This window comes from Helianthus annuus, chromosome 6 (genome assembly GCF_002127325.2).
Source record: "Helianthus annuus cultivar XRQ/B chromosome 6, HanXRQr2.0-SUNRISE, whole genome shotgun sequence".
NCBI classification, from domain to species: domain Eukaryota; kingdom Viridiplantae; phylum Streptophyta; class Magnoliopsida; order Asterales; family Asteraceae; genus Helianthus; species Helianthus annuus.
Window position 1 is genome coordinate 67,755,048 of NC_035438.2, and position 72,089 is coordinate 67,827,136.

General features: G+C 36.2%; 4 protein-coding genes and 1 long non-coding RNA gene across 12 annotated transcripts; 2 read left to right on the top strand and 3 right to left on the bottom strand.

Annotated features, from left to right (window-relative positions):
* Positions 1-21,825: 21,825 nt before the first annotated feature.
* On the bottom strand, positions 21,826-24,457 carry LOC110864047 (protein FAR1-RELATED SEQUENCE 5-like). Its single transcript, XM_022113187.2, has 3 exons — positions 23,336-24,457; positions 22,685-23,254; positions 21,826-22,587 (listed from the first exon to the last, which is right to left on the bottom strand). The coding sequence occupies exons 1-3, from the start codon at positions 23,417-23,419 to the stop codon at positions 21,928-21,930; spliced, it is 1,314 nt and encodes a 437-aa protein (XP_021968879.1). The 5' UTR covers positions 23,420-24,457; the 3' UTR covers positions 21,826-21,927.
* LOC110944839 (protein FAR1-RELATED SEQUENCE 5-like) lies at positions 23,546-25,534 on the bottom strand. The gene is made up of 6 exons (XM_022186482.2): positions 25,281-25,534; positions 25,064-25,144; positions 24,966-24,980; positions 24,913-24,915; positions 23,670-24,471; positions 23,546-23,594 (listed from the first exon to the last, which is right to left on the bottom strand). The coding sequence occupies exons 1-6, from the start codon at positions 25,471-25,473 to the stop codon at positions 23,546-23,548; spliced, it is 1,143 nt and encodes a 380-aa protein (XP_022042174.1). The 5' UTR covers positions 25,474-25,534.
* A 9,994-nt stretch (positions 25,535-35,528) lies between these two features.
* LOC110865602 (VIN3-like protein 1) lies at positions 35,529-41,624 on the top strand. Of its 8 annotated transcripts, XM_022114917.2 has the most exons (10): positions 35,529-35,755; positions 36,200-36,254; positions 36,561-36,611; positions 36,713-36,787; positions 37,943-38,188; positions 38,277-38,304; positions 38,383-38,499; positions 39,437-39,870; positions 39,985-40,292; positions 40,539-41,624. In XM_022114917.2, exons 8-10 carry the CDS (start codon positions 39,449-39,451, stop codon positions 41,171-41,173), a joined length of 1,365 nt encoding a protein of 454 aa, XP_021970609.1. In that variant the 5' UTR covers positions 35,529-35,755; positions 36,200-36,254; positions 36,561-36,611; positions 36,713-36,787; positions 37,943-38,188; positions 38,277-38,304; positions 38,383-38,499; positions 39,437-39,448; the 3' UTR covers positions 41,174-41,624. The 8 variants fall into 8 exon arrangements, with proteins under 8 accessions (XP_021970609.1, XP_021970611.1, XP_035830714.1 ...); XM_022114919.2 differs by having other exon boundaries at positions 37,943-38,499; positions 39,437-39,584; positions 39,693-39,870; XM_035974821.1 differs by having other exon boundaries at positions 37,943-38,304.
* Positions 41,625-44,024: 2,400 nt separating this feature from the next.
* Positions 44,025-45,059, bottom strand: LOC110864048. The gene is made up of 2 exons (XR_002549575.2): positions 44,687-45,059; positions 44,025-44,214 (listed from the first exon to the last, which is right to left on the bottom strand). It is a non-coding gene; the product is annotated as an uncharacterized LOC110864048 (long non-coding RNA).
* Positions 45,060-59,506: 14,447 nt separating this feature from the next.
* On the top strand, positions 59,507-60,331 carry LOC110944840 (protein FAR1-RELATED SEQUENCE 5-like). The gene has a single exon (XM_022186483.1). The coding sequence runs from the start codon at positions 59,507-59,509 to the stop codon at positions 60,329-60,331; it is 825 nt and encodes a 274-aa protein (XP_022042175.1).
* The last annotated feature ends 11,758 nt before the right edge of the window (positions 60,332-72,089 follow it).

Consider the following 72,089-nt stretch of genomic DNA (forward strand, 5'->3'; position numbering starts at 1 on the left):
ATTACAATTCTTCTTGCTAAAGAAGATTCAAGTGTTGAAACTAATGTTAGGTGTATCAATTTATTTGTAAGATAAAACTAGGATTTCTTGTTTTTAATCAATGTTAATTTATTGAAATATAAGGAAGAATCAGTATGGATTATAAATACTTGATCGAGAGCTTTACTTCCAAAAACTCTAGAAGTGTCTCACGATTTGTTTAAGTAAGTTTGATCATTTTGCTACACTATTTTTGTTTCGTTTATGTTATCACAATTAGCGTCGTAATGTGGGTTTTTGATATATGATTGATGAGTTTAAATTATAGGGAGGGGGCCCAATCTTTTTTGTCTCGCACAAGGCCCAAAAGTTTTATATCATTCTCCGGGACGGCCCTGTCGCCGTTATCCGGCGTTTTCTTCCACTAAACACACCCGAAAACGTCAAATCCTCCACCCCTGCCGGCGTGTTTCGGCGTTTTTTTGCAAAAAAATGAGTTGAGGTGTTTTATATTTCACGCCGGAGAAGAAATGGGTTGACAAATGAGAGTTATCTCCTTTTCCTTTGGCCAATCAATTTTTTTTCATGTTTTTTTAATTTATTTAATTCTTTGTATATAGAGTGGGATCTTGCGGAAAGTGTGTTTTTCCTAGAAAGTGTAGGAAGCGATCTGGGCCATCAGAAGAGTGTGTTTAATGGTTGAGATCATTTTGGTGGCATTTTGGTAATATACGTGTCTTTAAAATATGTTAATTTAATTGATTAGGGTAAATGTATCATTTAAGTTGTTTTAAATAAGGAAATAAATACCAATCATAAAACCACCTCCAAAAATGTCGTAATTTTTTCTCTCTCTCTCTCTCTCTCTCTCTCTCTAACCCCTCACATTTGAAAACACCAAATCATACAAAAAATAACGATAAATCGGATCTAGATGTGTTCATGGTAGTGTGTTTTAGCGATAAAACACAATGCGACGAACTAGTGACTGACTGCTAAAACACAACATCAAGAATGCCAACTGATAAAACACAATGTGAACCAGTAATTGATAAAACACAACATCAAGAATGTCAAAATCATATCAACCAGTAACTGATAAAATACATTGTGATGAAACCAGTAGTAACTGATAAAACACAACATCAAGAATGCCAAAATCACATCAACCAGTAACTGATAAAACACATTGTGGTGAAACAGTAGATAAAATACAAAAGAACATGACATTCATGAATCATAATTGGTATAACACATTGTGATGAAACCGGTAATTGATAAAACACAACATTAAGAATGCCAAAAATCATATCAACCAGTAACCGATAATATACATTGTGATGAAACAGTAACTGAAACCAGTAACTGATAAAACACAACATCAAGAATGCCAAAATCACATCAACCAGTAAATGATAGAACACATTGTGATGAAACAGTACTGAAACCGGTAACTGATAAAACACATTGCGATGAAACCAATAACTAATAAAACACAACGTGAATCAGTAACTGATTAAACACAACATCAGGAATGCCAAAAATCATATCAACCAGTAACTGATAAAACACATTGTGATGAACCCAGTAACTGATAAAACACGACGTGAAGAAACTGTTAATGATTTGAACTTCGTAATTTAAAGTAACTGCCATTTTGAAATCGTAATTATTTGAAATTCTCAAAGAGATATACATTTCCATAAATATCTGGATATACGTTTCCATAAATATCAGGATAGTTAGTTTAGGATATATAATATTCTAAAATTAAATTAATAATCAAATTACCATCATGCCCTTTTGAATAAAAAAACTAAAAGCCACATGTCACCTCCCTATTGCTTCCTAGACTTTCTAGAAACTTAGGCTCTCTAGCCAACTCCCACTCATGTGTATATATAGGGTTGGGATTTGGAGAAAACGGTAGAAAGTGTGAGAACGGTGAGAACGCTTATGGATCATCCGATTAAAACAATCTATGGACTATATTGGCGCGGTGGCGTTTTCATAAATGACATCAATTTTATTACGTGGACGCACCTCATTAAGGGTAAAAGCGTCTTTACACCTCTATACCAAAACGCCATACTGACGAATAAAACGCCATTACGGACCAAATCACATCGCTATATAAACAAAAAACATCCAAGACATAAAAACACATCCCCCGGAACCTGAAGCGCCATATTTTCTACTATATACCATTCAACTTACAAACGCCAAAACCCCCAAAACATCAAACTCAACTACTCAAAAACGTCATATTTTCTACTATATACCATTCATCTTAGAAAACGCCAAAACACTCAAACATCGAAAGATTCCAAAAGATCGACGGTTCTTTCAGATACACTATTTCCTCAGTAAAACGCCAAAAATGCCAAATATCGTTTCTTGTATATTCAAAATATCGTTCTACGCCAAAGTTTCGGATAATGCATTCTTCCCTGAGGTGCTGTGACTCAAATAACATTTTGTTGCATGAGATCGACAAATCAAAAACAAAAAAGATGTTGGGGTCAGACTTATGTCATTTTCCGTGTTTTGTTCTTGATGAATATTTTAATTGCATGAAAAGACGAATGACACTAATGAGTTGTTTGAAGATACATATTCAAAAAAAAAAAACTCATGTCATTTTGTCTTTCCAAACGGCCACAAAAACACAAGCATGGCTAAGCCAAACCACCAGCGAACATGATTCAAAGAAGAAATAGATTGATAACAGTGAAGATTTGGAAGATGAATTGTTTTTATTTTTACTTTTTTAATTTTCTTTTTCTGTTGTTTGCTATATATTTTTCAACTTAGAAAAAAAAAATACATTATCTTAATTAAACGCCAAACAGTCATAATGCATATGAAAAATGCCATAAATGGAGTAAAAACGCCAAAAACTCCCAAACTATAATGAAAGTAATTTACAGAAATATTAATTAATAAAAGCTAAAAATGAAAAAAAAAGTCAAAAACTACTTAAACCCATATAAAACGCCAAACCTGGGAGATGGAAAGTCTATGACCCTAAAAACTCATAAAAAGCTGAACAAAAAAAACAGTAAAAATACACAGTAAACTGAAAAGACGGCTACTTTATTAATATCATTTATTATAAATAAATCCTGCCTAAACTACGCGCCAAAAACATCCTATAAAGAGAGACTTCTCTGCACAAACAACTTATCACAAAACCAGAAACAAACGCCATATTCCCTAGAAACCATTCACTTTAAAAACGCCAAAAAATAATACTTAAAAAAGCCACAGATGCAGAACCTCGATTCTGCTATATTGAGTATTGATCTTAATGAAGTTTCACTGAATGGATTCTTCTCTGAGTTGGGCATCTCTATATTCTTTTGCTGAATGAGATGGACAAATATTCAAGACAAAGAGACTGATGACGCTGATATGACATCATGTCACTTTGTTCTTAATGGATATATGGATGGCATGAAGGGATCAATACATTAGAGTAGGCGTTGGTCTTCAACATGTCATCAAACAAGTATATATCCACCCACAATAAAGGATGCCACAAAAAATAAGCATCTTCTAAAGACGGCCGTTATGTAGGAAAATAAGGATCTACATAAGGCATTTAAAAACAAGTTCAAAACGCCAAAAAGGTTAAAGTAGAAGAGGCTGATGACAGTGAAAATTTGAACGAGAAATTAGATTATAAATTTTATTTTTTTTTTCATTTTCTATTGTTTGTTATGTAATTATTTGTTGTTTATCATCTAATTATCTGCTATTTTAAAAAATTAGAGTATAAAACGCCAAAAACTACAAACATCAAAACGCCTGATAATTTGAAAACTGTGAGAACGAATGTTAGCAAAGTACGAGGTTGCTATATAAAACGCCAAAAACGCAAACAAAGTATTACTGGAAAAATCAACACTAATTGACAGATGAAAATTGAAAGAAACAGTAAAATAAAGAGACGGTATCATTTATTGCCAAAACATTACAGTTATATTAATGCCACCACATGGAAAATTGAAATTTATTTATCTTTTCAAGACGCCATAATTGTCTGTCACATTATAGGCATGCATCCTAAATGGCAAAGCACTTGATATAATAAAATCAAGAAAATTACTGATGTTTTTTACATTAAAAGCCTGCATCCTGATCTAAAAAACAATAAAAACGCCAAAACAATACTTAAAACGCCAAAATATTTACTATGATTCTGATCTAAAAACAATAAAAACGCCGCGTATTTATTAAACGCCAAAAAAATAGAAAGATGAAGGGACGCGCGTTAATAAAAAAGAAATATGAAAGGACAAAAAAGCTCCTCCGCATTTCTCTAAGCGGCGTGACACATGTTAGGCCATGAAGCGTTCTCACCATTCTCACACTTTTGAGCGTTTTCTCCTGATCCCGTTTATATATATATATATATATATATATATATATATATATATATATATATAGGGGAATGTTCAAATGAAAACCACTAGTTAACGCGAAAACTCGAAAACTAACTAAAAAGCCAAAAAAAATACCAATTTTTTTTGCATACCAATTTTCGCCACTTTTAATATATAAAAAAAATTAAAAAAAAATTGTAGTGCACATCTGTAATACTACACATGTGTAGTACACATACACATGTGTAGTATTACACATGTGTAATACAAAAAAAAAATTATATAAAAAAACCTGCGATTTTTTATAAAAAAATTGAAAAAAAAGAATTTTGGTGTGTTTTTTAGGTTTTTTTTAGTTAGTTTTCGAGTTTTCGCGATAAAAGTGGTTTTCACTTGAACCATCCCCAACACACACATATATATATATAGACTAATTATAATGAGAAAACTCACCCCAGTTAAGAAAACCCAGTAAACCCCCATATGTGGCTAGGATTGAGCCACATCACCTTATGTATAAAAACGAGACAAGGGTAATTTTGTCATTTTCCCCTAATGTTGACTAGATGTGTATGAGAGACGGCACAATGTTTGGTGTTTGCTTATTTTCTCCTCTGGAGTATTAATTATGAATTATACTTGCCCCTTGTACTATGACATCTTTTAGTTCTTTTTGTTTTATGTAATATAAATATACATATATATATATATATATATATATATATATATATATATATATAGGGGAAGGTTCATTTGAGAAGAAAAATTAATTGAGAATAAAAAGAACAAAGGGTACTATTTATTATTATCTTTAAGTAATTAATTACTCATAAAGACTATCATTCTCTACACATTTTTTTTGCCTACACACATAAAAAGTTACCCTACACATTTCGAAATTTATCCTACACATATTTAAATTTATCCTACACAACTCATAATTTATCCTACACACCTAGTAGTTAGTTCTACACTCTAAATTAATTTTTTTTTTATTTTTTGAAAAATATATATTTTGAAAATATGTTACAGATTTAATGTAGTTAGATATTAAAGAGGAAAACTACAAATTAATGATCTATGTAAGTTTACAAATATACACTTATATAAAAATTAAATGCAAATATCACCACATGGAAAATTGAAATTTATTTATCTTTTCAAGACGCCATAATTGTCTGTCACATTATAGGCATGTATCCTAAATGGCAAAGCACTTGATATAATAAAATCAAGAAAATTACTGATGTTTTTTACATTAAAAGCCTGCATACTGATCTAAAAAACAATAAAAACGCCAAAACAATACTTAAAACGCCAAAATATTTACTATGATTCTGATCTAAAAACAATAAAAACGCCGCGTATTTATTAAACGCCAAAAAATAGAAAGATGAAGGGACACGCGTTAATAAAAAAGAAATATGAAAGGACAAAAAAGCTCCTCCGCATTTCTCTAAGCGGCGTGACACATGTTAGGCCAGGAAGCGTTCTCACCATTCTCACACTTTTGAGCGTTTTCTCCTGATCCCGTTAATATATATATATATATATATATATATATATATATATATATATATATATATATATATATATATATATGGGAATGTTCAAATGAAAACCACTAGTTAATATATATATATATATATATATATATAGGGAGGAGCTCATGCGAGAACCACCCTTATTGTGAGAACCTTGAGAACCAATGTGAACACAACCTAAAATAGCTAAAAAACCTAAAAAAAACCTAAAAAAACCTAACCCCAACCCCCCCCCCCAAAAAACCTAAACCCCCACCCCCCCCCCCCCCACCCAAAAAAAACCTAACCCCCCCCCCCAAAACCTAACCCCCCCCAAGCTAAAAAACCTAAAAAAAACCTAAAAAAACCTAAAAAAACCTAAAAAAACCTAACCCCCACCCCCCCCCCCCCAAAAACCTAAACCCCCCCCCCCAAAAAAAACCTAACCCCCCCCCCCAAAAAACCTAAACCCCCCCCCAAGCTAAAAAAAACCTAAAAAAACCTAAAAAAACTAAAAAAAACCTAACCCCACCCCCCCCCCCAAAAACCTAAACCCCCCTCCCCCACCCCCAAAAACCTAACCCCCCCCCCCACCCAAGCTAAAATGCTAAAAACTAAACCCCCAAAAAACCTAAAAAAATCTAAAAAAAATCTAAAAAAATCTAAAAAAATCTAAAAAAATCAAAAAAAATCTAAAAATTTTTTTTGATTTTTTTAATATTTTTTAGGTTAAAATCGCTACTTTTCGAAGCAAAAAAAAAAATTTTTTTAAAAAAAAAAATTAAAAAAAAAATTTTTTTTTTGATTCGAAAAGTAGCGATTTTAACCTAAAAAATATTAAAAAAATCAAAAAAAAATTTTTTATGTGATTTTTAGCTATTTTTAGGCATTTTTGGTGTGTTCACATTGGTTCTCGCGGTTCTCACAATAAGAGGTGGTTCTCGCATGATCTTCTCCCTATATATATATATATATATATATATATATATATATATATATATATATAGGGGAATGTTCAAATGAAAACCACTAGTTAACGCGAAAACTCGAAAACTAACTAAAAAGCCAAAAAAATACCAATTTTTTTTGCATACCAATTTTCGCCACTTTTAATATATAAAAAAAATTAAAAAAAAATTTGTAGTGCACATATGTAATACTACACATGTGTAGTACACATACACATGTGTAGTATTACACATGTGTAATACAAAAAAAAATTATATAAAAAAACCTACGATTTTTTATAAAAAAATTGAAAAAAAAAATTTTGGTTTGTTTTTTAGGTTTTTTTTAGTTAGTTTTCGAGTTTTCGCGATAAAAGTGGTTTTCACTTGAACCATCCCCAACACACACATATATATATATAGGCTAATTATAATGAGAAAACTCACCCCAGTTAAGAAAACCCAGTAAACCCCCATATGTGGCTAGGATTGAGCCACATCACCTTATGTATAAAAACGAGACAAGGGTAATTTTGTCATTTTCCCCTAGTGTTGACTAGATGTGTATGAGAGACGGCACAATGTTTGGTGTTTGCTTATTTTCTCCTCTGGAGTATTAATTATGAATTATACTTGCCCCTTATACTATGACATCTTTTAGTTCTTTTTGTTTTATGTAATATAAATATACATATATATATATATATATATATATATAGGGGAAGGTTCATTTGAGAAGAAAAATTAATTGAGAATAAAAAGAACAAAGGGTACTATTGTAAAATGTTAAATTGTTTTTTTTTTCATCTCATTTATTATTATCTTTAAGTAATTAATTACTCATAAAGACTATCATTCTCTACACATTTTTTTTGCCTACACACATAAAAAGTTACCCTACACATTTCGAAATTTATCCTACACATATTTAAATTTATCCTACACAACTCGTAATTTATCCTACACACCTAGTAGTTAGTTCTACACTCTAAATTAATTTTTTTTTATTTTTTGAAAAATATATATTTTGAAAATATGTTACAGATTTAATGTAGTTAGATATTAAAGAGGAAAACTACAAATTAATGATCTATGTAAGTTTACAAATATACACTTATATAAAAATTAAATGCAAATATCACCACATGGAAAATTGAAATTTATTTATCTTTTCAAGACGCCATAATTGTCTGTCACATTATAGGCATGTATCCTAAATGGCAAAGCACTTGATATAATAAAATTAAGAAAATTACTGATGTTTTTTACATTAAAAGCCTGCATCCTGATCTAAAAAACAATAAAAACGCCAAAACAATACTTAAAACGCCAAAATATTTACTATGATTCTGATCTAAAAACAATAAAAACGCCGCGTATTTATTAAACGCCAAAAAAATAGAAAGATGAAGGGACACGCGTTAATAAAAAAGAAATATGAAAGGACAAAAAAGCTCCTCCGCATTTCTCTAAGCGGCGTGACACATGTTAGGCCAGGAAGCGTTCTCACCATTCTCACACTTTTGAGCGTTTTCTCCTGATCCCGTTAATATATATATATATATATATAGGGGAAAGTTCAAATGAAAACCACTAGTTAATATATATATATATATATATATATATAGGGGAATGTTAAAATGAAAACCACTAGTTAACGCGAAAACTCGAAAACTAAAAGCCAAAAAAATACCAATTTTTTTTGCATACCAATTTTCGCCACTTTTAATATATAAAAAAAATTAAAAAAAAAATTGTAGTGCACATATGTAATACTACACATGTGTAGTACACATACACATGTGTAGTATTACACATGTGTAATACAAAAAAAAATTATATAAAAAAACCTACGATTTTTTATAAAAAAATTGAAAAAAAAAATTTTGGTTTGTTTTTTAGGTTTTTTTTAGTTAGTTTTCGAGTTTTCGCGATAAAAGTGGTTTTCACTTGAACCATCCCCAACACACACACATATATATAGGCTAATTATAATGAGAAAACTCACCCCAGTTAAGAAAACCCAGTAAACCCCCATATGTGGCTAGGATTGAGCCACATCACCTTATGTATAAAAACGAGACAAGGGTAATTTTGTCATTTTCCCCTAATGTTGACTAGATGTGTATGAGAGACGGCACAATGTTTGGTGTTTGCTTATTTTCTCCTCTGGAGTATTAATTATGAATTATACTTGCCCCTTGTACTATGACATCTTTTAGTTCTTTTTGTTTTATGTAATATAAATGTACATATATATATATATATATATATATATATATATATATATATATATATAGGGGAAGGTTTATTTGAGAAGAAAAATTAATTGAGAATAAAAAGAACAAAGGGTACTATTGTAAAATGTTAAATTGTTTTTTTTTTTTCCATCTCATTTATTATTATTTTTAAGTAATTAATTACTCATAAAGACTATCATTCTCTACACATTTTTTTTGCCTACACACATAAAAAGTTACCTTACACATTTCGAAATTTATCCTACACATATTTAAATTTATCCTACACAACTCGTAATTTATCCTACACACCTAGTAGTTAGTTCTACACTCTAAATTAATTTTTTTTATTTTTTGAAAAATATATATTTTGAAAATATGTTACAGATTTAATGTAGTTAGATATTAAAGAGGAAAACTACAAATTAATGATCTATGTAAGTTTACAAATATACACTTATATAAAAATTAAATGCAAATATTAAATGAAGTAAAATGAAGCATTTTTATTGGATGAAACTTCTTTTTTTTCTTCTTACAAAAAATTTATTCTCATTTGAACCCTCCACTATATATATATATATATATATATATATATATATATATATATATATAGGATAATGCTAGATAAAAAACCCTAAAATTCTTAGAAAACTTTGGAAACCCAAATGGGAAGCCATTTTTACCCAACCTCCCGACATTTTTTTTTTTGAAAAAAATTACACATGTAATATACATGTTTTAGAGTGTTTTGGGCCAAAAAAAACAAAAAAGCGCCGAAGGGATTTTTTTTAAAAAAAATAAACAAATTTCAGCTCCTAACACGTGTTAAGCAAAAAAAAAACAGAATTTCGCTGAAAATTGCTGAAACTTGTTTTTTTTTTTTTAAATATCCCTTCGGCGCTTTTTTGATTTTTTTGGCCCAAAAGTCTTAAAAACATGTATATTACATGTGTTATTTTTTTCAAAAAAAAAAATGTCGGGAGCTTGGGTTTTCTCGGGTTTTTTATATATATAGGGTTTTCTATCTAGCCCTACCCTATATATATATATATATATATATAGGGCAAGGATAAATCGAAAACCCGGTTGAGTTGACTAAACCCTGAAAACCCATTAACCACCATTGATTAAGCTTGATGGATGGTTGAGATTCATTTTGGGCAACTAGTGAAATTTGAATTCCTTTGTGACTATTTTTTAATATAAATCATGTACCTAGAGGGCAATATGGGAAAAGCTTAATATAGTCTCGTAGAAGAGACAAAAGTCTGCATGGGTGTAAGAAGCTTTACATCAATCAGCTGCATCATTACCCCCTAATCCTAAAAACCCTACATCAGTCTACAATTTCAAAAACCACAAAATATTACCAGAGACTCACATAACTCTCTCATACTCTTCAACAACCCCTCTCAAATTAACCCCAAAATCACCGGAGAGTCACTCTCTCTCATCATCTTCACCGGAGAGTCACTCTCTCTCATCATCTTCATCAAGCGTATAACTTCATCGACGAAGATATTCAACAATCACCGTAGAATTTCAACGGTCACCGGAAGAAAAAAATCAGGCTAAAAACGAGAGGGGTTCAGGTGCGTCGCTTCTTGGTTGACTAAAATCATCAACTTTGTTTTAGCTATTCAGAATTAGGGAGTTTTATAATAGAGATTATAGGGTTTTTTAAGACTTTTGAAAATGCTGGATTGCTTTATACCCATTTGGGTTTTTCTTAATTACAGGTACCATTAGGGGTTTTTGTTTGTTTTAAATAATCTCACTTGTTAAAAAGAAAGTTGAAAATTTTAGGTAGTTATGAATTTTCTTTTAGAGATACATATCTGGGATGTGTGAAAATAAAGAATATAAACTTTTAAACAGTTTTCAAAGTGCTCGGTTTCTTCATACATCTGGCTTTTTGTTAATGACAGGGTAGCATTAGGGGTTTTTGGGGATGAACACATGATCAATTTGGGGGTGGGGGGGTGGGGGTGGGGGGTGTGGTTTGTGGGTTAATTTTGATTGAGAAAAAAAAAATTACACTGATAGTGTGTACTTGTTCATTCTGAGGGAAAAAAACTCTGCTTGCTATAAATTGATCTGGGCCATAGTGATCTACTGGTGATTGGGGTCTTATATTTGTTATCTACTGGTGATATGTGTCTGTTAGAAAAGTCATGTGGACCATATATTGACTGCCTCTTTATCTCATACTTTTGTAGGAATCCGTTGTAACAGCTAAGGATAGCAAAACAAATCCAACCAAAAAAAAATGACCACAGGTGCTTATAAATTACAAAAACTGTGATCAACTATGCTTACAGATTAAAATCCATTTTGTCTTTATTGATGTTGATTACAAATAAAAAATGCAGCTAAAAAGGTTCGTGATACCCCGGTTCTTGAGAAGCGCAAAAACAGGCAACAAATATGTACGTAACTACTTTTAATTCATTACATGTTTGTTGTCATGTTATGTCTAATTTCCATAAGCTTTCTAAAAACAGTGACACCGGATACTAATACATGCGGACCAGCAATGCGGACAAGGGGGGCTAAAAAAGGTTTAAATTTAGTCTTTTTTTTTGTTAAGAAATATTTTGTAAAGGTTGTTAGTAGTTCGTGATCTATATAAAACTTGTACAAATGTAGTTAAGGAAGCACATTGTGAAGAGAAGGTACGCAGAAGAAAGCTAATAAGTACGTAAAAAAGCATTTTTTTTCTTTCGATTGTCTAATAGTTATGTTTTATATAAATAATAAAACAAATATGGTGCCTCAGTTTTACCAGATAGTGATTTGGACACTCCCATGGAAAACATTGAGAAAAGAAATAAAGGTACATTTTTTAATGTATGGAAGCTTTGGTTACATTCTTCTTGAATCTAATATTTATGTGTACATGACTTTGTAAAACATTTGTAAGGCGACGGTGATCAGGACGGGCCGGCAACACGTACAAGAGGAGGTACAAAACTGTACTAGACATGATCTTTGAGAGTCTAAATAAAATAAATATATGTTTCAATACTTGGCTTAGGTACTTTAATGCTAATTGTTTACAAAAAAATGTATATTTACAGCTCAGCGATGGCGTGAGGATAGCAAACCAAAGAAAAATGTCAAAAGGAAACTAATAAGTACGTAAACACACCCCACTACTACTTTCCTTCTTTATAAAATATGAAAATCGTAACCAAAAGTTGTTATCTTAGTTTCAGCAGATGGTGACTCACAGATGACTGCAGATACAGCTCTGCCAAAACAGGATGCAATTGCTGTAAAAAAAAAAAACAAAAAAAGTAAAACATGATCGGGTGGAAACCCGAAGTGGCAAACACGCAAAAACGACGCATAAGTGGCCTAAATTAAAAACACGTTCGTCACCTATGCAGTTGTTCAAATGCATCAAGTCTCTAACGAGGAACCAACAAGAAGACGTTAATAGGATGGGTTTTGGAAAAATGTTGTCATTCAACATCAGTGGGATACCTCTAAAAATTGCCCACTATGTTGTGGACCACTTTAACCCAGAAGAAATGGCTATTGAAATGCCATGTGGGTCAATAGATGTTGATGTTGAGTCTGTCCATGAACTTCTAGGGATTCCTAAGAAGGGCATAGACATGCAAAATGTACGAGCATATTCAAAGCTTGATGTTGCTGTTGAAGCATGGAGAAAACGATATCGTAAACGATTTGTGGCACCAACGAACCTGGCACAATCTATACTCACAAGTGATGAAGCCAACAGTTTTCATTTCCGACTGGACTTCCTGATGTTATTCTTAACCGTCATGGTTGAGTGTAACAAAAATAGGCGAATGAAAGAGTGGATTTTGAAAACTTTTACTGGAGACACAGATTTCAGTAAAATCAATTGGTGTGCCTATCTGATCCAACAAATCAAATCATGTAAAGATAGCTGGAAGAGTTGTGATCCTGAATCTCCATTTTCTGGACCACTCACACTTTTGGCTGTAAGTGTTCTGTTTAACAAAACTTACTAACAATATAGGCATACAACATTTGTTTTGTTATCTTACCGCTTGTTGTTTTTTTTTTGTTTTTTTTTTCGCCGTTACACAGTTGCTATATGTCGACAGAGTTAAATGCACAGGATTTCCAGTTGACCGGACAATATACCCAATCGTATTCTGGAACAAATACGAACTGAAAAAAAGAGAACGGTTGGAGATAAAAACAGGTGGCTTTGGTGGAGATGATTTATATGAAGTTGGTGTGGTTAGACGGGATCCAAGAAAAACTGAGTTACATGCTAATGATGAAGTTCTGAGTGTAAGATTAATAATTATAACCAATTACAAAATAATTATGTTCTTTCGAAAATTAGTTAAAAACGTTTTTATAACTTTGTTTGTAGAATGAGATTGCATTGATAGAAAAACATTTGGACGTGATGGAGGCGAAAAGAGTTACGGTGGAAAAAAAATTGGAAGTAGTGTTCAATGCTCATCGAGACAACGAGCAAGTTAAAAAATTGACACAACGATTTGAGAAAATTGTACACTCAAAAAAAACAAGGATATGGCTGTGCCCTGATTCCCCAAGGAAAAAAATTGCTGGGGTCCTCATGTCTCTTAACAAGACAGTCCAAAACCCAGATAATGATTACACAGAAGGTACAACGGGTAACGGATATATATCACTTCATTGAATATGTATTCAGTTTTTCTACAAGCTGTAACTAATTTGAATATTTTTTTTTAATGCAGACCCTGAAGATGATGTGGCAAACGCGGCTGAAGTGGCAAAGATCAATGGTATGACCTTTTTTACAAAACATATTTAGCTTTTTTATTTGCAAATAATCGTTTACACGAAAAAAGTATTCATATGTATTTGTAGCTCAAAAATATAGAGTGCGAGATAACTTTTTTGGTAAGACTTACTGGAACAAGAATGTACTTATCGTACTTCGTTCAGATTCGTTGAGCCATAAACTGCTTTTTACGTTCTTCGTATTCAATCAATTTACTCCTACACGTTAAAATTTTATTTAAAAGACGGATTAACAAGCTCCATTTTGATTACATTTCCCCGAAAAAATAACAGTACCACTAAAAACGCCTATGTATAGTAGTTCAAAAACTTAGGGTACATTTAATGTATCATGATCATGTACTGACTCTTTAAAACCAATCATTTCTAACACAAAATAATGATAATTGACAGATTCGAATAAACAGAATCATGTGGAAGTGCGAAATAAAAAACGCAGTGCAGCGACTGATAATTTACTGAAAAAAGGTAAGGTGCAAAAAAAATATAATACACGCGCGTGTGATAATAAACTGATACTATTTTTTTTAAACGTATATAGCATCTGGCAATGATCGGGGGAATGGTGATGGTAAGCGAATGAAGAATGATGTGTCAGCAAAAGGTAACTTTAGTGATGACAATCCTAACAAAAACGTTATGTGAGGAAAAGCTAACTTTAATTTCTTTATTTGAAATAGAAACTCCACTATAGAAACATACACGACAACATACACGTGCAGTAATTGTAGATAGAAAAATAATAAAAAAAATAATGACATCAATGTTAGATTTCTCTACAGATGAAAAAATGTAAAATGTTTAACTAACAATAAAAATGTATGTCCTAAATTGCAAACTAAGCGTAACATGTGTGTATGTGACCACATTAAACTAAATAGACGGGGGTAAGGCTAACAAAACACAAGAGATGATAGATGGAGAAAGGTGCGGAGATGCCACTACAAAAAAGTGCTACATGTGGAGTCATAGGCAACGAAGAAAATGAGGCAAAACATCAAGAGACGATAACTACAACAACATGTAAGTTTTACATCTTACATATAACCCGTCACAAGTGTAGAAAAATCAAGAAAACCCGATCATACACAAAACAAACTAACACGTATGTGTCTGTGTACATGTGAATGAATATAAATAGACAAGAACAACGAAACACAAAACATGCAAGGATTGTTTGATGCGCCTACCTTTCACCTGCTTACACAAGACACCAAATTAGGTGACTCATGATTCCCAAAAAAAATGAACATGTGTTATTTCTGTACACAACAGATAATCCGACTTATCAAAACCAAAAAAAAATTGCAGGTGATGATGTCGATGATACGCATGACAAAAATCAAGAAGGTGAGTTCTACATGTTTTTTTACTTCTTTCGAAGATTATAATAAACTTGGCATTTTTTTTATTAAATACTAACGAACAAAAACTAAAATTGAGCAGGGAAGGGAACGGCTGAAAATGATATCACACGTAATGCTTGGATAAAGGAACTTGAATCAAGACGAAGAAAACCAGTTGGTAGGTTCAACCGCTCATGTGATGACCATGAACACGAAATGGGAATAAACATTACAACGAAAGAACAGCGTATTTGGGAGTTTCTATTCGATGTGAAGTACTCAATGTAAGCTTCAGTTTAAAAATATTAAAAATATTACTTGTTACATTATGCAAAACTTTAGTCCTCTGATAGATTATGGAATGTTTTTGCTCCAAATAGTATGTTTTTTTTTTAAAAAAAAATAGTCTATTATGTTTTAAATGTATAACTGCATATGATTTTTCACAAAACAGGACACGGGGAATGGTCATCTCCTTGTCTAGTGGGGTAACAAAAAAATTTGGTCAATCTGCTGGGTAAGTTCAGCTATAAAAGATATACGTAAAACATAATAGTCCTAGTTTCTTGATATCCAGAATCTAATTTACATATCTAACATTGTCTTACGCAGAGATGTTATCTTCGAGAGTATATACGGCTTGGAACTCACAAAAACGCTGATGCGCACTTTGAGGGAGGAAGTGAAGGTCTGCTCTGATGTAGTTGATGCTTGGGTAGATGTGATGAATTATGAAGAACTTGACAGAACCGACGGCTGCCCGATGCGGGTTTATTTTAGCACAACTGTGATAGTAAGTATTCATACTATATTACTTGATCTTTGTCTGTGATTTTGGATTTATTAAGTCTTTGGGAACGTTGTAAGTATGTCTATCTAAATGCATCTTTTGAATTATTGTAATTCGGGGCTTGCACCACCTTATTGACACAACTTATTTGGAAAAAAAAACAGGACAGCTGGTTATTGACGGATTCTACTTGTGATGATGATGAACGTATGCAAACGTTCGGCGAAAGGATGGTTGTAGGCGGCGCATATGATTTCATTGGGATCAAAATGGGTTTCTTTCCAATCCTGGAGAATGATGAATATTACATGATTGTTTTCGATCTGGAAAACGGTGAAATAACCGTCATAGACCACAAGCCTGATCGCATACCCTTAGCTGGCATTAGGGATCATCAAGACTACTACAAAAAAGATACACCATACAAAGTGGTTAGTCATTTTCTTTTCCCATAAAACATTAGGATGAAAAACAGCAACTCATACAAAAACTGATTAGTTTATCATTTTTTTACAGAAGCATATGCTGGACAATTATTTGGAGCATTGCAAACATCCGTTAAAGGATAAAATTGCGCCAGCCAAGATTAAGAGGTGTGATATCCATTGGGCGACAAGTGCACATCTAATGGATAGTGCAGTATTCCTTATGCACCACATGCAGAATTTTAACGGCATTAGTAAACACTTTGAATGTGGTTTTAGTAGCAACTGGAAGCAAAAGCAAAAACAGATTCTTACCCTCCGAAAAAAATTCGCTACACGCATACTACTCTGTGATGTGAATGTAATGAAGGGAAAGGTTCGCGATGCTGCATTATCAGTGTAAGTTGCTGCTCCGTATGGTAATGTTATGTTTTTTTGTGGATGGGCCTATTGTGTACAACTTAAACAATTTAAACTCGTACTTTGTCAGTTGCCTATATGTATCTAACTATTAATGTCTGTCGTTGATCCGGACAGCTTAAACAATTTATGTGTACGTCTAGTGTTACATTTTGGTGAAGCATAAGTAAACTACTGGAAAGTTTGACAAGCGGCCATAACTATCATTACATAGCAATATTTCCGTTTAATAACTTTTTTAATCAATATGTGTGTTCTTTGCTATAATAATTAGCGTTAGTCAAACGGCCATAACTATCATTACAAATTACTTTGTTACAAAAAAAATACCTTTCTTTGTACAACAAACAGTACCAAAAAAAATGTAACAAGAATTAAATTGAGGGGCGAGTTACCTGCTATGCAAAGCTAACTACTCATTATAATATATTTTCATAAATGCCAGCTTTGAATTGTCACATCTGCAAAAAAAAGTACACGTATGTACCCAAACCATATCCAAGAAATATATGATAGTACCCATTATTATAATAATATATATAAAGTACAATCTCATATAAATGCCACATTATGGGGAATCTAAGATGGACAAAAAGCAAGGATAGTTCTCAATTGTACTTATGGGAAACGTTGTACTTATATCTTATCTCAATTGTAATACTCTTATAGTATTTTTATAAAGAAAAAAAAAGTGTAGTCTTACAAAGTAGTTGTGCCAACTTGGAAGTGACTAATCTGCATAAGAAGTACATACATATCGAACACTATATCCAAGAAATATATAAAAGTACAGTCTCATAAATAATAAAAAGGAAAAATATGTGTACTTCTATCTCTATCTTATGTCCAATTAAAAAAGGAATAAATGACTACTTCTATCTCTAACTATATTCATTGTTAATGTATCTCTGTCATGATTTGATAACTATAGTACACGCATCTAATAAATTCCAAATTGACTCTTTGCGTGTAATAATAAAAATATAAAATATATATATACACCTATCACATTTGGGTAAACAAAAAACGAGGGAAAAATCAAAAGTTCAAATCTTTAAAGAAAATTGTAACTCCTTAAATCAAAAAAATAATTAACTTCTATGTTGGTCAGTGTAGTACATTTAATGTTGATGTAAACTGATGTAAACAATCTAATTAATTTTTCCACCTAACATCATTTGATTGTCTATAAATTAAGGTGAAATGTAAAACATTAGTTTCATCACTTGTTCACCATAAAGAAGTAAACAAAAACAACCTTATTATGTCTAGTCAATCATCACCAGCTAACTCAAAACGGGTTACCAAACGATTACAGAGAACTCTTTCATTCGAACTCCAAACTCCAAAATCGGATTGCAACCCAGAGTGTTCTCAAATCACAAAAACCCCTTCCATTCCGTCAACGCCGCAATCTGTTGAAGAAAATCTGGATATCGATGCTAAGCTTATAAGTGATCTCCTTACTAACACTAAACCTGAAGTAACAACACATGATGAGATGTCGCTAGATGATGCACTTTTGGATGTTGACTGGGGATCATTTTACTTCACCACACAAGTTACCCCTGTCAAAAACTCTTCATCTGTGGTGCTCGCAGACCAAGCAAAACCAGTCAACGCCACCCAGGAGACCTCCCCGGCAGTTGATCCAAAGACTATCGATGATCCTGAAGATGATCCTATAGATGATGATTACTCTTGTTACTCTCAAAACACCCTTATCTCGTGGGCCAACCACAACCCGTGGGAGAGTGAGCTTAGCCCAGAACCACTTAGCGCTGAAATTGAGTATGGCACACCAAGATCGTTTCTTGACTAAATAGTGGTGTTTATGTGAACTTACTAGTATGTGTGTGAAAAAGAAAGTACCCCCATTTTCCCTCTAATATATAGGGGCTACTTTCCTTATCCTATGTTATCCAATGTACTTTACCATATCTAGTGTTTAAGTTATTATGTACTCAACTAGGACTACTGAACTATTCTGTTAAATCTATGTTTTCAATCTATGTTATTAAAAAAATCGTGTCATTATTATATGATTTCAACAAATACTGACTTCTAAACATAAAAAAAAAAACTTACATAGGTTACACCCTTTAGGAAAAAAATAATAAATGAAAAAGAGTAACATGATCAAATCTAAAAAAGAGATTCAAGCAACCGTCAACAAAAGCACATAATCAAAAACACACATACAGCAAAAATGTACAAAAACCTTAGAGAAAAAAAATGTAACACGGTACGTAAGCACGTGCACAAATACAAACAAAAATGTACAAAAATCTCAGAGAAAAAAAATGTAACACGGTACGTAAGCACATGATCACACACGTACATCAAAAATGTACAAAAAACTCAGAGAAAAACAAAATGTAACATGGTCAAAACAACCAGATTATTTCTTTCGACAAAGGAAAAATCTACAAAAATCAAAGAGAAAAAAAAATTGTAACATGGTAAACCCAAAACGCAACAAATCCATCACGTAGAAGATTCTCGTGTTCAACAAAACATCAAATAAGTACATATTACACAAGATAATCCAACTAAGTACCACATATTTCTTAGACTCAACAAATAATGGCAAAACCCTCAACAAACAATGCTAACAAGTAAGCTGCCAATCACTAACGCTAATATCAGTAACCATATAACCCTCTTCTTCTTCCGGATTTCTTGCTCACGGGCAAAGAGTTCAGTTTGTAGGTTATTGATTTTCCTCAAAAGACCTGGTATGATCCTAGTTGACCTTAGGCACATCGGTGGGTCGACCCAACCAATGAAAGGGCAGTTGCTAGGCTACATTAAAAATAAATGGGCATAAAACCCGATTAGAACATACATTTACTTATTAAAACAGGGTTCGAATTTTTTACCTTAAACGGACATGAAAAGAACCTTCTTCCTGGGTTGTCATCTGTCCATGATGTCCGGATGGTAGCAATCTTCCCACATGAACACCTTTTCATGTTTTTTTGAGGGGTAGATGAGGCTTAGATAGATGAATTGTAAAGAAAATAGAGAGATAAGAAAATGATTTATTTGAATATAGTTAGAGTGGGCAGCCTAGTTAGAGTAGTTGTATATGGAGATAGTTGGAGACCTATAATTGGAATGATGATCTATGACATCCATCTAGAACAAAAGATATGTACTAAGGATTTGTGGGCCCCATTATAAACATATTCTTTTGTCATTACCCACATCCACACACTTCTTTCTTTTTCTACTTTTTATTACCTTTTTCTTTTGTTAGCATGTGGCCTACCTATAGAAAGATTTTACGACCACATTTGTACTTGTATAACCAACAGAAACTAGAGAGTATTTTTTTCATTATATATTACACCACAAAAAATTACAACATCATAGACACATAAATTACTCCTTAGTTAATGTTCATAACCTGATACTTCACCTAATTTCTAATTAACCTAAAAACACACATCTTCAAAAACAAACATAATTAGAAAAACACAAACAACAACACCTTATTTCTACTTGAGCTCCTTCATGTGAACCACTTTTTGCACTTGCATGGGGTTGGTGGCACGGGGGAAACTGATATGTTTATTGGGAAATATGAATCCCACTCAATTTCACTCATCCATGAGACATCATCAACCCAATCGCTGTTTTTGGAATCATCAACATGTCTCTTTGTTGGGTATATTGTAGGCTCATCGTTAGGCATCGCATCAACGGTAGTGTGTGTATCAAAGCCAAAGGGTTCACCCTTGGGCACTACATTTGGCTCCAACTTAACTGTAGGCTTAACACTACGCATGTTTTTCGGTATTGCTCGAGCCATAGGCTTCACCTCGGGTTCCACCTTTGGGGTCGAACAAAAGCTACTCCTCTTTCCGCGGGGGTGCCCATCAATGGTAAAAATCTCCCTAAGCGTGTGTGTGGACATAGGCACTAAATGGGTTGCATGCATATCGCCAACACTAACTGGAGTCGATGCATACTTTCGAAGTCTCTTCCCGACATTAATGAACTCATTTTTCCCAAGATTGAGATCGATAACCTCGGCATCCGGGACTTTGTATCCCGTGGATGGCCTCTTGTGCATTGTTATGCTTTGGGTGTGATTAGTAGTTAACAATGGTTTGTGGATGTACATATTATGTATGCTGAAACTATTTATAATGAAAAAGTAAACTTTTGGGGGTGGATGGTGGTGATTAGATATGAAAATAAATGACAAATTAAATGCATCACCAAAGAAAAAGGAGAAAGTAACAAAAAGATACATCTTGTTGGGGCAACCAATCTTGTTGTATGTATTTTATATAAAATTTGTATCTACAACTTGACCATATAAAAAGATGTTACTTTATGTATAATATATAAAATTTGTTACAAAAACAAGTAATATTCATCCAGCCTTCATCCAAAAAGTATTAGCTCTTTAAGAAAAAACGGCTTGTGTTTTATAAAGTAAAAAACACAAAAACGAAAAAAACTACAAAATACTATATGTGTTTAAATTTTTTTATTTGATTACTATTTTTTGTAACGAAATGGGTCATTTTCTGACTAATTATATATATAAGTTGGAATAAAAACAAAATCAGAAAATCCATAAGATAGAAAATTCTTAGATTCAACACAGCAAAAATCTACAAAAAACTCAGGGAAAAAAATGTAACATGGTGAAAACAAAACAAAAAAAAAATAAACATAGAAAATTCTCAGCTTCAAGCAAAAATGTCGACAAAAAATGGCAAAAAAAATGAACAAACAACGTTTAGTTTTCACGCAAACATTGTGCATATCATTTCATAATGCAAACTGATCAATTAAACCATAGTCATTAAACCGAAAACCGTCCTACATACCAAACCCACATACATCCTAACATGCAAACATATGCATGTGCATCCATTTTCAGATAATCTACACATGCAAACATGTGCATCTACAAAAAGGCAGCCCAAAAAATACGAAAGGGATGATCAAAGTTTAGTTCCGCTCCACTAAAATGGAGACCAAAAAGCTGGCGTCATACAAGTTTTCAAAACACGCACAGCACGCACATCAAAATAAATACCAAATCAAGTGGACTCCTGACTCGCAGAGCTTGAGTCCTCATCCTCGTTACCCGATTTATTCTTCTTCTTTTTCTTGCAATTTCTTGAATCATGCCCAGTCACGTACTTCATACATGTTCGGTAAAGCCTTGGTGTTTTGGGAGGTTTGACAGCAGAGTTGCTCGTTCCATCCTGCGGTGCTCTTGACACTCGTCGACGTTTGCCACATCCTTTGTTCCTGATCCCGTCTGGATTGTTGAGAGTTACGTCCCCATCTAAAGAAACACCAAGCAATTCTTCAACAGCAGCATAGTTATCATTCTTGGCTTCGTCATCAACTGGTCCTCCATTTAGTAACTTCGATTTCAGTTCCTTTATCTGCTCAGCAAAAGTAGAAAGTCCTCCAACATCACTTCTTAATGCGTCTACGCATTCGGTTACAATCTCAAGAATCTGATTTCTCGCAGCAGCTTGTGGACGGGTGTCAACGCCATATCGACGCTCAATAGAAAATATACTTTTGGGAAGCACGTCCCTAGTCCAACGCTTAACAACAAACTGGGCAGGGATTTTTTCAATATTGTTTACCCGGTAAACACAAAAGATGTGCCTACACAGATATCCAATACGGATGAAGTTGTTGCATGAACAAGAGACCGACTGATTTCTCAACTCAAGTTTAACCTACAAAAACACCAAAACACATTATTAAATTTTTGTGAAAAAAAGCATAATGAAAGCTTAAACAAAAGATGTCATCAAAAGGATACAACACATTTACCGTGAATGTGTTGGTTGCACTGCTTCGCTTGTCCAACTGATTCACATAGTAAACACGAACATCATCACAATCCTCCATGTTTATAATGTAACAAAACAACTTCCCCTTGTATATCTCTTTTCTTACCTCTGTGAAAATTGCATGTGTGTACAGCTCAAAAGCGTGCTTCTCGATAGCTAAATCAGTACTATCCATGAATACACTAGATGAGGTTTTAAACTCTGCAACACGTTGCCTGTAACACTGATTGTCTATCTTAGTTTCATAACATAGCATGAACTGAACTAGTGTGTTAGCACTAGTAGAGTTGACCTTGAAGCTTGAGTTAGAGCTTTCACATCTTGATGTGGTCTTCATGAGACAACACATTGGGATATCACGGAAGTAGGCAGGTACCCATTGGTCCCTAATTGAGTACATATCATTCAACCAGTCGTGATCTTGTAACCCATATTCCTCCATCAAAAGTTGCCAACGCGTCTCAAATGTAGATGGTTTCATGTGAATACTCCACACCAAACGATGCATCAATGCCCTTAACTCAGAGTTTTGTAATAGGTCTCCATGAATCTATAAATAATAGGACCCCAAGCTGTTAAAAGAAGTAACAAAATAAAAACTTCTCAAACAAGATTGATAAATTAATAAAACCTTGGTTGGAAGTTTTTTCATAATATGCCACATGCAAAGGCGGTGCCGAGCGTCTGTGAAAACCTCTGAAATGGCAGCTTTCATTGAAGGGTCCTGGTCCGTCAGAACTAACTTTGGTTGCTTCTTGTGTGCCTTCAGAAATGATTCAAGTAACCACTTGTAAGACTCGATGGTTTCATTGAATAACAAGCCAGCACCAAATGTTACACATTATTTATGATTGTCAACACCAGTGAAAGGAACAAAAATCATGTTGTACCTGCATGACAAAGAAAAAAAACAAAAGGTAATAATATGTTAAAGGGGGAAAAAGTGCCAGTTTGCAAAACCTTACTTGTTAGTGTGATAAGTCGCATCAAAAGCTAACACATCACCAAACACCTCGTAGTTTATCTTGGAAATTTCATCTGCCCAAAAAATCGACCTCAATTGCCCTTTCTCAACCACAAACTCATAGTAAAAGTCTGGTAAGCTCTCCGATCTTTCTTTCAAACGATCTATAACAAGTTGCGCATCACGGCCACCAATATAAAGCCTAACCGACTGGCTCCAGTTCTTAAAGTCAGTTGGCGTCCCACGTACGTTGTGATGTCCACCCATTAGGGACACTAAAACTCTGTGAGAAACAATTGGACCAATTCTGTTCAAACTCATGTTATGGATAAACTGTTTGGATGTAAAGGGTAGTTTCCTTGAAATCCTACTTAGATCACGATTAAAACGCTCAACAAAGGGATGATTGTGGTGCTCATGGAACCCTACCACTGTGCACATAGAGCTGCCCTCAGTAAACTTAACAAGTATACTAGCCTTGCAATCTGTCACTGTGAAATTACTTTGCCTAATAGTCAAGGTTGACTCCTCCAAGGTATCAGTTTTACGCCTAATTTGTGGTTTTGAATATTTAGTACACCTTATGTACTGGTGAGTGACAAAACCCTTCCATCTCTTGGTTTGCCCCTTACGAATAGAAAACCCAGAATAAACAGCATAGTCCTTGTACATACTGAACACGTTGTTCCACGTTTCATATACAGAACCAACAACAGGCTTTAAAACAATAGGAACATTAGGACACCACATTCTAGTGCCATTGGGTGTGTGGTGAACATAAAACTCCTCGTTCGCATGAGTACCTACGAAAAAGGTCACGAGTCTTAGAAAACATTGTATTGTTTAATAAAAATCTAACACCTATAGGTTGAAAACTTTTTTACATGTAACATTGTATTCTCAAAAAACAAGTTTAACACGTTTCACTAAAAATGCAAAAAAAAAAAAAAAAACATGGTAGTACATTTTTTTATGTCACCAAAAATTGTAGATGCTGGTGGAATTTTTTATGTAGCCCAAAAAATTTAAACTCGAATGTTTTCCCCAACCTGTTTTTCCCCTTCCAATAAAAATATAAAAACTTCATACAAGTCCAACCACGCATGTTTTTACCTCCTACAAAATATATAAGCTTGTTTCATAAAAACTTAATACAAGTGCAACCACACATGTTTTTACCTCCTACAAAATATATAATCTTGTTTCATAAAAAGTTAATACAAGTGTAGCCACACATTTTTTACCTTCTGCAAAATATAAAAGCTTGTTTCATCAAAAATAAATATATAAGTCTAACCACACATTTCCTCCTCTACCAAAAAAAGAAATAAAATAAATAATAATACAATAACACTATAGAAAAAAAATCATGGTTTCACATAAAACAAAAATCACCTGTTGATAGCAACTGTGTAAAAGTACAATTCTGAACACCATCTTCATCATCATTTGTGGAATTTTGATTTAGAACTGATGCTACGCATAAAAATAAAAAACAAAGAAAATGAATCAAGAACAATCCAATGAAAAACTAAACAAAGAAATCCTTAATTTGCAAAAGTACTCGTATGCATTTAAAGCTGAACATTTAATACAACAGAAAAAAACTCACCTGGAAACGCTGAAGAAATAGGTTCAGGTTCTTCAACAACCCTAACCTCAAACGATGCATCTTCATCTTCATTAAATGCAAAAACAGGTGAAAGATTATGTGGAACAACATTTAAGGGTGAACCAGGATGATCAATGAATGTCTCCGTACCACCGGCAACGGTCCGAGGGGGTTGGATGTTCGAATCAGCCATGATAAATGCAAATACCCTTCAATGGTGAGTATGGGGGGTGAGTATGGTTTCTTTCTTTCACTGCAAGCTCTGGTTCGAAATAAATGAGATGTGAGAACATTTGTTGAAAGGTGTTAGGAGCATGTGAGAGAAGCTTTACAAGTACACAAGTAATTAATGGAAAGCATGACAAGAAAAGCAATGTTGAAAGGTCTGTGTGTGCAGACTTACAAATGAAAAGGGTCACCCAATTCTCAAAAGGTAAAAGAAAGAAAATGTCAAAATTGCCCTTGTCTCCTCACAACTAACAAGCAACGTGGCTAAATCTGATCCACATGTGAGAGTTTTCAGGGTTTAGTCAACTGGAGTGGGTTTTCTCCTTATAATTAGCCTATATATATATATATATATATATATAGGGGATCGCTAAAATGAAAACCAACTCTAGTTGTAAAAACCATAAAAACCACTTTATGGCCCTTAGATCAACTAGATGGATGGATGTGATTAAAAGTAGTTAATATTAATATTAAAAGTTTTTTGTCTTATTATGTCTTTAATATTATAATCCAAAAGGGTATTTAAGTAAAATGACTCTATTTTGTCTTTTTATATATATTAATTTTAAATTACTTTTTTTGTCCTATTCATTAATTACTTTTTATTACTTTTATTTTTTAAACATAATTTATTTATTAAAAATATTTTTAAATTCAGATTTTTTTTAAAAGATTTTTATACTTTTTACAATTTAAGTTTTGTGTTAAACTTTTTACGTTTTTTTGACGCGCCGTTTTTAACGCCGTTTTTTAACGCGCCTTTTTTTTACGCGCCGTTTTAACGCCATTTTTTAACGCTCCGTTTTTTAACGCCGTTTTTTACGCGCCGTTTTTTACGCGACGTTTTTGACGCGCCGTTTTTCACGCGCCGTTTTTACGCGCCGTTTTTTTAAGGCGTCGTTTTTCTCAATCGGTTTTTTTTAACGCGCCGTTTTTTTAAGGCGTCGTTTTTCTCAATCGGCGTTTTTTTAACGCGCCGTTTTTTACCCGCCGTTTTTACGCGCCGTTTTTTTAAGGCGTCGTTTTTCACAATCGGCGTTTTCTTAACGCACCGTTTTTTACACGTTTTTTACGCGCCGTTTTTCCGAAGTTTTTTAACGCGGCGTTTTTTACGCGTTTTTACGCACCTTTTTTTCAAGCGTCGTTTTTTTAAACGCGCCGTTTTTTCCACGTTTTTAACGCGCCAAATTTTTTACACGCTTTTTACACGCCGTTTTAACGCGCCGTTTTTTCGAAGTTTTTTAATGCACCGTTTTTTTGAAGTTTTTAACGCGCCGTTTTTCCGAAGTTTTTTAACGCGCCGTTTTTTCAAGCGTCGTTTTTTTGAAACGCGCCGTTTCTCCACGTTTTTTTAGCGCGCCGTTTTTTTACACGCCGTTTTAAACGCACCGTTTTTTCACTTTTTATAACGCGCCCTTTTTTGTACACTTTTTACGTTTTGCGTTAAAAATTTAAACTTTTTACGTTTTACGTAAAAGTTTTTACGTTTTACGTTAAAAATTTAAACTTTTTACGTTTTACGTTAAAATTTTTACGTTTTACATCCGGCTTTTTTACGTGTCGTTTTTTTGACACGCCGTTTTAACGCCGGTTCTTACCGCGCCGTTTTTTAACGTGCCGTTTTTTAACGCCGTTTTTTTACGCGCCGTTTTTTTACGCGCCGTTTTTTACCGCCGTTTTTTTAACGCACCGTTTTTTTGCCCGTTTTTTAAACGCCGTTTTTTTAAACGCCGTTTTTTTAAACGCCGTTTTTTTCCATACGCTGTTTTTTACCACGCGCCGTTTTTAACGCCCATTTTTTGTTGCCCGTTTTTTTAACGACGCTTAAACATTTGATTACAACTTTATAAGGTTTTTTTATACTTTTTACAATTCAAGTTTTACGTTAAACTTTTTAAGTTTTACGTTTTTTTGACGCGCCGTTTTTACGCCGGGGTTTTTCAAGCGTCGTTATTTTTTACGCGCCATTTTTTTAATGCCGTTGTTTTACGCGCCGTTTTTTAACGCCGTTTTTTCAACGCCCCGTTTTTTACGCGCAAACTTTTTAACTCCGTTTTTTACGCGCCAATTTTTTAACGCCGTTTTTTACGTGCCAATTTTTTAACCCCATTTTTTATGCGCCGTTTTTTAACGCCGATTTTTACGCGGCAATTTTTTAACGCCGTTTTTTACGCGCCGTTTATTAACGCCATTTTTTCAACGCGCCGTTTTTACGTTAACGTAATTTACGTTTTTAACGCCGTGTTTTACTCGTTTTTTTACGTAACAGTTTTTACGTTTTATGTAAACTTTTTGCGTTTTTACGTTTTAGGTAAACCTTTTTTACGTGTTGCGTAAACTTTTTAACGTTTTACGTAAAACTTTTTACATTTTACGTTTAACGTTTTTACGTTAAAAAGTTTACATTTTACGTTTAAAAGTTTACGTTAAACTTTTTACGTTTTACATTTTACGTAAAACTTTTTATGTTTTACGCTTCACGTTTTTATGTTTTAGGTTAAAAAAGTTTACGGTTTACGTTAAAAAGTTTACGGTTTAATTTTTTTTTTACAAAATTTTTTTTACGCAAAAACGAACGCACCCAGAAATCGCAAACTAGGGAGATGTCTCAGATATATCGTTATCATCATCGACTGGGGGGGGGGGGGAATTAAAAACCAACTACATCAAAACAAAAGTCTATCTCGAAAAAAAAAACGGGGTTTGGCTCAGATTAACAGATAAATCAAAAAAGGCTGCAAAAGATGGGTTGCAGGTTTAAAAAACCTACCCTCCGCCGTCCTTGCCGCGCCATCGTCATGAAAATCGGCGTTTTTTTTTCATCATCGCCGCCCACATCCAACATATCAAACCCACAAAAGTCCACTAATCAAAATTTCCAGAAAAACAAGAACACAGGCAAAAAAATCAAAGAAACCCAACCAAAAAATCAAACAATCAAAGCCACATAGTCGACAGAACTTGATCCGGTTGAGCCAAACATAATCCCGAGCCTGAACATGTACCAAACTGAAGCTTGAACCACCTTCCACTGCCTGTTACCGTCGCCGTGAACAAGACAACCACCACGGCTGTCACTGCTCAAACTCAAACCACGCGCCACCACGCACCGCCGTGAACAAGACAACCACCACGGCTGTCACTGGTAACTCCGGCGCCGGTTGCCATCTTCATTAACATCATCGTCTTCGACCCCATTAATCATCGGAAAAACAAAAAGAAAAGGAAGATTTAAAGAAAAACTAACAGATCCACTAACAGATCTGGAATGGAGACGAGTAGAGATATGCTAACCGGACAGATCCACTAACAGATCTGGAATGGAGACGATGTATCAGTGGCGGAGGCGGTGGCGATGGAGGCGTCGGAGATCGGAAGACGTGGCAAATCCCTTTTTATTTTCGAAACATATCAATGGAGGAAACCTTTTATAATTGCCACCAACATCAGTGAGAAATCCCTTTTATATTTTCGAAACATATCAATAGAGGAAATCATATTATAATTGTCATCTCAGTGGAGAAGATGGGTTTAAAATGGGGATGGGGAGAGATAAAATGAAAGAAATAAAAAAGGGAATCTGACATGTTATAATAAATGTGGAGAGAGGGGATATATTTGACATATGGGGTAAATGACCAATATACCCTTATTGTTGGCAAAATCTGATTGGTTGAGACTGGTTCTCATGGTTCTTACAACTAGAGGTGGTTTTCATTTTAGCGACTCCATATATATATATATATATATATATATATATATATATATATATATATATATATATATATATATATATATATATATATATATAGGGGGCTGCTAGAATGAAAACCACCCCGAGTTGTAAGAACCGCGAGAACTACACCCCACGGAGCGCCGTTCGCCATGATTTTTTTTACAAGTAGATGTGTGTATTATAAACACAGCCGTAAAAAATCATGGCGAACGGCGCTCCGTGGGGTGTAGTTTTTTACACCACAAGTTTGGTGTTTTTTTAATTTTTTTTCACCAAACTTGTGGTGTAAAAAACTACACCCCACGGAGCGCCGTTCGCCATGATTTTTTACGGCTGTGTTTATAATATACACATCTACTTGTAAAAAAAAAATCATGGCGAACGGCGCTCCGTGGGGTGTAGTTCTCGCGGTTCTTACAACTCGAGGTGGTTTTCATTCTAGCGGCTCCCTATATATATATATAAAGGTTACATACTTAATAATTTAATCGAATTTGTATCCATCTTTTTTGAAGGAGTTCCTCTTTTTTACCCACTTATGCATTAAATGCATTACTATACTTTTTACATAGAGATCCATCTTTTTTGAAGGAGTTCCTCTTTTTTACCTACTTATGCATTAAATGAACTAGTGTTTTCAATGACGCGCGTTGCGCGAAAGGCATTGGTGTTTTCGACCGACATCATTCTTCAAACGATTCGAGATAAACGATGTGTAACCAACCATATCCGGTATCGCGGAGTGTATTAAAAAGGGAGCAATTGGACGATTGGATGCTGGGCTAGGTGTTTCTTGGAATGCCCACGGATTGTTCGGGTCAAAACCACGATTATGAGGATTCATTTTTCGTATTGTGGTTGGATGATAATTTTTTTTAAAAAAATAAGATAGAGATGATTATAGAAGAGGTGGAGTAGTTGTGGTAAAAAAATAATAGAAGTGTGAGTATTTATAGTGGAAAAATATTTTTTCTTAAACACATAGTCGTCGGCCAACGGCTAGCCCAACGATCCCGCCATGTCATCTTGATAGCCCCGCCTAACGCCTGTGCTAAAACTCCGGCCAAGGGGCCACGCCAAAACCCCCCACTCGGGATGGTGACTTGGACGTTTATACCCAACCCACGTCACAACCCTCACCCCATACCTTATATTCTAATATACCCTAGATAAACTACTGTTCATTCACTTTCCTTTTTATTATATATAGATTACTATACTTTTTACATAGAGATTTTTTAAAGGATAATGCATCTTTTTGATTTATAAAATACTTGTGCTCATTTTCCTGTTCTCTTGCTTATCTCAATCCCTATATTGACATACTCATAACAAAAACATTATATTTACATGTATATAACTTATATTTTTTACCTAACAGATGTTAGTATTTTAAAAACAATCATATTATTTTGTGAAACTCCTAACCCCAAAAAAATGAGTAGTGATCAACGAAAATGCAGAATTGTTGTTTTGTAACGAAGACGTGGTTTTAGTAGGAAAACATCATAACGAAGCCATACCTTTTTTTCCTTGAATCGTTGCTTGTAACCCTTTGGGTTGTTGTTTCTTCTTCCTCAAAGATGCTACCTTGATTGTGTTGTGATGCAATATGATTTTTAGGAAGATGAACAATAGAGAGACTTTTTGTTTTATAATTTTCTCAAAACTTGGTATATGAAAGCTTTTGAATTTTGATATGGGGATAAGTGTAGTTGGTATATCATATCTGGAGCAAAAAAGACGTGTAATGATTAATATTGGAAAGTACACATCTTTTAAGGGTTTTGATTGATGTAGTTGGACCGTGTGTACTCTTTACATGTATTCCCAAGAGACTACTTTGTACCCACTTTCCCAAACTACCCTTGTAGTAACTTTATTCAGATTTAAAGTACAACTAATCAATTTATCATTGTTCTAATGCTCATAGCCGTAGATCAAACACAATCAAGTGTTATGATGCAGTTTTCAAGGTTTTCTCAACTCAAGTGGTTTTCAATTTATCCTTCCCATATATATATATATATATATATATATATATATATATATATATATATATATGAAAATCTAGTGGCTGAGCTTGACTTATTAACTAGGAGGAGGTGGGAGAACTCAATAGTAAGTTTTTAGGTAAAATTTACATTATGAATCGAAAAACATGGCGGGGCACCCATGGCCTAGATTAAGCTCCGCCCATGTGAAAATCCCAATGGGTTTTTTTTAAACACTAACGGATATATCCGATACCCTTGTATATGTTCTTGATGAGTAAATACCCGACAAATAATGGGTAAGATATAAGACAAGATTTTACAACCGACCGACGACCTAGTATGAGACCAGGATTAACCATGCCTAACAAATTATCATCCGTAACACTGTTACACATTCAACAATCCGAACAAACTAACCACGTACAGTTCGCAATTCTAATGAGTCAAATACTCGTTGCTCTCACTTCTCCGGCTAACATTCAACTGCTTCACATCACCAATGTATCTCCTGCGTAGTTTAGGCAGGATTTTATTTATAATAAATGATATTAATAAAGTAGCCGTCTTTTCAGTTTACTGTGTATTTTTACTGTTTTTTTTGTTCAGCTTTTTATGAGTTTTTAGGGTCATAGACTTTCCATCTCCCAGGTTTGGCGTTTTATATGGGTTTAAGTAGTTTTTGACTTTTTTTTTCATTTTTAGCTTTTATTAATTAATACTTCTGTAAATTACTTTCATTATAGTTTGGGAGTTTTTGGCGTTTTTACTCCATTTATGGCGTTTTTCATATGCATTATGACTGTTTGGCGTTTAATTAAGATAATGTATTTTTTTTTCTAAGTTGAAAAATACATAGCAAACAACAGAAAAAGAAAATTAAAAAAATAAAAATAAAAACAATTCATCTTCCAAATCTTCACTGTCATCAATCTATTTCTTCTTTGAATCATGTTCGCTGGTGGTTTGGCTTAGCCATACTTGTGTTTTTGTGGCCGTTTGGAAAGACAAAATGACATGAGTTTTTTTTTTGAATATGTATCTTCAAACAACTCATTAGTGTCATTCGTCTTTTCATACAATTAAAATATTCATCAAGAACAAAACACGGAAAATGACATAAGTCTTACCCCAACATCTTTTTTGTTTTTGATTTGTCGATCTCATGCAGCAAAATGTTATTTGAGTCACAGCACCTCAGGGAAGAATGCATTATCCGAAACTTTGGCGTAGAACGATATTTTGAATATACAAGAAACGATATTTGGCATTTTTGGCGTTTTACTGAGGAAATAGTGTATCTGAAAGAACCGTCGATCTTTTGGAATCTTTCGATGTTTGAGTGTTTTGGCGTTTTCTAAGATGAATGGTATATAGTAGAAAATATGACGTTTTTGAGTAGTTGTGTTTGATGTTTTGGGGGTTTTGGCGTTTGTAAGTTGAATGGTATATAGTAGAAAATATGGCGCTTCAGGTTCCGGGGGATGTGTTTTTATGTCTTGGATGTTTTTTGTTTATATAGCGATGTGATTTGGTCCGTAATGGCGTTTTATTCGTCAGTATGGCGTTTTGGTATAGAGGTGTAAAGACGCTTTTACCCTTAATGAGGTGCGTCCACGTAATAAAATTGATGTCATTTACGAAAACGCCACCGCGCCAATCTAGTCCATAGATTGTTTTAATCGGACGATCCATAAGCGTTCTCACCGTTCTCACACTTTCTACCGTTTTCTCCAAATCCCAACCCTATATATACACATGAGTGGGAGTTGGCTAGAGAGCCTAAGTTTCTAGAAAGTATAGGAAGCAATAGGGAGGTGACATGTGGCTTTTAGTTTTTTTATTCAAAAGGGCATGATGGTAATTTGATTATTAATTTAATTTTAGAATATTATATATCCTAAACTAACTATCCTGATATTTATGGAAACGTATATCCAGATATTTATGGAAATGTATATCTCTTTGAGAATTTCAAATAATTACGATTTCAAAATGGCAGTTACTTTAAATTACGAAGTTCAAATCATTAACAGTTTCTTCACGTCGTGTTTTATCAGTTACTGGGTTCATCACAATGTGTTTTATCAGTTACTGGTTGATATGATTTTTGGCATTCCTGATGTTGTGTTTAATCAGTTACTGATTCACGTTGTGTTTTATTAGTTATTGGTTTCATCGCAATGTGTTTTATCAGTTACCGGTTTCAGTACTGTTTCATCACAATGTGTTCTATCATTTACTGGTTGATGTGATTTTGGCATTCTTGATGTTGTGTTTTATCAGTTACTGGTTTCAGTTACTGTTTCATCACAATGTATATTATCGGTTACTGGTTGATATGATTTTTGGCATTCTTAATGTTGTGTTTTATCAATTACCGGTTTCATCACAATGTGTTATACCAATTATGATTCATGAATGTCATGTTCTTTTGTATTTTATCTACTGTTTCACCACAATGTGTTTTATCAGTTACTGGTTGATGTGATTTTGGCATTCTTGATGTTGTGTTTTATCAGTTACTACTGGTTTCATCACAATGTATTTTATCAGTTACTGGTTGATATGATTTTGACATTCTTGATGTTGTGTTTTATCAATTACTGGTTCACATTGTGTTTTATCAGTTGGCATTCTTGATGTTGTGTTTTAGCAGTCAGTCACTAGTTCGTCGCATTGTGTTTTATCGCTAAAACACACTACCATGAACACATCTAGATCCGATTTATCGTTATTTTTTGTATGATTTGGTGTTTTCAAATGTGAGGGGTTAGAGAGAGAGAGAGAGAGAGAGAGAGAGAAAATTACGACATTTTTGGAGGTGGTTTTATGATTGGTATTTATTTCCTTATTTAAAACAACTTAAATGATACATTTACCCTAATCAATTAAATTAACATATTTTAAAGACACGTATATTACCAAAATGCCACCAAAATGATCTCAACCATTAAACACACTCTTCTGATGGCCCAGATCGCTTCCTACACTTTCTAGGAAAAACACACTTTCCGCAAGATCCCACTCTATATACAAAGAATTAAATAAATTAAAAAAACATGAAAAAAAATTGATTGGCCAAAGGAAAAGGAGATAACTCTCATTTGTCAACCCATTTCTTCTCCGGCGTGAAATATAAAACACCTCAACTCATTTTTTTGCAAAAAAACGCCGAAACACGCCGGCAGGGGTGGAGGATTTGACGTTTTCGGGTGTGTTTAGTGGAAGAAAACGCCGGATAACGGCGACAGGGCCGTCCCGGAGAATGATATAAAACTTTTGGGCCTTGTGCGAGACAAAAAAGATTGGGCCCCCTCCCTATAATTTAAACTCATCAATCATATATCAAAAACCCACATTACGACGCTAATTGTGATAACATAAACGAAACAAAAATAGTGTAGCAAAATGATCAAACTTACTTAAACAAATCGTGAGACACTTCTAGAGTTTTTGGAAGTAAAGCTCTCGATCAAGTATTTATAATCCATACTGATTCTTCCTTATATTTCAATAAATTAACATTGATTAAAAACAAGAAATCCTAGTTTTATCTTACAAATAAATTGATACACCTAACATTAGTTTCAACACTTGAATCTTCTTTAGCAAGAAGAATTGTAATATATGTGTAAACATATCCAAATTAGTTTGGCAACACGAACCTTGTCATACAAATAAAATAAATAGAACCAGATACTGAGTTCTTCTAAATTTATATTGTAAATGGTTAAATGAGAAACGAGAAATAAAAAACCTACAAATTTAAACAAGTAAACATGTAAAGTTTGTTTTGTAAATTGTTAAATAGAAGAAAAAAAATCAAAGAACTTACAACTTTATGAAAGCCTAAATTTAAAAGTGAAAATTCAAAATTAAAACTAAAAGATAAGCTAACTAAAAGTAAAAAATAAGCTTGCAAATTGTTGGTATGAGTTTCCCCAATTAATGAAACAAGCCTAGAAGACAAAACAAAATTTAGAACACAAAAGACATAACAGTGGGAACCGAACTCGTAATGTTCAGTTAATCACATAACTCTTGCATCCATTAAGCCAAAGGGAGAACTTGTGTATTAACTTTCTACATCAAATTTATATATATTAAAAACATACATATTTTTTAAACAATATTGGGCCGTAGATGCTTTGGGCCCTGCGCGGTGGCACTTCTCGCACAGGCCCAAAGCCGGCCCTGAACGGCGACTACTGGTGGTCTAACATCCGTAACACTATTACACATTCAACAATCCGAACAAACTAACCACGTACAGTTAGCAATTCTAATGAGTCAAATACTCGTTGCTCTCACTTCTCCGGCTAACATTCAACTGCTTCACATTCTCCACGCGCCCACCAATGTATCTCCACCCACCCAAAATCTTCAACAAAAAACCCAAATTACACCATCATCAACAACCACCTGACAGATTAAAAATCCAATCTTTAGCTACCAAAACCCCCCCTCTTTCCATGAATAAAAACCCTAATTTTCTCCCACATTCTTTGCAGGTATCTTTTCTTGATCCTTTACATACTTATGGAGTTTTTGCTGTATCTTGTTTTCACGGGTTTTATGTGTTCACATCCGTTGTTTTAATATTCAGTTGGTTCACTTTATATAGGATTAGGAAACAGAAGACGGTATTTAGTGGATGTTGTGGTTAAAGATATAAGTTATTGTCACTTGCTTAGAATGATAATTTGCAGAATTTTGTAACAACAATTAATGTTTTCCCATTATGACAACTAGTTCTTGGAGACATACAAGTTGCTATAAATTTTCAAATCGGTATATTTGCGCTGCTATACGTTAGTTAAGCGTCAACGAGTTGTCATTGTTATAGTTCCTTCCTTTGATAAGTTTATATTATGATATTCTCTTTGACATTGAAGACTATATGATTAGGGGTTAGAGTAATGTGGTGCTTAACTTTATATGATACTTCATTACAGGGAATGTCTCTTGAGTTGAGTATAATGGACATGGATGATAAACTCGTTGCTAAAGGTGAGAACTTGACAAACGCTAATGTTCAGTTCATTGCCACTTACTACTGGTTTGTTAAAGATTCAAGATATAAGTTCTTGTCACTTGCTTCCAATGAAAATTCGTGGTAGTTAATGTTTTCCCATCATCAAACTAGTTCTTGTTGCTCTTCTATAGATAGCATTAGGTAAAAGATTTCAAATTAGTATATTTTCGGTATACATTAATTGTCATTGTTTGATTATTTTTCGGTTCTCATATCGAACACTGTACGATTAGAATTCAGGCTAATGTAGTGCTGATTATTCTTATGCTACTTCATTACAGGGAATGTCTCTTTGAGTACAATGGAAATGGATGATATACTTGTTGCAAAAGGTGAGAACTTGATATGTATTACTGTTCAGTTCATTGCGACCTAATAATGTAGTGCTGCTGAACATTTTCTTCACGGATTTAGACTTCTTACTAATGCGCAGTTAATTGCACAACAAGATTGGAAGGGGAGATAAAGTTCTTGGATAACAATATAGCATACCAAACTATATTATCAAGTTAAGTATTTATTATACTTCTTAAAGACTTGTTGGTAAAACTAAGATATATTTGTTAATTTTTCCGACTCATCAAATGTGTAGATTGTCAATAACTCGAAGTTTTTTTTTTTTTTTTTTTCTGTATCACTGTATGTGTAGATTGTCAATAGTTGACTCATGCGATTGAAACCCCAGGAAACCATTGCCGCCCACAAGCTTGGTTTTAAAAAGTGTGCCCTAGGCGCGGGGCACACTCTGGATAGCGAGAATAACGACACTTTTTTTAAAGAGTTAAATGCTATTTTAGTCCCTGTGGTTTGGGCCATTTTGCCAGTTTAGTCCAAAGGTTTGAAACGTTGCCATTTTAGTCCAAATAGTTTCAAGTGTTGCCATTTTAGTCCACTGGGTTAACTCTGTCCATTTTTTATGTTAGCTAGAAGGGTAGTTCGATCATTTTATATGGTCGAATTGCCCTTCTAATTAACAGAATTACATATAAAATGACCGAAATGCGCCCTTCTAGTCAACAAAATAAAGGGATGGAATTAACCCAGTGGACTAAAATGGCAACGTTTAAAACTATTTGGACTAAAATGGCAACGTTTCAAACCTTTGGACTAAACTGGCAAAATGGCCCAAACCACAGGGAATAAAATGGCATTTAACTCTTTTTTAAATATAAATAGCAATTGTATAGCTATAAAATAGCTGGGTTTTAGGTTTTTGTTAAATATACATGTAAAGTAGCATATATATACCAGTGTATTTTGATATAATATACATATAAAATTAATTTTTTTTTCTAGTGTATCACTATTTATAAAATAGCCGCCCGCTATTTATCGCTATTCGCTATGTAACATATAGGTACCTTATTGCTATTTGTCGCTATTCGCCATTAACAACTATGCATATAGGTTACGTATATAAAAGTATCATATATAGACTATAGAGCTTATTGATATCAGTGTTTTGGGTACGTGCCATAGAAGCGTATGCGAAATGCAAGGAAATTTATATAAATACCTTGTGCGAATATATGAAGCGGTGCGCTTTAGCGCCTCGGCTAGGGACTCAATCGCCCCGGTGCTCCTCTCATTTTTCAAAACCAGGTAAGCAATAGTTAAGGTTCATTTTGTCATGAACTAATTTTTTTTTTGAATAAATCTGTAGGTGTCTTGGTTTTAAAAAACGAGAAAGGCACAAAAGCGATGGGGTCTAAAACCGAGGCGCGAAATGTACAACCTAAAAAGCACGTTGTATCACAATCTATTGCACAAAAATGATGGAAATACATGAGGCACGCTCCTCAGAGTCAACTTTTTGCCAAAAGAAACGCACCTCATGTGCGCTTCTTGTAAAACTCGTGCCTCGTGTAGGCTGATGGCGCCTCGCGCCTAGGCGCACCTTAGGCGCGAGGTAGGTGTAGTTTTTGTATAAGATTATTGTTGTTATAAACAATAAATTTGGTCTTTAATTTTCTTCATTTATGATTTATGAGGAAAAGTTCAAGACAAGTTTGTTGAAAAGGGGCCGTATCCTATGCCTGATATCCGCGTATTTACTTTCACAATTTCTATATAATGGTTGGTGTTGAGGCCTTAAAGGTATAGAATACAAAACCCTAGAAAGCAAGAGCGCCGACCGACGTCTTCATCGATACGCTGTTCTTCACTAGCTTGATTTCATTGGTCTGCAGTCTGCTCATAATTCGTTTTTTTTGAAACTCTGTAAGTATATTCACTTCTGTAATCTTTTCACACACGATTTGTGATCCGCTTTCTTGCATCTTTGTATGCGATATATATATATTTTGACAATGTGATTTTTACAAAGTTCTTAACTTCATATATTGCTGAATTAAATTGTGGATCTGTACGAATAAGAATATTTCTTGCTGTTTTTGGATTGTCGTATCGTCTGTTATACTCTCTAGGCTCTAGATTCTGATATCTGATAAGCACAGGGATGGAATTCTGTCTTCAATTGCATTCGAGTCGAGATTTATATTCCCGTTTTCGTTGTTTAATTTAATTTAGATCTACTGGTGTTTACCTAGAGATGCTAAACGGGTTGTGTTTGCGGGTGGCGGGTTCAACCCGAACCCAACCCAAAAATCGTGTCACACATGAACCCGAACACAACCTGAATATTCGTGGGTTGTCCCGAACACGGTCCGATCAACTCGAATTTTTAATTTTTTATTGTTGTATTAAAATTAAAATATTACTAAAAAACACAAATGTATATAATACAATTACATTTAATTTAAAAAATCTTATGTCAATTTCTCTTTAGTTATGGCATAAAATGCACACTCAATCTAAGATATAACATAAAACATATTGTTAAAAAATAATATATAATATAAATGGGTCAACCCACCAACTCGGTCGGGTCGACACGAACCCAGCCTGTTTTGCTAAATGGGTTTGCGGGTTCAACCTGAAATTGACCCCAACCTGTTTAGACTAAACCCAAACCCGTAAATTTCGTGTTAGGTTCGTGTCGTGTCAGAAATTCACACCCCTATGTTTAGACTTTCATCATTTCATGCTTAATTTTTATACAGAGTTAGTTCCATCTTATCATTCATAGGTAGGGTCAATTTAATTAATTATTTTATCATTTATTTATCTCAACTCTTGTGTATTTTTTTTGATAAAGCAATCAACACAGATGGATAAGAAAATTGCGAAGAATCAGGATTCAAAGAAGGTACCCGTGGGTCCTAAAGGCCAGCCATCAAGAAGGAACAAGAGAAAAGGGGCAAACCCTAAGCGAATCCCACAAAACACAGATTCTAGATTCTCAGGTACATTGATTTGCAGTAACTCCGCGTGTGGGGCTGTGCGTTGCGTTTTTTATCCCTTCTGTAAGAGGTGTTCATGCTACATTTGCCATTTATTTGATAACAACAAAGATCCTAGTCTTTGGTTGGAATGCGCATCTGATTCTCCATCAGACTCATGTGGGTCATCTTGCCACGTTGAGTGTGCCTTCCGACGAGGAAGGGTCGGTGTAGTTGATCATGGCCAAGGGATGCGGCTCGATGGGGGTTACTGTTGCGCGTCATGTGGTAGACGCTCAGGGATACTTGGGTGAGTCCTTCTTGAGTTTGGTTCGAAAATGTTTTTATACAAAAATTCATTGCAATATGTTTTTCTCCTTTTGAGTTTAGTTTACTCTTTTTGGTTGACATGTTATCATTCTAGGTATTGGAAGAGGCAACTGACCATTGCAAAGGAGTCCCGCAGTGTCGATATCCTATGCCATAGGATATATTTGTGTTTTAGGCTTCTAAATGGCACATCCAGGTTTAAAAACCTACATCAATTTGTTATAGAAGCAAAAAATAAATTAGAGGCGGAAGTGGGCCCACTGGATGGGGTCCATGGCAAGGTGGCACCATTTATTGTAAGCAAACTCTCTGTCGCAGGAGAAGTGCAAGCATTGTGTAATGCTGCACTCCAAAAGGCAGACGAATTTTCTGCCACACGTTCTAGTCCCCTGGGTGGTAAAGGTATCTCCTCCAACCTGGCTTCTTTCGCTTAAAAAATGGGTCGGGTTGGGTTGAATTGGGTATGCGTTTTATGTCCAAATTGTACTTTTTTAAAATCATTAGTACATCAATTAAGATTACAAAAACCGTACTATTCCTATGCGCGTTTTATTTAGGTGGTTTTGTGCTTCTTCTAGCTAGTTTTTTCTGTTAAAGACCCGAATTGACCCTTCAATTCCTATGCGTGTTTTATTTTTCTCTTTGCAGAAGGCTCCGTTCTTCAAAAGGAAGGAACATCTGGTGCCAATGATGCTGAACCAGACTCCATGCTTAAAGTCCGAGACTCTGGCAAACTGCCACAGCTAACTTGGGTTGAAGAACAAGGAGGCTTGGATGATATGTCAGGTCCAGAATTGAGTGGGCTTGGTCATATGGTCAGGCCCGACACTTCGAAAGCTGACGGGTCACCATCTACGTCAAATGGGCTGGACAGGAATATCGTCATAGTTCTTGATACAGATGACGAAGCTGCTCCAAATGATATCCCTAGGGATGACGCAGAAAAATCGGCCCAACATGGGCCCAATGTGGAAGTGGCAGCTGTTAACCCCCAGGCCGGGATGACAAGAAAGAGGCCAGCTAATACAGAGGCCCATGATTCTGATAACCTGGAGCAGAAGTATGAATATTTTGTGCTGTTCCGAAAGCTTGAGCGTGAAGGGCACATCACAAAAGAATTTAGACAGAAACTGTTCACGTGGTTTAGTCTGAGTTCAACCGAGCATGAACGAAGAGTGATCAATGCTTTCATCCGAACACTCGGGGATGACCTTCAAAGCTTAGGAGAACAGTTGGTTGACTCCTTTGGGGATATAGTGAACAGCAAAAGGCCCAAAACTTAATTCTGCCGTCAGCTTTGGCACTAAACAAGAGGGACTAAAATGTCACCGGCGGGCTTCTTGTGGGAAGAAGGGCATCCATCCGTATATGGATGTTGAGTTATGGGCTTGGGTTGGGTGGGTGTTGCAGTTGAGAGAGAGATGAAGAAGGGTATCAGTGATGGAAATTTGACAGTCGAAGATGGTTTCTGATCGACGAGAGAGAGAGAGAGAGCAAGATGAGTTGGATATGTTTTTAAAACTTTTTATTTTTTTAGTGCTATTTGGTAAAAAGACTGAAATACCATTTCATGTGTTTGTCAAGCACATGGCTAGAGTTTACTGAGAAATTGTATGGAGTTGATGTGAAGGATGAAGAGTGTAGCAAAAACTATTACAGGGAGTGAATGTAATCTTTTTTTAAGAGACATTCTCTAATTTGGAGCTAAATAAAGGACAAAATTGCATTTTAGTATAGTATTAATGTTATTTTATCGATATGGAATCTTACTATTCATTGGTTATGTTGAGCCCTATGTTGATTAATTTTCTCGACATTTATTTATGAGTAAAAACAATTAGGAGCGTTTGATTCGTAGAATGTTTTCAAAGAAATTGGAGTTATAAAGTGATTTTCAAATGTGAAAGGTGTTTGGTTTGTTTAGATAAAGAAGGAATTGAAATCTTCAAAAACTGAAACTATAAAAATACCCTAAACGAGTCGAGCCGAGTCCGGGTTCAAGCCTATTTAACTTAAAAAGCTCAAACTTATCTCGATTCAAGTTCTGTTTCTAAAGCTTGCACTCGGCTTATATGGAGTTTTTCAAGCTCAGGTTTGGCTCATTTATTATTTATTCATCACTTTATATTAGTTATTATTATTATTATTATTATTATACTATTATTTTGCAACATGTTAGTGTTGGTGTTAGTTGTACCATATGCATAAACTTTTTTTTGTGCTCATTTATGTTGTACAATTTACTTGGTTAAACTTTAAATACATGTAAAAGTATTGGAGTAAAGGGTATAAAAAGGATAAAAAAAGCAAGTTAAAAATATTTTGCAACATGTTAGTGTTAGGTGTTAGTTGTACCATATGCATAAACTCTTTTTTGTGCTCATTTATGTTGTACAATTTACTTGGTTAAACTTTAAATACATGTAAAAGTATTGGAGTAAAAGATGAAAAAAGCAAGATTAAAAAAAACCAAGTGAGGTAAAATCAAATATGCCAAAGTTACAACTTCAATTGATTGTTTTGGTGTCTTCTTTTGGTTGGGTGTATAATTTACTTTAATTTATTGTTGAATGATCCACATTATCTAAATTTTGAGAAAGCTGATTTATTTGATCTTTTTCCCTTTCTTTTTTTATTGCCTCTTGGTCAAATCAAACAAGATATAAGTTAATTTACAATTTTAAAATCCATGTCCTTTTTAAAATCAAACAAATTGATGCAATGGTTGTTGTTATGTATGTATTATGGTTTGTATAGTGGTAATGATATATATTATATATAGATATAGATTACGATGAACATGTCAAACGAGAAAAAATAGACGCGGGTTCATCGCAACACACGTGTCCTAGATCAACTTAGTTATTTTATTCTATGTTTTACGTTTCACTTTTATTTTCTTCGCATTAGCAACGCGCGGGGTGCTTAATACTAGTTATTATGTTATTTTTCATAATTTTATAATTTACTTATTTTTCATAATCTTATAAACTGTAATTATTATTTAAACTAATAATATAACCCGCAAATGATGCGTTGCGGGCCTGTTGTAAACATCGAATGGATTAGTCCAGCGTAATATCATGCGTTAACCATATGAAAATACATGTTTCGACGTATTCAGTTCAACTCAATGTAACATATATAAACATTGTGGTTGAAATGTTTTAGCGTCGTTAGGTTACGACTATTGACAAAAAAGAGGACTTTCATAAACTAATGGCCCACTTTTCGCAAAAAAATGGTTCTCCTCGAAAAACAAAACATAAAAAATTTTACGTTTCTTCTTTCCAATTTTTTTCATGAGAAAATTGCTCGGATAGTCTTTGTGGTTTGTCCATTTTTCACATTTAGTCCCTAACTTTCTAAAATTACACCTATAGTTCTCAAGTTTTTGACTTTCGTTCACGGATAGTCCCTAGCGTGGATGAGGGTTAGTTTTTGGTGTTAGGTGCGTGTGAAATGACAAAAATACCTTTACTGTCATATTTTACAATTTATGTGGGATCCACCACCCACCCTACCCACTTCATCTTCTCCACTCCACACCACACCACCACCGCCATCTCCACCTTCAACCACCGCAACCTCCACCGTCGCCATCATCACCGCTCGCTCGTTCTGGCTTTGGCGGAGTGGCGTTAGATTCCTGCTTTTGGAACTTGAACTTTATTAAGAAACTTTATGACATAACATATATAACATAGTTATATCTTAATCCATATCTCGACTTGACCATGTCGCATTGATTCCTCAATAGAATCAAGAAAAAGCCAGAACGAGCGGTGATGATGGCGGCGGTGGTGGTTGTGGCGGCGATGGTTATGGCAGTGGTGGTTACGGTGAAGGGGGGTGGTAGGTGGTGGTGGTGGTTGAAGGTGGAGATGTTGGTGGTGGTGTGGAGTGGAGTGGGGAAGATGAAATGGGTAGGGTGGGTGGTAAGTCCCACATAAATTGTAAAATATTAATTATATTTCTTTTAACTTTTTAGTTATTAATTTGACAGTAAGGGTATTTTTGTCATTTCACACGCACCTAACACCAAAAACTAACCCCCATTCACGCCAGGTGTCACACCCCAACCGATGGCAGAATAATCGGGATGTGGCATGATGCGAATAGGTTGCTTGAGAGAATCCACAACGACTAATTGTGACAATATTTAATAAGGTTCAATTTCCCATACAATCAAACAAACATTCTCACAAAAACGAAACGGATTCCAGTAGTTTCTCAAGCAACAAAACATAACATAACAAAACTTGCAATTAAGTTTAGGCGGGTTTCTAGAGTCCTAAACCATTTCCAGCAGTATTCCATCAACCTGTCACATACGTTAAAATAAAAGTCAATACAATAATGTAAAGGTGAGTACACAAGTTTTGCATAAGTATAGTAATAAAGCGTTTACGCATAACCAGCATGTAACACGTAAAGGGGCGAATCAAGTTTGTGGTTTATTGGGTATGCCTATTAGTTTCTTATAAAATACTTGTTGGGATTTTGAAATTATTTTTTCTTATCATTCAAAATATTTAAAGTTTAATGTTCTTAACAACTACAATAAATTAAAATATGATTAATTACACACGTATAATTATCATTATAAAAAATTTAAAATAATAAAAATATGTTAAATTTAAGATGGCATAAATATCTAAAATAAAAAACAATCTACTTTTATATAACTGAAAACTGTTAAGAAAAAATATTCAAATAATAACAAAAAATCTAACAATAAAACAAAGAAAAAATATTCCATTTTACTAATTCCATAAACACGAACTTGTTCAGACCTAAAACTTAGCAAACACCACCAAATCTCCACCCGATTTGTTCGGATATGAACCCAACAAACACGAACTTGCATCAACATGGATGTGTTCCTATTTGTTCAGATCTGAACCGAGTTGTAGAGATTTTCCGATTCGCTCAGATCTAAAACCCATATGTTCCGATTTGTTCATATCGTTGACAACCACCACCAAAACATGTCTCACACGCCGGATTTGATAACCATCACTGCAATAGTAATGGGTGTTTAATTTGGAACAAATATACGGTGGTGGCGGGTGTTTTGGTTGAAAGGAGAGATGAATGAGGAGAGAAGTAGTTTTGGTTGAGAGGAGAGAGATAATGTGTGTCTCTGAATAAATCTTTTTCAAACTCTTTTAATGTGTGTTTTTGGTAAGAAAGAAAAATCCATATTTAAAACTTAAAAATAAATATACACATTTAATGCAAAAGCATGATGTTACATGTTGCTCCTTGTCCACACAAAAAATCAAATCCACAACTCATTTTCCATTGCTTTGAAAAAGTACATAAGTGGTCAACCAACAACCTCTGCAACCTGCATTTTGTAAACAAATATAGATCCGAAAATGCCCTTCACCACTAATGTAACAACGAAGACGTGTCTGAATCCGGACCGCATATAGAGTTTCTAAAGTTTTCTTAACTTTATAGGGTTTCCTCTATAATTGGCCTATATATATATATATATAGGGAGAGGATCATGAGAAAACTAGAAAACTAACTAAAAAAGCCTAAAAAAAGCTAAAAAACATACCAATTTTTTTTTTTACAATTTTTTATATACAAAAAAATTTCAAAAAAAAAATAATTTTTTTTTGTTGTACTGCACATGTGCATTATATGTGTACTACACATGTACACTATATCCGTAATAGTGCACATGTGCAGTACAAAAAAAATTTTTATTTTTCTTTTGAAAATTTTTTTCTATGCATAAAAACTAGCGATTTTTTTTATAAAAAATTGTAAAAAAATTTTTTTGGTGTGTTTTTTAGGCTTTTTTAGTTAGTTTTTTGGTTTTCTCATTTAAACTAGTTTTCTCATGATCCATCCTATATATATATATAAACAAAATTTAATTATTGGGAGAAAACCTTTTTAATTAAGAAAACTTAGGAAACTCTAATCTCCCGACAATTTTTTTGAAAAAAAAATCATACGTGTAATATACACGTTTTTAAGAGTTTTGAGCGAAAAAAAAAAACAAAATGCACCGAAAGGATATTTTTTAAAAAAATAAACAAGTTTTGTGCAAAGCTACTGTAACACATGTTACACATGATTGTAACATATGTTACACAAAAACTTGTTTATTTTTTTTTAAATTTGGTAGGCTTTTTTTTTTTTTTTTTTTTGATATTTTTGCTTAAAACCCTCAAAAACATGTATATTACACGTGTGATTTTTTTAAAGCAAAAAATGTCGGGAGGTTAGAGTTTCCTATGTTTTCTCAATTAAAAGAGTTTCCTATATATATAGTGGGATTTGGCTACAAAGTCCCTTTTCTACAAAGTGTAAAAAGTCATAAAACACCATAATGCCAACCATAAAACACACTCAAAAAACCCACAAATAACAAAGTGAATATTACTAAAACGACATATTTGTGGGTTGTGTTGTGTTTTGGATGGTAAGGCTTTGATTATTGAATGATTAACATTAGTGTGTTTTATGTTGATTATCATGTTGTGTTTTATATTCATAGTTCTACGATGGTGTGTTTGAAGTTTTTATAGACTGTTAGGGTTTGGACATTGTGTTTTAATGATATGCACCCTGTTATTTGTGGGTTTTGAGTGTGTTTTATGGCTGAAATTGTGGTGTTTTATGACTTTGTACACTTTGTTTGAAAAATGGACTTTGTAGCCGAACCCCACCCTATATATATAGGATTCTGTTCAATTAAGAACCATCACGAGTTGTGAGAACCATGAGAACTCCTACTTTCCGCGCGAGTTGGGTCACCAATTTTTGTACAAACGTAGATAAAAATGTTATAAACACATCTATAAAAACAAAAAAATTTGTCGAGTCGGTAGTTACGCCGATATAAATTTTATTTACGCCTGATGTATATTTTCTTTATGGCAATGTAATTTTTTTTTTACATCCGGGGTAAATTTTTACATGCGATAACTTTTTTTTATTTTTTACTTTTTTTGCTGGAACAAGTGACTTTTTACATGTGGCTTTTAGTTTTTTTTATTCAAAAGGGCATTGATGAAACAGTGGTTAACCAAGGGAGGTTAATTCACTGGTCTCGTCAAGTAGGGTAATCCCTTCTTTCCGAGGATCGGTGGCTGGATCGTCCGCTGGTCTATCTCCTGCACAAGGAAAACAAACCGTGACTCGTAACAAGGAGGATGGGGTGGGGGGTGTTCCTTGTTACCACTCTCTGGCGTGAGAATCAATAATTTGCTTGTGAAGCAAAGTGTGTGATAGTAGTAGTAGTGAGAGAGTTGAGAAGAGATACCTCAAACCTGGTTTGGGATGAGTATTTATAGCCGATGAGTGAAGGAGGGTAATTGAGTGGCTGGACTGACAATGCGCAGCCCTTATGCAGGTGTGTCAGGCTTGTCGGTTGTGGAGGCGAAGCCACGTCTTACTGCGGTGTCAGTCTGTTGCTTATGTGTGGCTGACAGGCGACTGTCATGGGTGCCACTTGCACTGTGGTGTCAGTCCCACTTGCCTCGTGGGCAGGATGCGGTGCCACCCCGCATCGCTGCTTGCGGTAACTGTCGTTGTTTCTGTCACACCCCCAAAATCCACCCGCGGAGTATCACCGCTTGGGAGCGTGACATGACCAGGATCAAGCCATCAATCATATCAAACATAGCATTTAATAGTTAAAGTAGTTCAAAAACCCAAATCGATACGATTGATGTTCAAACCAAACTTTGTTTAAGTAGCGGAAGCATAATAATGAAAACCCAAAATAAGTTATAAATTCAAATATCGTTCACGACCCGTATCCCACAACGACCTGCTCCTCCCTGTGCAAGCTCCATAATGTACCTAAGGTCCTGCAAGGCATGCAACAGATAATCAACAACTAGTTGAGCGAGTTCACAAAAAGTAAGTTCGTAATAGTAATGAGTATGTTAATCTAGTTGGGGGCTTCCCATGCATGTATGTACTAATGGTGGGGGTTTCCCATTGCCTTGTATATATATATATTACTAGTGGGGGATTCCCACGTTTATCTTTACTAATGGGGGTTTCCCATTATGGTACTTACTAGACTATTTGCAACCATGTGTTCTTCTTAATCCGAGAACAGGAATACGTACAAGGTCACGCAGGATTTACGTGAGTGCCCTTCCCCGAGGACAGTGGTACGCGTGGGGTTTACGTAGGATTTACGTAAGTGTCCTTCCGACCCGGAAGACAGTAGTGGGTATTAGGTTACGTAGGATTTACGTAAGTGTCCTCCCGACCCAGGAGACAATGGTAGATACTAGTTTACGTAGGTTTTACGTAAGTGTCCTGACTATCCTGAGGACGATGGTCTATAGTCTAGTGATTGCGTAAGTACGAGTAATCATTTCCATAACAAATATTCCAACCCAATTCCCAACCCGGGAATCCCATGCCTTGGCTGTGTGAACTCACCTTGGTTTGCTCGGCAGATACACAAAAAGGGTTTCTTGAACTATGAGTGGTCAATCACGTCCTAACAGGGTTACCACACAAGTCAGGTTTTGACTCCAAGTAATGCACGTATTAATTCATAGCAAACACGTATTGCACGTTTAACAGTCAAGAGCACAGCATAACCATACTTGTGCGTTCTAAAATATAAGCCCAATAGTATCCGGCCCAACATAAACAATCCAATATTCTTCTCGGCCCAATAAGATTAAACAGTCCAATTAGCAGTCACATAAACTAGTCCATGTATCCGGCCCAAATAAGTTAGGCTAGTAACAGTGAAAGGTCCAACAGCGTGCATGTGTAGTTGGTCTCGAGTCATACTGATTACGGGGTCTCGAGTCGCAACAAGGGCGGTCTCGAGTTGTCATGGTCCGGTCTCGAGTCGCAACGGGACTCGCAAACTCGGTCTCGGTTGGTGCTGCTGTGTGTGGGTGTGAGGTCTCGAGTCGCAACGGGACTCGAAATGCAGGTCTCGGGTTATCATGCTCAGGTCGAGATCACACGGTCTCGACTCGCAACCGTGTCGCGACTATCAAATTGTAACAGATTTCCATATCTCAGTCAACAATCATTCCGTGATTTCAGCTAACAAGTTTGGCAGTTTCACAATCCGATTAAACAACAATTAATTCAGAATCAAACAGCAATTAATCGATATTCATGAACATTCATATTATCATCATACAATCGGATCATTAACATCTAAATCAAGAACGTAAAACCGAATCATAAATCATATTATTAGGCTAGCATGCAACCTAGCCGGTTATACCCGGACCGAATATCAATCATATATGCATCAGAAACAATAACAGGAACAATGAGTTCATAATTCAACTATCATGTTTTCATATGTGAACCGAAACCCTAGTGTAAATCCTAACCGATCACAAAAATCCGATAACTAACAAAACACATAACACATACAATTAGTGGCATCATACTAACCGATTGAAAAGAGGATGGGATTGATCCGAGCACAATGATCTTCGGTGAAGGAGGGATTCTTGGCTGCCTTCGGTTCCGAGCCGAGAGAGAGAGAGAGAGAGAGGGTGTTTAGTGTGTGTTCTTGATTGCAAAGTTGTGAAACTAAAACCCTAAAGGTATGAGTGAACATGTATACGTATGGAATGGAAGTGGGCCGAAACCCCCACTTGGGCCACCTAGTGGTCTCGAGTCCAACCATACGGACCGAGTGGGTTTGTGCAATCGAGTAGGTGTTGTGCGATTGGGCCGTTTATAAACATACATATATTACACAAGGCACGTATCAACATAACATTCATATAATCACAAAGTTCACATAAACACGTAACGATACACAAAGTAGGTTCAAAGTACGAGTTGTCACATTATCCCCAACTTAAAAGAAATTTCGTCCCGAAATTTGGTACGCACTCACTGAGGAAGCTAGGTAGGTTATATCGTTCACTGGTTTTCCTGGGGTGTCACATCCTCCCCCCGTTGATCTGGAATTTCGTCCCGAAATTCCGTAGTAGGAGCTTTAGCCTCAGTAGTGGTTGCATTGGTTCCGAATAACTGGGGGTACTTTTCTGTCATCCTGTCTTCGCGTTCCCAGGTGTACTCTGGGCCACGTTTGGAGTTCCAACGAACTCGAACAAGAGGGATTCTCTTGTGTTTGAGGACCTTCACATCCCGGTCCGTGATTTCTACTGGCTCCTCGACGAACTGCAACCGCTCGTCGATAGTGAGTTCCTTAAAAGGAACGATAAGGGTCTCATCTGACAGGCACTTCTTCAGATTCGACACATGAAAGACATTGTGAACTGCGCCGAGTTCAGCTGGTAAGTTTAGCTTGTAGGCCACCTTGCCTATTTTCTCAATGATCTCGAACGGTCCGACATACCGCGGATTTAGTTTGCCCCGTTTGCCAAAACGAACCACACCCTTCCAGGGTGAGACTTTGAGTAAAACCCGGTCCCCGACCTGAAATTCCAAAGGCTTTCTACGCTTGTCCGCGTAGGCTTTCTGACGGTCGCGTGCTGCCGCCATGCGTTGTCGTATCTGTGCAATCTTTTCTGTGGCGTCCACTACAATCTCTGGACCCGTAATCTGACTATCCCCCACCTCTGCCCAACAGAGAGGTGACCGGCATTTACGTCCGTACAATGCTTAGAATGGTGCGGCTTGTATGCTGGTGTGATAACTGTTATTGTATGAAAACTCCACCAAAGGGAGGTGCTTTTCCCAGCCGTTGCCGAAATCAATAACGCATGCCCGAAGCATGTCTTCAAGAGTTTGGATCGTTCGCTCAGACTGCCCATCCGTCTGAGGATGACATGCTGTGCTCATGTCTAACCGTGAGCCAAAGGATTTGTGCATCGCTTGCCATAGTTCTGACGTGAATCGTGCATCCCGATCCGAAATGATGGAAGTGGGCACTCCGTGCCTCGAAACAACTTCTTTCAAGTATATGTCTACTAGAGTGGATAACTTATCCGTTTCCTTTATAGCTAGGAAGTGTGCAGACTTGGTGAGTCGATCCACGATCACCCATATGGTATCATTCCCCCGCTGGGATCTAGGTAGGCCTGTAACGAAATCCATGGAAATTTCTTCCCATTTCCATTGCGGTATCTTGGGTTGCTGAAGTAGACCCGCTGGTTTCTGGTATTCAACCTTGACTCTCGCACAGGTCAAGCACTTGCCGACGTAAGTAGCAATGTGGGCCTTCATGCTAGGCCACCAATAAGTAGTTCTGATGTCGTGGTACATTTTGTCTGACCCTGGATGTACCGAGTAGCGAGACTTGTGAGCTTCATCCATTACTAGCTCGCGTAGACCGCCATAAAGTGGGACCCAAATACGCCCCGTTACATAGTAGGCGCCGTCTGCCTTCTGTTCTAACCGCTGTCGTGAGCCGCGTAGGGCTTCAGCCCTGACGTTTTCTGGTTTTAATGCTTCTGCCTGAGCATCTCGTATCTGTGTAGGAAGGCTAGACTGAATCGTAAGCTGTAGCGCTCGCACGCGCTTAGGTAGAGTGTCTTTCCGACTGAGGGCGTCAGCCACAACATTGGCTTTGCCTGGATGGTACTTGATAGCGCATTCGTAATCGTTCAGTAACTCGACCCATCGTCGTTGACGCATGTTCAAATCCTTCTGCTTAAGAATATGCTCGAGACTCCTGTGATCGGTGTAAATCGTGCACCTGGTACCGTACAGGTAGTGTCGCCATATCTTAAGCGCGAAAACAACAGCTCCCAGCTCTAAATCGTGCGTCGTGTAGTTCCGTTCGTGAATCTTAAGTTGGCGTGAAGCGTAAGCAATAACCTTGTCACGCTGCATCAACACACATCCAAGACCCTGGATGGATGCATCACAATAAACCACGAAGTCGTCTGTGCCCTCAGGCAGTGAGAGGATAGGTGCACTGCAAAGTCTATCCTTTAGGTGCTGGAAAGCAGTCTCCTGGGGCTCTCCCCAGCGATAGGTGACACCCTTCTGTGTCAGTAGCGTAAGCGGCTGAGCAATCCTTGAAAAGTCTTTAATAAACCGTTTGTAATACCCCGCCAAACCCAAGAATTGGCGTATTTCCGTTGGCGTACGTGGTGCAGGCCAGTTTCTGATCGAGTCTACCTTGGATGGATCGACGTGGATCCCATCCTTGTTCACTACATGGCCTAAGAAATGGACTTCACGAAGCCAGAAGCCGCATTTCGAAAACTTAGCGTACAACTGTTCCTTCCGTAGGAGTTCCAAAATAAGGCGTAGGTGCTGCTCGTGCTCCTCCTGACTCTTGGAGTAAATCAGAATGTCGTCGATGAATACTATGACGAACTTGTCTAGGTAGGGTTTGCACACCCTGTTCATAAGGTCCATAAATACAGCAGGCGCGTTTGTTAATCCAAATGGCATGACGAGAAACTCGTAGTGACCGTAACGAGTTCTGAAGGCTGTCTTGGAGACGTCCTCATCCCGGACTCTCAGCTGATGATAACCAGACCTCAAGTCTATCTTGGAATAGTAACACGACCCTTGCAACTGGTCGAATAAGTCGTCTATGCGTGGAAGAGGATAACGGTTCTTCACCGTCACCTTGTTCAGTTCCCTGTAGTCTATACACATCCTGAAGGTACCGTCTTTCTTCTTCACAAATAACACTGGAGCTCCCCAAGGCGAAGAGCTTGGACGTATGAAGCCCTTTTCCAAGAGCTCTTGTAGCTGCTTTGACAGTTCCTCCAATTCTGATGGAGCTAGACGGTATGGTGCGCGAGCTATGGGTGCTGCTCCTGGAGCGAGCTCGATTTGAAATTCGACCTGGCGATGAGGCGGTAATCCAGGTAAGTCTTCAGGAAACACCTGAGGGTAGTTGCGTACAACTGGAATATCCTCCAGTTTCTTTTCCTTCGCTGATGCATCTGAAACGAGTGCCAAGATTGCGGTGTGACCCTTCCGCAGACACTTCTGAGCCTTCAAGAAAGAGATGATGCCTACCACTGCACCACTCTTGTCACCTTGAACTTCGAGGGGTTCTTGACCAGAACGGGGAATGCGAATAATCTTCTCGCTGCATAAGATCTCTGCCTGATGTTGGGATAACCAATCCATCCCTATGACGATATCGAAACTTCCCAGGACTATGGGAATAAGGTCGATGGAGAAAGCTTGACCGGCTAAGACAATACTACAACCCCTGACTATCTGCGTGGCTTCTAAACTCTTACCATTAGCTAGTTCTACGACGTGTTTGGTGTTTAGGGGTGTTGATGTACGTTTTAACAATTTACTGGCTTTCACAGAAATATAACTTGTATCCGCACCCGAATCAAATAAAACAGTAACATAAATATCGTCGAGGAGAAACTTACCCATAACCACATTGGGATCGTTCATTGCGTCTCCTCGCCCCAGTACGAAAGCTCGACCCCTTGCCTCGTTGCCATTGTTGTTGTTGTTTCCCCCGTTGTTGTTCCCGTTGCCCTGGTTATTGTTGTTGCGATTCTGGTTCAACTGAGGACAATCGCGTTTGAAATGACCTTCAGCCCCACACTGGAAACATCCCTGATTTCCACGCTGTGGCTGCTGCTGCTGCTGCGGGTTCTGTGGAGCTGGCTGTTGTGGTTGCTGGTTCTGATTTGCAGGACGTGGGCTCCTACAGTCTTTGGCCTCGTGACCCATCTTGAGACATCTTTGACAACGACCCTTGTTGCACTGGCCGCTGTGATGTCTGTTGCAGTTGTGACACTTAGGGTGAAACCCTTGATACCTTCTCTGTCTATGACCACCAGAGGATTGCTGACTAGGACTCTGGTAGTGGTCAGTCTTCTGTTGCTGAGCTTGAGACTGAACGGATGCTGAACCTTTGCTAGAATCCCCCTCCCACTTTCTTTTGTTGTCACTGGGTGTAGTGGGAGTAGCGGCTGAAGTGGTAGCACTGATGCGTTTGGGCAACTTGTTCTGTTCCACCGCCTGATCCGTGAGGCGATGAGCAAGACGCTGAATATCTTGAATGTTGTCGAGGTTAGCCGATGTAACATGGCTCTGAATTTCTGAGGCTAGACCCTTGAGGTATAACTCGATACGCTTGATCGGAGGGTCTACCATGGTTGGACACAGAATGGCCAGTTCGTTTGACCGCTTTGTATAGGCTTCAATCTCTGACCCCGTCATCTTCAAGTGATAAAACTCATTTTCCAGCTTGTGAATGTCGTCACGTGTGCAGTATTCCCTCTTAATAAGTTCCTTGAAATCGTTCCAGGGTGTGGCGTTAGCAGCTGCCAACCCTAAGATCTGAACTTGGGCGTTCCACCAAGTTAGTGCTATTCCTTCTAGCGTGCCAGTGGCGTATTTCACCCTGCGAGCCTCAGGGTATTCACACATCTCGAATACTGACTCTAGCTTCTCAAACCAGTGGAGGAGTCCCACTGCCCCCTCTGTGCCGCTGAAAGTACTTGGACGACAGTCCATGAAGTTCTTGAAAGTGCAGACAGGTTGCTGCGCGTGTTGACCTATTGTATATGAATAGGACGAGATTAAATACGAGAGTGAATGCAGGATCTAAGGATCCTAGTGTGAATCTATACGGCAGGGTATACTACCTGCTTGAGCAGCTGCAAGTGCCGCAGCAACTTGAGCTTGAACGAGAGCCTCTAGCTGGGCTTGAGTCATGTTAATTCGTCCAGACATGATCTTCATAGTAAAAGTAGCGTAAGTGAGAATGGTTCGCGAGTAGGGCGATGACAGAAAAGCGTAGGCACGTAGGTATTCTCATGTAATAGTATCATGTGTATCTATGCGTAATGCGAGCAAAGTTCTATATAGTTCTAGCATGCAGGTAATAAACATAAACCTTATTACCTAGGATGTCGAGTCTTGCACGTGGAGCGAAGCATCGTTGTGGATCGTTGAGAGCACTGTTCTGGTTATAGTCTGGTTTTAATAAAAACGTTTTCCCATATTAAAACCTAGTTCTCTATAACCAATGGCTCTGATACCAATCTGTCACACCCCCAAAATCCACCCGCGGAGTATCACCGCTTGGGAGCGTGACATGACCAGGATCAAGCCATCAATCATATCAAACATAGCATTTAATAGTTAAAGTAGTTCAAAAACCCAAATCGATACGATTGATGTTCAAACCAAACTTTGTTTAAGTAGCGGAAGCATAATAATGAAAACCCAAAATAAGTTATAAATTCAAATATCGTTCACGACCCGTATCCCACAACGACCTGCTCCTCCCTGTGCAAGCTCCATAATGTACCTAAGGTCCTGCAAGGCATGCAGCAGATAATCAACAACTAGTTGAGCGAGTTCACAGAAAGTAAGTTCGTAATAGTAATGAGTATGTTAATCTAGTTGGGGGCTTCCCATGCATGTATATACTAATGGTGGGGGTTTCCCATTGCCTTGTATATATATATATTACTAGTGGGGGATTCCCACGTTTATCTTTACTAATGGGGGTTTCCCATTATGGTACTTACTAGACTATTTGCAACCATGTGTTCTTCTTAATCCGAGAACAGGAATACGTACAAGGTCACGCAGGATTTACGTGAGTGCCCTTCCCCGAGGACAGTGGTACGCGTGGGGTTTACGTAGGATTTACGTAAGTGTCCTTCCGACCCGGAAGACAGTAGTGGGTATTAGGTTACGTAGGATTTACGTAAGTGTCCTCCCGACCCGGGAGACAATGGTAGATACTAGTTTACGTAGGTTTTACGTAAGTGTCCTGACTATCCTGAGGACGATGGTCTATAGTCTAGTGATTGCGTAAGTACGAGTAATCATTTCCATAACAAATATTCCAACCCAATTCCCAACCCGGGAATCCCATGCCTTGGCTGTGTGAACTCACCTTGGTTTGCTCGGCAGATACACAAAAAGGGTTTCTTGAACTATGAGTGGTCAATCACGTCCTAACAGGGTTACCACACAAGTCAGGTTTTGACTCCAAGTAATGCACGTATTAATTCATAGCAAACACGTATTGCACGTTTAACAGTCAAGAGCACAACATAACCATACTTGTGCGTTCTAAAATATAAGCCCAATAGTATCCGGCCCAACATAAACAATCCAATATTCTTCTCGGCCCAATAAGATTAAACAGTCCAATTAGCAGTCACATAAACTAGTCCATGTATCCGGCCCAAATAAGTTGGGCTCGTAACAGTGAAAGGTCCAACAGCGTGCATGTGTAGTTGGTCTCGAGTCATACTGATTACGGGGTCTCGAGTCGCAACAAGGGCGGTCTCGAGTTGTCATGGTCCGGTCTCGAGTCGCAACGGGACTCGCAAACTCGGTCTCGGTTGGTGCTGCTGTGTGTGGGTGTGAGGTCTCGAGTCGCAACGGGACTCGAAATGCAGGTCTCGGGTTATCATGCTCAGGTCGAGATCACACGGTCTCGACTCGCAACCGTGTCGCGACTATCAAATTGTAACAGATTTCCATATCTCAGTCAACAATCATTCCGTGATTTCAGCTAACAAGTTTGGCAGTTTCACAATCCGATTAAGCAACAATCAATTCAGAATCAAACAGCAATTAATCGATATTCATGAACATTCATATTATCATCATACAATCGGATCATTAACATCTAAATCAAGAACGTAAAACCGAATCATAAATCATATTATTAGGCTAGCATGCAACCTAGCCGGTTATACCCGGACCGAATATCAATCATATATGCATCAGAAACAATAACAGGAACAATGAGTTCATAATTCAACTATCATGTTTTCATATGTGAACCGAAACCCTAGTGTAAATCCTAACCGATCACAAAAATCCGATAACTAACAAAACACATAACGCATACAATTAGTGGCATCATACTAACCGATTGAAAAGAGGATGGGATTGATCCGAGCACAATGATCTTCGGTGAAGGAGGGATTCTTGGCTGCCTTCGGTTCCGAGCCGAGAGAGAGAGAGAGAGGGTGTTTAGTGTGTGTTCTTGATTGCAAAGTTGTGAAACTAAAACCCTAAAGGTATGAGTGAACATGTATACGTATGGAATGGAAGTGGGCCGAAACCCCCACTTGGGCGACCTAGTGGTCTCGAGTCCAACCATACGGACCGAGTGGGTTTGTGCAATCGAGTAGGTGTTGTGCGATTGGGCCGTTTATAAACATACATATATTACACAAGGCACGTATCAACATAACATTCATATAATCACAAAGTTCACATAAACACGTAACGATACACAAAGTAGGTTCAAAGTACGAGTTGTCACAGTTTCCGCATTCTCACTCTGGCTAGGACTGCGGGATGCGGTGCCAGGCCGCATCGCCACTTGTGGTGACTGTTGCTATTGTCCAGATCCCTTGTCATGACGAAAATGTTCATAGGATGTGGTGCCAAGCCGCATCGCTATGTGTACACCCATTTTCATACACAAGGTAAGTCTTCTCATCACTTGACAGATTGGATTCGACCGCTGTGTTCGCGCGTGTCCGCACGGACACAGATAAGTTCTTGCTGAGGGGGGTTCTTGATGAGGGTAATGGTCACTCGCAGCCATGCTGGTGCGAGATCTGGGACCGTACCTGTTATGGGTCATTTTCTGAGTATACATATCCTGACTAATATCCCGCTTTTAATTGTTTATTTGTGATCAGGATACTGGACGGGGATATTGTTAACATCCTGGGCGATATCCTAAGGTTGAGTGAATTAAACACGTGCAGGTTAATGGCTGTAAGTTACTAACGGTCATCAGGACTTCTTCTCCTCAAGACTCGGGCGTATTTGTTATAAGGAAGCCGTTGAACCCGAAAGACTTGGTTCTCAACGTTCGAGTGGGAATATTCGTTGGATCCCGGAAGTTTAGGATAGTTTGTTACATTATCTTTACTATAAATAGATGGGGGCGGATCAGTTTAAGACACACAATTTTACACTTACACTCTCGAACACTTTTACTCTCTAGCTCACCGCAAACACCACACTCAAACACTTGTATTCAAATTACATTGTAACACATAGTCGATCCGCACCACATCCTGCACTGTATCCTGATATTTGAAGCAATAAGAAGAACAAGGCAGCTGCGATTGTCAGCTCCCGAGGTTTTATGTCGGCGATCTAGATTGATCAAGGGCTTTCCTCGTACATCACGTGTCAACCTTTACTTTTTTTGCTCATTGTTTGATCATTGATACAGCTCTATATCCCGGGCTGTATCCTGAAACTGTTTTCATATCTAATTTGGCCAATACATTTTTCACATATAATTTTAGCACACTACCTCACCTAACTAATTTGATCACTTAATTGTTTAGGTAATTTTTGACCAAAACAATACCCCTTCAAGTCCCCCAGTCTAGTGTTGTTTCCTCATGCAAGTTGCATGTGGGAGGAATATCCCGCTTTGCATATCCTATCTGTGATGCTGAAATCCCAAAAAGATTTCAAACTCCCAACATGAAGCTGTATGATGGGACTACGGACCCTGAAGAGCATATTGCCCAGTATAGGGAAAGAATGGAGATTAACCCTATCCCTCCGGAGCTCAAGGAAGCATGCTTATGCAAGGGATTTGGTTCTACTCTGACAGGATCAGCCTTAAAATGGTTGTTAAACGTTCCTCCTCACTCAATTACTTCGTTTGCTCATTTGGTTAATTTATTTAACAGTCAATTTTCTTGTAGTCGGAGTTTTGAGAAACTAACCAGTGATCTTTACAGGATAACTCAAGGGCCTCAGGAATCCTTGAGGGATTATGTGAACAAATTCAGTCGAGAATCCTTGGATATCCCACATCTTGATGTTGCAACAGCTGTGCAAGCTTTTAAGATGGGGTTACAAAAGGATTCACAGTTTTATCAGGATCTTGTAATGAATCCCTGCAGGAATCTCGACGAAGCTCGTAACAGAGCTTTGAGATATATCCGTTTGGAAGATGACAAGAAGATGCAGGAGAGGATGAATTCTACCTCAACCTATGAATCAACTAACAGGAAATCAGAAACCTCATACAAGCCATATCGCTCCAAGCCATATGGCAGAAATGATAACAAGAAAGTGAATGCTGTTGAAGACGAGGATCCTGAAGAATATCCTGACTTATCTGAATACTGATTTTCTGTTAATATACATGAGTTAATGTATGCTATGCAGGGTTTAGGGGACAAAGCTAGGTGGCCTCGAAAGAACCAGCAGAAAGCTGATTGGAAGGATAAATCCAAATGGTGTGCCTTCCACGAAGACTTCGGACATATGACCGAGGATTGCATTGCTCTAAGGAAAGAGATAGGTTACCTGTTAAGCAAGGGGTATCTGAAGGACTTGCTGGGAAAAAAGAAGAATAAAGGGTAGGATCCCGTACTCGTACCCGTACCTGTACTCGTACCGATTATTTAAACTAGTAATATGACCCGCAAACGATACGTTGCGGACCCGTTGTAAACATCGAATGGATTAGTCCAAGGGTAATATCATGCGTTAACCATATGAAAATGCATGTTTCGACGTATTCAACTCAACTCAATGTAACATATATAAACATTGCGGTTGAAATGTTTTAGCGTCGCTAGGTTACGAGTGTTGACAAAAAAGAGGACTTTCATAAACTAGTGGCGTTAATGATGTGTATGCATTATTTTATTTTATGTGTGAGGTAAACCTGTAGTCTACGTTAATGATGTGTATGCATTATTTTTGTCATGTTTGTAGATGTTCCCAATTACCAACCACATGGCGTGGAACAAGTTTCTCCCAACTCAGGAACAAAGACATATATTCCAACTTCATCATCTTCGCTGACTCCAGCAGAGGGCATGTTATTTGACACACTTGATGCTGCGTATAACTTTTACAAAGCTTATGCAGATGCTGGAGGTTGGACAGTTAGGAAGGGCACACAACATGAAAATCGTGGTATTATAATAAATAAGTATTTTTTCTGTTCAAAAGAGGGCCACAAAGAGTTTCGACCGGTGGATACTTCTGTCGAACAACCTTCTGACAGGTGGGTACGTAGGGTACCATCCAAAAGGACTGGATGCCAAGCGATAATCAGAATAAAGCTGAATGATGTCAAGAAGTATGAGCTATATCATTTCACAGAGGCGCACAACCATGATTTTGTGCATGAAGAAGATTTACATTTTCTTAAGGAAAACCGAGGGGTTGATCGTGCGCATGAAGATATGATAAATAAGATGTCAAATCTTAACATTGGTCCTGTTCGGGCATTTAATATTATGAAGGAGGTGTGTGGCGGGTTCGATAAAGTCGGTGCGACCAAAGTTGATTTCAAAAATTTCAAAAAAGAATTAAATTTGTTCATCGGAGAGTCTGATGCTGAAATGTTTGTCAAGCGACTAATGAGGAAAAATTTTTTTTTACCGAACTTTTCTTGTAAATATCAAATGATGGATGAAGGTGTGTTGAAGTGTATTTTCTGGGCTGACGAGGACATGAAGAGAAATTTTTATATGTTTGGAGGCGTTGTATCCTTTGATGCTACCTACAAGCGGAACAAGTAATGACGAGATTCATATTTCTATATGCATTTTTATACGAGATTCACATTGTGTTTTAAACTGGAGTCTAACAAAGCTTTTGCAATTTATAACTCTAAGAATGTGTTTTACGTTAACAAACAGTTTTACAAAAACTTAGAATGTGTTCACATTATATAGCTAACATGTATAAGTCTAAGTTGTGTTTTAATATGTGTTTTAAGTGTAGTTTTTCAAGTGTGTGTTAAGATGTGTTTTAAGATCATGTTCACATTATACAGCTAACATGTATAAGTATAAGTTGAGTTTTAAGATGTGTTTTAACATGTATAAGTCTAACATGTGTGTTAAGATGTGTTTTAACATGTATAAGTCTAAGATGTGTTTTAAGATGTGTTCACATTATACAGCTAACATGTATAAGTCTAAGTTGTGTTTTTAAGATGTGTATTAAGTGTAGTTCCCAAGTGTGTGTTAAGATGTGTTTGAACATGTATAAGTCTAAGATGTGTTTTAAGACTGTGTTCACATTATAAGTCTAAGATATGTTTTAAGTGTAGTTTTCCAGCTAACATGTATAAGTCTAAGTTGTACGTGTGATTTTCCAAGTGTGTGTTAAGAAAATTGTATACAAACAAAAGTGTGTAAATATACGGAACATACCACTAGCAAAGGCATTCATCCATTCATCCACAGTTCTATCCAGACACCTTATCATGTATTCACACCAGTTGAAACTCTTGATTTCAATCCCTCGACGCAAGGCTAGTAGAAACCTCATATTAATTGACGAATTGTGTGTTGTCTCTCCTAGTAGTGTGTTGTTGAATAGCAGGAAGTTCAACACAAAAATTCTCCCTCTCGCATTTTGTGCCTACAAGTGCGTCTTGAATTGAACAGGTTTCAAACATGTAGGAGCGTTTTCGAATTGGCTTCTCTATTCCACGATAACCTCATGGAAATCTGCCCTTGCTCTCTCAACCTCTTTTATTTCTACCTTCCCTTTCGGTACGCCAAAGACATCGTGCACCAATTCCTCCGTAATTTGTATGTGGTGGCTACCGCAGTTTAACACTCGTGTTTTAGGGTCGTAGTTTTTCACCAACCACCATCCCAAAGCTAATGAAATTTGACCCATTTTAAACCTAAGTATTGATCCAAACCCTGTGTTTTTGACCGCAGCCCGTTGATCTTCGTTCAAAGTTTGCATCAGTCCCCCATGTGGCGAAGAGCGGTTCGTAATGTCAGTTTCCCATCTGCTAATGGTAGGTAAGTTTTGATCGTTGTTGACTGTTTGCGTGTTTTTGAGGTTTCGCTTGATCGAGCAACCGGGGGTTGTTGTGTTTTTCAATTACGGGTTGCTTAGGATCCGACTTCGCTTTTTTCCATGGAGGGTTGTCAAAGTCGTCATCTGAATCTTCTATGCTGGCATCTGACAACACACCAACATATAAAACTTATTAGCAAGACAAACTTATTACTAGTAATCAGTGTATCATTCCAATCTACCGTTTGCTACTTCATCAGGTTTCTTATCTGTTGGTTTAACAACAACCTACTTTTGCTTCGGTTTGATTGCAGCTTTCTGGCCCTTCCGTTTCTTAACAGTCTTGATACCCTTCTGTTTTGCATCAGCTGAAAAAAACACATAAAAGTTGATGTTAGTAGTGCATTGTGTTTACCACAACAAACTTAGGGTAGGTCTGAGTGTACTTCCAACTTACATATAGGCAATTCACGAAGTTGGACGGTTTCAGATTGTAATTCAACATTTCTATCCATTACGTATGGGAAAAGATTGGCAATATCTTGACATAATGGTGCCAGCAGGCGGGGGTTGTGCACAGTCACTAACATTGTCTACCGTTTCAGTTGTTTTGTTACCAACTATAACTGCTTATAACAAAACACAAGTGGTCAGACAATTAACTTTACAAATAACCCCCCACCCTCACTCCATAAGTAACCGCACCTTGTATAGGTGATGATTCGTCCGTTTCTGATTCGTCCAACCTAATTGGTTGATCAGGTTTGTTTCCGGGTTTTTTTTGAAAGCCATTTTCCCTTTAATCGTTCACTCTTCCTCCGTCTTACTAAAAAACATTTTTTAAGCATTCAATTTTTTTTACAACAACCTTATATTCAATACTAAAACACACATACGCCTTCTATATTGGATTACATGTAACCCCCTGCGTCCCTGAACTTTTCCCTTTTTGTGTCCTTATACTATGTGAAACTTGACTCTTTGATACTTGAATCTTGGAACTTTGAATCTAGAAACTTTGTGAATCGTGATACTTTGAAACTTGAATCTTGGTGATACTTGATTCTTGATACTTGATTCTTTATCCTTGATCGTTGATACTTGATACTTAATACTAGATGCTTGATTCTAGAGACTTGACGCTGGACTCTTGATACTTGATTCTTGACTCTTGAGACTCATAAAACTTTGAGACTTGTTAAACGAGGAACTAGAGGCCTGACACTTATGTAAACTTCGAATCTTTTGTGTTAATTAAACAATCTTGTCATGAAATAATACTACACAATAATACGTAATGCAACGCTTAACCTAACTCGCAAAACGAACCAAAGACGGAAAAGTAGCTGAAAGGATTGGACTGTCCGAATGGACATCCGATCGGATGACCATCCGATCGGAGGGCCATTCGACCGAACGACCATCCGACCCAGCTTCCTAGCACCGCCTTTCTCACCTCTGACACTATAAATACGAGCTGTCACATCATTCTTCACTGATGTGACAAACTCCTCCGACCAGGCGCACGCACTCTCCGTTCTAAGTCACTTTTCTTCCATTTTCGGTGATTCTTGTAAGTTTTCCACTTAATTCTTGTACAACTTTCATTTATACACATTTCCTCACACGATTCTTCATCAAAATCACACTTTTCACCGTGAAATCACTAAGATTCAAGCTCTTGAGGTTGACGTCATCATGGCGGCTTGAACAATCAGCTGTGTGATGTCATTTTCGTCAAGCTTTAGCTCAGATCTAGGAGATTTCTATGTGTTTTACCATGAATCTTTGCCAAATCTAAGCTTTTTAGTCAATTTCATGTTTACCTTCAAACTTTCTTAAACACTTTTACTCAAAACGGCGGAATCTAGATCCAAAAACAGGCTTAGGACTTGTTCCTTAGTTTGGAGTCGGCTCGATAACTGATTTCCACCGGAGAAGATGACCGGGTTGCGGGTCAGACATGAAACCCAACCAAGAACAGCCGTCCGGTCGAACGGGGTGATTCCCATCCGATTAGACGAGCTAAACCTTAGTGGGTTTCCGTTGTCTTGATATGTTACCATGTCGATTCTGTTAAACTTAAACTTAGAAACTTTACGAAGGTTGCAAAAGGAACAGATCGCACCAGTCAAATGACCATCCGATCGGACGACCATCCAATCGAACGGTCATCCGACTGAACGACATGTTCCTCACAACCTTCAACATTTAAACTATTTTGAATCAGAACTTTGAACTTTGAAACTTACACTCAAACAGTCATTCGACCGAACGGTCATCCGATCGGATGACCATCCGATCGGATGACCATCCGATCGAACTACTTGGACTTATACTACAACAAAAAGTTCAAAAGTTGAAACATTTTGGAAACACACCTTTTGGATCGAATGACCATTCGATCGAATGGTCATCCGTCCGGATGACCATCCAACCGGATGGTGATCCGTCTAGTCAACAGGTCATCCGACCGGATGACCATCCGTCCGGATGGCCATCCGAACAGGAGACTGGTCCGACACTTTGCAAGATTCTACTTTCTGTCCGACGCTTATCTGTTAAACTATAATTAGGCTAATCTCAACGCTCCCTTCGATCCAATCAGTAGGTGTCGATACTTAGCACCCACTGTGAGTATACTCGATCCCTTTTTGTTTTAAATACTTTGGGATGCAACATGTATTCTATAAACTGGATACTTGAAACTTGTTTGAAATCATACTCTATCCTCTATAAATGTGAAACTTGGTACTTTTGGATTCTTGATTCTTGATACTTTATGCTATGTGAACGTTTAATCCTTGTGTTTAGTTCTGCCTTAACAATAGTAGCACTATAGGAGTATATGCACCTCCCCATTATTCTCGGGGGTATTGTTTGGAAGAGTCTATTTTGCTTTCCTTGAGACTTGGGAAGGTGGTTAACACATTGGGATACTTGGGCTATCACTTGGACTGCGTGAACTAGCATGGCTGAAACTTTTATATGTTTACATGACGGATATGAGTCTTTTAAACTATTATACTATATATTCAAACTTGTATACTCGTCAGTACATTATTGTATTGACATTATTTTAATACATGTTGCAGGTTGATAGTAGCTGAGGAAAGTCAGAAACAAGCTAGGATGATGCTTAGAAACTCACCTAGTTAATTATCAAGTTGAACAATATTTTGATGTGTTGTAATCCATACATGGGGTTGTGAAACTTGTTTAGACAATGTTTTAAATTCAAATTAATCTATATTGAAACTATAGTGTTATGGAAACTCATGAGCAATCTGAACACTTAGTGCCACACCCCGATGTTTCCGCCATCGGTTGGGGTGTGACATTACAACTATACAGGGTCATGGAAACTTCTTTTTTTTACACCCATTGTGTAAAACACAACTAAAACAGTCCAAACAGGCAGGGATTCATCTGCGCTTTTGTTTACAAAAACACAACTACAATTAACTAAAACACAAATGAACACTTGGATTCATCTGCCCTGTCTTTATGAAAACACAACTAAAACCAAAAATAGGGTTCAAAAAATCTCCACTTTATATATTCCGAGGCTCTAAAGTTTAGTATGATGGTATAACACATCAACAAAAACACATTATAAAACTCATCTAATCGCTGCTCATTAAACCATAACTACGTCTTTAAGTTAAAACACATACATGCAACTTTGGGGCCCTTCGTACGGCTTCCTTCTCCTCTGCCGCTGTTCTCTATACCTTGAGTAGTAATCTGGTTTTTGAATCTCTTGCTTGCACCCAAGATATTCGGTCAATAACAAACACCAAACAACAGTCAGCGCCTTATAAAACACATAACACAATGTCAGATTGCTCTTACGTTTATAAAACAAGCAAAATCTATTATCTTCATCCATGATTATTGGTATTTTTGGTACGAATTGGGGTTTCGAAAGTGGGTGTAGATAGAGATAGAGAAAATCGCATGAAAATAGGGAGTTGGGAATTCCTGACGGTTATGTGATTGATTTAAAACACGTTAATTGACAAAATTACCCCTACCCTTTTAAAACAATCAATTAAATAAACATAAATATTACAAGATTGCCATTGACTTCATCTCAACCATTAAACACACCCATCAGATCGCCCAGATCGCTTCCTTGACTTTCTAGGAAAAACACACTATCCTCAGGATCCACACTATATATATAGGGTTAGGATCACGTGAGAAGCACTAGGCTAATTGAGAAACTTGAGAAGCATCCTGGACCACACATTTTCCCAAAGCTTTTCGTAATATACACATATGTATAGTTTAAAATTGACTATATACATATGTGTATAATTCAAGATTTGATAATATACATATATGTATATAGTCAATTTTATAATATACATATGTGTATACTACGAAAAGCTTAGAGAAAATGTGTGGTCCAGAATGCTTCTCAAGTTTCTCAAATAGGGTGGACTTCTCTTAGGATCCCTACCCTATATATATATATATATATAGGGTGAGGTTCCTGTAAAAAGGAACTTTTTCGTGAGAAGTGTGAGAATGCATAGAAATAGACATGTAGGCATCATGTTTTGGACTTAGGCATGATGTTTTGGGTTGTTCTGCCAATAAAAACACCAAACATAACAATTAAAAACACAATGCAACGTATTATGGGCGTGAAATTTGAAACACAACTAAAAAACACTTCTTAACACTTAAAACACGCTACTTAATGTACTTGGCACAATGTTTCAAGTTTTAAGCCTTGAATTCATTGCATTGTGTCTTAAATTGTTATGTTTGGTGTTTTTCATGCCAAAACAACCCAAACATGATGCCTACATGTCAATTCTTATGCCTTCTCACACTTCTCACGAAAAATATTCTTTTTACAGGTTCCTAATATATATAACAATAACTAAGCATGATAATAAAATTATAATTATATTAAAAAAATTATTTAGCTACTGTTCATGGGTTCTTGCTAATAATATATATAACTAGTAAAAATACCCCGCGCTATGCGACGAGAATTCGTTTGGTTAAGCCCAGTCCCTCGCTAAGTAGCAAGCAAACATCCATCAAAACCAGTAAAAATCATAAAACAAAATTGTGAATTTATACCGCTGCGTGACGTAAAGAGAAATAAAAGACATGCGCGAACCGGCGTAAAACATACAAAATTGAATTTATACCACTTATTAATAAAATAATATGATCTTTATAGTTTTAAAACTGATACATACCACTTATTAATAAAATAATATCATCTTTGTAAAAAATATAAGAACTATTTGATATTTTATATTTAATGTAACCACACCAACTCTATTTAAAAGTGAAGCATACAATATAAACATATAACTTCACATCAAAATAGAAAGGAAACAAATGTCATTATTGTAATTAAGTGTAATTCCAGGGTTAAAGTTTGTACTGTAGCCAAGATCCATCATCAATTGTTATTATATAGAATATAACACACACGTTTTTTTATCTTTTATTATATTCGGACCTACAAATTTTTATTACGATTCTTTTTTGTTTTAGTTAATATTATATTACATAATATTATTCTTTGTTTAGTTTATTTAATAATATATTATATAAACATTGTGTTATGTTATGTTATGTTATGTTATGTTATGTTATGTTATATTATATTATATTATATTATATTATATTATATTATATTATACTATATCAAAAAAAATATTTATTTTAGGTAACATGAAATCACATCATATAATATAAAATAATATAATCTATTGTTGATTAAAATAAACAAAGAATATTATATTTTAGCATATCATATTATATTATATCATATCATATATTATATTTTGTATTTAGTTTAGATAACATGACATCACGTAGTATAGTATAATGTAATGTAATGTTACCTAAAGCAAACAAAGAATGTAACATAATACAGCACAACATAATATGACATAATGTAACGTATATTATATTTGAGATAATATGGATGAGCTCTCTCTCTCTCTCTCTCTATATATATATATATATATATATAGAATTGCGCTAAAATAAGAACCATCTCGAGTTGTAAGAACCGTGAGAACTTTTTGATCCGGGCTGAGGTGGACCAAATTTTTTTTCATAAACGTAGATGCGTGTATTATAAACACATTTGTAAAAATAAATTCAAAAAAAATGTCGTGTGTTTAGTTTTGAGCACCACAAGTTTGTGTTTACGGTACCCGTAAATTTTCCGGTTAGATTTACGGTACCCGTAAACACAAACTTGTGGTGCTCAAAACTACACACACGGCATATTTTTTTGAATTTTTTGTACAAATGTGTTTATAATACACGCAACTACGTTTATGAAAAAAAATTTGGTCACCCTCGCCCCGCACGGTGTAGTTCTCACGGTTCTTACAACTCGAGGTGGTTCTCATTTTAGCGGTCCCCTATATATATATATATATATATATATATATATATATATATATAGAAACAGGATCAGGAGAGAACGCCTCAAAGAACGATTCTCAGCCACAAGATCTTAGTGGTTTGTAGCTGAGATTGATGCGGTGGCATTTTTGTAAATAATAGGGGTCTTGGAACTACCAGGAGGGGTAAAATAGAAAGATCCAAACAAAGGTGCACATGCTAATCACATGCCATTTTCCCCCATCATATTTAAACGACAATAACTTTTTTATACGTGATTATTTTTCGAAAAAATTACACCATAAAACTCAACGTTTTTTTATCTTTCCAATGAGTATACTATTGATATACTTTTCGAAAAATAACTAACCAGGTTTTATGGCGTTTTTCTGAACTAGGTGTTTTATGACGTTTTAGACTAGGTATTTTCATGTCGTTTTTCTGAACTAGGTGTTTTTATGGCGTTTTAACTAGGTATTTTCATGGCATTTTTCTGAACTGAGTATTTTATGGCGTTTTCAACTGAGTTTTTCATAGCGTTTTTCTGAACTGCGTGTTTTACGGTGTTTTTACAGTACAAGTTATGATTTTTTTGAGCTTAAAAAATATTAATTTAGGCGGATGGCTCAAAAAATAGGTTTTTTGAGTTGTTGTAAATTATGGCTCAAAAAATAGCTTTTCTTTTTGTTATGGCGTTTTAACTGGGAGCTCTGTGTGTCTTCATTGGAGTATGAATTCTTTTATTTCCAATCACATTCCCCAAAGCTGTGTATGATGAATCTAATTAAATACTTGTGTTCACACTATAAGTTACACTTTGGACCCTGAAAATATAGTTTTTTTTTGTTATGGCGTTTTAACTAGGAGCTGGCTTGAAACTAATTAAATACTTGTGTTCACACTTGTTTACACTTGTTCATACTATAAGTTACACTTTGAACCCTTAAAATATAGTTTTTTTTTGTTATGGCGTTTTAGTTAGGAGCTGGCTCAAAAAAACTAATTAAATACTTGTGTTCACACTTGTTTACACTTGTTCACGCTATAAGTTACACTTTGGACCCTGAAAATATAGCTTTTTTTGGTTATGGCGTTTTAACTAGGAGCTAGCTCAAAAAAATGGTTTTTTTGAGCTGTTGTAATTTATAGCTTAAAAAAGTAGCTTTTTTTATGGCGTTCAAAAAATGGTTTTTTTGAGCTGTTGTAAATTATAGCTCAAAAAAATAGCTTTTGAGTGTTTTATGGCGTTCAACAAAATGGTTTTTTTGAGTTGTTGTAAATTATAGCTTAAAAAATAGCTTTTGACTGTTTGGCGTTTTTCTGAATCGAGTGTGTTTTTATGACGTTTTATTTTGAACATTATGTGAGTGAGTTTTTTGACAATATTACCCTTAGTGTAATTTAACATCAATGCCACATGTCACCACCAAAATCGTTCACACACTTTTCACCGTTCTCTCTAAATCCTGACCCTATATATATATATATATATAGGGAGGAGCTCATGCGAGAACCACCCTTATTGTGAGAACCTTGAGAACCAATGTGAACACAACCTAAAATAGCTAAAAAACCTAAAAAAACCTAACCCCCAACCCCCCCCCCCCCCAAAAACCTAAACCCCCACCCCCCCCACCCAAAAAAACCTAACCCCCCCCCCCCCAAGCTAAAAAAACCTAAAAAAAACCTAAAAAAACCTAAAAAAACCTAAAAAAAACCTAACCCCCACCCCCCCCCCAAAAACCTAAACCCCCCCCAAGCTAAAAAAAACCTAAAAAAACCTAAAAAAAACCTAACCCCCACCCCTCCCCCCCCAAAAACCTAAACCCCCTCCCCCACCCCCCAAAAACCTAACCCCCCCCCCCCACCCAAGCTAAAATGCTAAAAACTAAACCCCCAAAAAACCTAAAAAAATCTAAAAAAAATCTAAAAAAATTAAAAAAAAAATCTAAAATTTTTTTTTGATTTTTTTAATATTTTTTAGGTTAAAATCGCTACTTTTCGAAGCAAAAAAAAAAAAATTTTTTTTTAAAAAAAAAAAATTAAAAAAAAAAAATTTTTTTTTTGCTTCGAAAAGTAGCGATTTTAACCTAAAAAATATTAAAAAAATCAAAAAAAATTTTTTTATGTGATTTTTAGCTATTTTTAGGCATTTTTGGTGTGTTCACATTGGTTCTCGCGGTTCTCACAATAAGAGGTGGTTCTCGCATGATCTTCTCCCTATATATATATATATATATATATATCATAATTCTTTTTGAAAATAGTTATTTAAAAAATTATTTAAAACAACTAAACATTGTCTCTACTATAGTGTTTCTCTCATAATTACTTTTGGTAATTGTATATATATTAATAATTTTAGAAATATATTTATTAAATATTTTTATGTATCATATTTCATAATATTATTTTATACAAATATAGTGAATTTTTATATTTTCTAGAGTTAATTACACAGATAGTCCTTGTGGTTTATTGAAGGTAACACTTTTGAGTACTAACGAAAAATTATATAAGCATATTTTAGTCATTTTACACTTATTTTACTGAAAAACTAACGACTATTCTTTAATACTCAAAGGTGTTATGAAATTGAAACCATAGAACTTGAATCTGTTAAAAAAATAAGTTAGTACTCAAAGGTGTTATTTTCACTACTACGAAATACAAAATTATTTGTTGAGATTAATATTATAATATATTTTCATTTATGAATATTTATATACTCTTAAATACAAAGGTCGGTGATCGACCAAATGACAAAACTGCCCCTAAGAAATGTTGTCTTTTTTGTTGTCCCATTGTCTTCCACACACCTGCCAAACCTTCAATCAATCGCTCACGTCTGCACATTCACTCAACCATTCACCACACACCTACCAGCAATCAGAACACCGCCTATATCGTATGTGTCGCTGTCTTCCACCGTCACCATCAACGTGACCACCACCGTCCTCCGCCGCACGTGCCATCAAATCCCCGTCTGCCGTCCTCCGTTGCCTGGTAACAGCGTCTGTTAGGGTTTCAAAGACGCATCCCCATTAGCAATGATGGTTAGGGTTATGGCGACCTTATCTGTATTCTAATGTAGCAAATGGAGGCTATAGTTTCATGATGTAAACAAAAAGTTGAGTATTGCAGTTGCAGAAATTCTTGAGATCAAATTATCCATCCCTAAGTCACATTTCTATCTCAAGTTCTATGACACCATGGTAAGTTAATCTTTAGAATATTAGTATTTTATAATAGGTGTCAATTTATTTATTTTTTATTTTAATTTTTGCATATTTAAGTCTATCAAAGTCAAGAAAATGCACACTGCCTTTGTTCATTTTCTGTGCGTGCATATCCTGACTAATATCCTGCTTTTGGTTTTTTGTTTGTGATCAGGATACTGAATCGGGATACTGGTAACATCCTGGGCGATATCCTGGTGTTAACCTAATAATTCACGTGCAGGTAAGAGGCTACAAGTCACCAACGGTCAGATGGACTTCTTCTCCTCAAGACTCGGGCGTATCTGTTATGTGAGAGACGTTGAACCCGAAAGACCAGGTCTGCAACGTTCGAGTGGGGAATATTCGCCGGATCCCGGTTATTTAGGATAGTTTGTTGCATTTCTTTTACTATAAATAGATGGGGGCGGATCAGATTAAGGCACGCAATCTTTCACACACACTTTCGAACACTTTTGCTCTCTAGCTCACTGCAAACATTATACACAAACACTTGTATTCGAATTACCTTGTAACACCTAGTTGATCCGCACCACATCCTGCACTGTATCCTGATATTTGAAGCAATAGAAGAACTAGGCAGCTGCGATTGTCAGCTCCCGAGGTTTTGTGCCGGCGATCTAGATTGATCAAGGGCTTTCCTCGTATATCACGTGTCAACCTTTACTTTTTTGCTCATTGTTTGATCATAGATACAACTCTATATCCTGAGTCGTATCCTTAAACTGTTTTTGTAATTAACTTGGCTAATATATTTTTCAACACACATTTCTAGCACACTACCTCACTTAACTAATTTGATCACTTAATTACTTCGGTAATTTTTGACCAAAACAAACTTCATGCTTTACACCAATCCTAGGTCTCATGTAAATCACCC

Coding starts and splice junctions, on each gene's coding strand:
- LOC110864047 (XM_022113187.2), bottom strand. CDS start 23,419: ATGAAAGCTGCCATTTCAGAGGTTTTCACAGACGCTCGGCACCGCCTT. Junction 23,255..23,335: donor TGAAAAAACTTCCAACCAAG/GTTTTATTAATT, acceptor TATTATTTATAG/ATTCATGGAGACCTATTACA. Junction 22,588..22,684: donor GTGCAACCAACACATTCACG/GTAAATGTGTTG, acceptor GTGTTTTTGTAG/GTTAAACTTGAGTTGAGAAA.
- LOC110944839 (XM_022186482.2), bottom strand. CDS start 25,473: ATGGCTGATTCGAACATCCAACCCCCTCGGACCGTTGCCGGTGGTACG. Junction 25,145..25,280: donor TATTTCTTCAGCGTTTCCAG/GTGAGTTTTTTT, acceptor TTTTATGCGTAG/CATCAGTTCTAAATCAAAAT. Junction 23,595..23,669: donor GCGACTTATCACACTAACAA/GTAAGGTTTTGC, acceptor TTTGTCATGCAG/GTACAACATGATTTTTGTTC.
- LOC110865602 (XM_035974821.1), top strand. CDS start 39,449: ATGGATAAGAAAATTGCGAAGAATCAGGATTCAAAGAAGGTACCCGTG. Junction 39,871..39,984: donor AGACGCTCAGGGATACTTGG/GTGAGTCCTTCT, acceptor TTATCATTCTAG/GTATTGGAAGAGGCAACTGA. Junction 40,293..40,538: donor TAGTCCCCTGGGTGGTAAAG/GTATCTCCTCCA, acceptor TTCTCTTTGCAG/AAGGCTCCGTTCTTCAAAAG.
- LOC110944840 (XM_022186483.1), top strand. CDS start 59,507: ATGTTTGTAGATGTTCCCAATTACCAACCACATGGCGTGGAACAAGTT.